This window comes from Orycteropus afer, unplaced genomic scaffold (genome assembly GCF_000298275.1).
Source record: "Orycteropus afer afer isolate SDZICR_OR568_19922 unplaced genomic scaffold, OryAfe1.0 scaffold00314, whole genome shotgun sequence".
Lineage (NCBI taxonomy): Eukaryota > Metazoa > Chordata > Mammalia > Tubulidentata > Orycteropodidae > Orycteropus > Orycteropus afer.
This window is the reverse complement of record NW_006921901.1, coordinates 1,066,572-1,133,334: the sequence shown is the minus strand read 5'-3', so window position 1 is coordinate 1,133,334 and position 66,763 is coordinate 1,066,572. Positions and strand designations below refer to the sequence as shown.

The 66,763-nt window shown below is 36.9% G+C and overlaps 1 protein-coding gene across 1 annotated transcript; it reads left to right on the top strand.

Annotated features, from left to right (window-relative positions):
• The first annotated feature begins 7,914 nt into the window (after window positions 1-7,914).
• On the top strand, window positions 7,915-54,648 carry EXOC5 (exocyst complex component 5). The gene is made up of 19 exons (XM_042782433.1): window positions 7,915-7,939; window positions 9,167-9,186; window positions 17,361-17,455; window positions 18,437-18,584; window positions 21,517-21,711; window positions 26,256-26,320; window positions 29,098-29,126; window positions 31,520-31,629; window positions 33,519-33,563; window positions 33,669-33,809; window positions 35,745-35,827; window positions 37,013-37,222; window positions 38,444-38,591; window positions 43,720-43,828; window positions 48,350-48,470; window positions 50,661-50,747; window positions 53,313-53,421; window positions 53,618-53,833; window positions 54,460-54,648. The coding sequence occupies exons 1-19, from the start codon at window positions 7,915-7,917 to the stop codon at window positions 54,646-54,648; spliced, it is 2,145 nt and encodes a 714-aa protein (XP_042638367.1).
• The last annotated feature ends 12,115 nt before the right edge of the window (window positions 54,649-66,763 follow it).

Here is a 66,763-nt window from a genome sequence, read left to right as displayed (position 1 = left end):
CCCTGGAGAGAACAATCATGGGAGAAGGAAGGGCTGCTTATGCACAGGGTCACAGCTCAGGGTGCAGAAGAGTATGGAGGGATGGACACTGGGAGGAGGTAACTATGGGGAGGAAGTGGGAGGGGAGCTGTTGTATTGTAAATTTTGGTCAATGACTTGAGAGAAAGTATATGTGAACTGCTGTATGAAAAGTGAATTTACTCTGTAAATCTTCACCCAAATCAAAATAAAATTAAAAAAAAAATTAGAAAGAACACATTTCTGGCTTACCAAAGAATTTTGGGGTTTTGCTACTGAATGTTCTCAATAGCACTTAGCACTATCTCAAAGTATTTCTGAAGACTAGTGTAAGCACTTTTTCCTGGCATCTGAAAAAAATCCCTTTTCACCACTGCTGACACTTAAAATTCAAACAACTGAAAATTGTAAAAGTGATATTCTTTGAGGGCTTTGGGCAGTAGAAAAGGAAGTGGTTTCTAATGGATATGTGATACACCTGAATAGTGCATCAGCTAATTTGCTGATCATTTAAGCTTAAGCCATTTTCATAGGGCCTTTCAAAAGACACTAGCTGCAGAAACAATTTAGAATACAAGAGACACTTCATCTGCACAGGTTTCTAGTTATACAGCAATTGTTCCTTTGTCTTTTATAAATCCCTAAAAAGAATAATACTGTTAATTAACGGTGAATCATGCTTCAGTGATCTATTCATATTCTCTGGCATGTTGCTCTGGAGGTGGTAAGCAGCAAAATGTTGCTAACTATATTGATTCAACTTGGAAAGATATTCAGAATCCCAGTATGACAACAAATACGTATTTTCTTGTTAAGGAAACATTCCACTCCTCTGTTCAAAGTTGACAATGGTTTTCTTAGTCTTTTTGTGTAACAGTCAAACTCCTCTGCCTAACCTTTAACGCTCATTGTCAATTCACACCTTACCCCCTCCATTTACTTGCTCAGTCTCAACTCTATTTTTTTGCTCATGTGTCTTTTTTCATCACTGAAGTTGTTTCATTTTCTCCATCTATCCATGCCATTTTCTTATCTACATTTGTCTCAGAAATCCCCTGTGGGGAAAATATTACAGAATCCAGTATCCATGAGAAATCAACATGGGGAGGATGGCAGCCAGAAGAGAGCAGGAAGAACTTTGTGCTTTGTCTCCTGATAACTTTCTCTTATTTGCTAGAAGAGAATGCTAGTTGCCTACTCAAAATCCATTCCGCCTTCATCTTTAATGGCAGGCTTCCAGTTTTGTTCACAGTGGCAGTATGTTTGAAAAAGCACGGTCTCTTGTTGTTAAGGGTTGCCATGTATCCAGTTCTGGGTGAAATTAAAGATTCCTTTTTGGAAAGTTAAAAAAAAAAAAAGAAGATGTAGCATGTACCGAGATTCCAATTTGTAAGATAAGGTATGTTCAGGAAGTATGGAGAAAAAAATATGTATATACATATTTTAGGAATAGGGTATAACATATCCAGAACAAAACTCTTACTTTCCTACTACCTCAACTACTTTCTTTATATCGGTACATCTTCAAATTTCATAAACCTGACAGTTTCTCAGCACCCCTTCCACTGTCACTTTCTTCTGAGCCACTTTCGTCTCTTGATTGGACTAATTACAGTATCTCAGGTTGGATTCAGTCTGGGAAGCAGACTTTATAGATAGACTTTAGTGCATCAAGTGTATATTAGGAATTACCTTTGGGATCAACAGCTGTGAAGGGACAAGAAAAGGAAGCAAATTTGGCAAATAGAGAAATAGAGCTATATACTGCTATCCAATGTCTATAAAAATGACACTGTTCATAGACCCTAGAGCTAAAATAGTATGTCAGTTATCCCTCTTTGGAGCAAAGCAGTTAGGTTTTGATGTTGTTGTTAGGTGCTGTTGAGTAAGTTCTGACTCATAGCAACCCGATGTATAACAGAATGCCTGGTCCCATGCCGTCCTCACGATTGTTATGTTGGAGCCCATTGTTGCAGCCCCTGTGTCAATCCATCTCAGTGAGGGTCTTTTTCTTTTTCTCTGACCCTCTACTTTATCAAGCATGATAACCTTCTCTAGGGCCTGGTCCCTTCTGATAACACGTCCAAAGTATATGAGACAGAGTCTCAGCCATCCTTCTAAGGATCGCTCTCGCTATACTTTTTCCAAGATAGATTTGTTTGTTCTTCTGGCAGTCTGTGTTGTATTTAATATTCTTCTCCAACACCACGATTCAAAGCCATCTGCTGTTCTTTGGTCTTCCTTATTGTCCAGCTTTCACATACATATGAAGCAATTGAAAATTACCATGGCTTGGGTCACTTTAGTCCTCAAAATGACATTTTTGCTTTTTAACCTTGAAAGAAGTCTTTTGCAGCATATTTGCCTAATACGATAATGTCATTTGATTTTGTTGACTGCTGCTTCCATGTTGTTAATTGTGAATCCAAGTAAACTGAAATCCTAGATGTCAATATTTTCTCATATATCGTGATGTTGCTTATTGTTCCATCTATGAGGATTTTTGTTTTCTTTATGTTGGGGCATAATGTGGTTCAAACCCACCAGCCACTCTGCAGAAGGAAGACTGGGCAATCTGCTTCCATAAAGATTTACCACCTTGGAAACCCAAAGGGGGTCGCTATGAGTCAGAATTGACTCGATCACAGTGAGTTTTTCTTTTTTTTTAATTTTTAATACTCAAGTCATATTTTGGCTCTTGGGAACTTGTTTTAATTTTCTTCAGCTTCAATTTGAACTTGCATATGAGTAGTTGATAGTCTCTTTTGTTGGCTCCTGGTCTTGTTCTAACTGATGATACTGAGTTTTCCATCAACTCTTTGCACAAATGTAGTTGATTGGCTTCCTGTGTATTCTATCCATTCATTTCATATGTATAGTCATTCTTCATGTTGTTGAAAAGAGTTACTTCCAATGAATAGGTTGTTGGTCTTGCAACATTCTATTGCGTGATCTCCCGCGACGTTTTTATCACCAAGGGCATATTTTTTTTGTTCCCAACTGTCACATTCCATTCACAAATAATTATCAATGCATCATGATTGCATGTTTGATCAATTTCAGACTGCAGGTGTTTATAAAAATCTTCAATTTCTTCATCTTTGACAGTGTTTGGTACATAAATTTGAATTACAGCCATATTAATTGGTCTCTCTTGCAGAGATATGGATGTTATCCTATCAATGATTGTACTTCAGACTAGATCTTGAAATATTCTTTTAGATGAAGGTCGTACCATTCCTCTTCAACTTATAATTCCCAGCATAGTAGACCATGTGGTTGTCTGATTAAAAATGGCCTATACCAGTCCATTTTAGCTCACTGATGCCTGGGATATTGATCTTTATGTGTTCCATTTCATTTTTGATGATCTCCAGTTTTCCTAGATTCATACTTAGTACATTGCATGTTCCAGTTATTAATGGATGTTTGCAGCTGTTTCTTCTCCTTGTGAGTCATGCCACGTCAACAAATAAAGGTCCAGAAAGCTTTATTCTATCCACGTCTTTCAGGTTGACTCTACTTTGAGGAGACAGCTCTTCTTTGGTCATATTTTGAGTGCCTTCCAACCTGAGGGGCTCATTTTCCATCATTATATCAGATACTGTTCCATTGCCATTCATAATGTTTTCACTGGCCAGTTTTTTAAGAAGTAAATCTCCAGATCCTCCTCCTTTGTCTCTCTCAGTCTGAAAGCTACATTGAAACCTGTCCACCATGGGTGACTCTGCCATTTGAAATACCAGTGGTGTAGCTTCCAGCATCACAGCAGCATGCGAGCCAGTACCGTATAACACAGTGACAGACGAGTGGCAGAGATGTTGGTACCCCCATCTTAATCATTGGATGTGGGCCACTCTGGGAAAGGGATGACATTGGATAAAGTGGCTCTCTGCAGCTTGGAGATCCTAGAAGGCATTGCCAGGTGAAGGCTTTATGTTGATAGCATTACCAGCAGGTAGGGTAGCAAGTCTCTTCTTGAAAAGAGATCTGGATCCTTTTATTGTTGTGTCCACCACAGACTACTGATGTTCTGCTAAGATCCACTTCTTTATATACGTTTACGGAGTAGTTCCTCTAGGATTCTGGTTGGACTTCTCATCCTGGAGAAAAATGAGAAGAAGGTTAGTGTAGTTAATGAACTACAGCTCCTACTGCTACAGTTGGTCATAGGGTTGCAACTAATACTCATTGCTGTCTCTTCCCTGCTATCCATTCTAACTTCTTACCTTTATCTAATGTTTCTACTACTTGTGGTGGCATAAATGGATGTGACCCAGACTCTCATCCCTGGTTACCATAACCTTAGGTCAGAGTTATTATACTTGTTCATGTGTTTTCAGAACTGGCAAAGGAATACCAAGAGATCCAAGACAGTCACCTGGGTACCAAACATTTGTTCCTGGCCCCATTGTGTAATAGTTGCCCTTCTTCCTGCTGATGATCAAAATCAATTACTTCTGCAAAGCCCAACCCAACGCACTGCCATCAAGTGAATTTCAACTCATAGCAACCCTATAGAACAGAGTATAAATGACCCACAGGATTCCCAAGGGTATAAATCTTTATGGAAGCAGTCTCCCTTGTCTTTTTCCCACAGAGTAGCTGGTGAATTCGAACCTCTGGTCTTTTGGTTAGCAACCAAATGCTTTAACCACAGCACCACAAGAGCTCTTAGAGTTGCAGGGAAGAAAAGCACAAGTAGGGAGCCATGATAAGTGGGGCTACTCTTGCTTTCTCACCCCTTCCTCCTGGACACATGCGTTTTTCCTGTTGGGAACACAGCACTATATAAAGGTCTTAAATTCAGGATATACACTGCATCTTGGAGGATAGTGCTCCATCCTGAAATTTTCACCTTTGAACTGGTACTTTGGCTATGCCTTCAGCATGCTGTTCCAATGTTCTATGAGAGTGGCAGCTTCTGGGTTGTATATATAGTTTGTAATACAACCAGTGGATCCTATGGTCATGGGTAACTTCCTTATCTCCTCTGCCGTGAATTACGTCCCATAGTCTGATGTAATATATAGAATCCAATGACAGAGGAACAAACACTCCTTCTGAGAAAAGGCACACTCAACTTGGAATGTGTGTCTGTTTTTATCGTGATGAATTACTGTTCTTTGGGAGCTCTGGTGGCATAGTGCCTAAGGCATTTGACTACTAACCAGAATGCTGGTGGTTCAAATCCACCAGCCACTCCTCAGAAGGAAGGTTGGGCAATCTACTTCCATAGTGATATCGCCTTGGAAACCCAAGGAGGGGTTGCTGTGAGTCAAGTTCGATGTGACAGTAGCAAGTTTGGTTTTTTGTTTTTTTTTTCCCCAATATGGAAAGGGCTGAATATACTTAACTGACCACCTTGTGTTTGGTTAGCCTTCTTGAAAGATAGTAACATTCCGAGGGCTTACATTTGTTCTGTATCACTGGCAAATTGGATATTCAGCTTTGGTAGTAACTGGATCAGTCTTTTAAGTAGAGCCTCTGAATATTTCCTGTTTCTGTATTGTGTCCACTTCGTTAATGTTCCCTTTGTGTCAGTGCTAAGCAAAGGCTGTCTAATATCAACTGGCAGAGTCATTTTGTGTACTTAGTTGTTTAGTTCCTTTTCCATGGTAGATGTTTTCTGGGAGACAGTAACATGTGACATAAAGATCTTCACACTTCATATGTACTCTCTTGTATCAGTCTGTCTCTACCCTGGACTTTATTGTTCTCAGTCTTCCAGTCTTTCTTCTTCCAGGCCTCTCATATCCAGGCCCTTAGTCATTGCCTATAAGAATTCATATATAGTCTAACCTCAGGCAGATTCTCTGTTTCTCAAGACCCAGGTGCATTTCTTGAAGCTTTATTGTTGTTTTGTTGTTGTTATGTGCCATCGAGTTGGACCCGACTCATAGCGACCCCTCCTTGGGTTTCCAAGGCGGTATCACTACAGAAGTAGATTGCCCAACCTTCCTTCTGAGGAACTCTGGTAGCATAGTGCCTGAGACACTTGACTGCTAACCAGAAGGCTCGCAGAAGCTTTATTATTGGAAATATTTTCTCTTGGCACTGAATTTGAAGACAACTCCTCTGTGAAGGTGTAGTTGTAACTGCTGACCATTTTCATTTGGCACACACATACCCAGCCAGCCCTCCATAAATCAAGTTCATACTTTTTCTTTCTCCATCAGGTGGTTGTAAGAGATTTCCCTTAAAAGGTGTGTGATGAGGGAGGGATGCTGGTATAATAGTGGTGTATGACATAGGAGTTTAGGCTGCCTTCTAATAAGCAGTTTGCTCAGGTTTTTTGGTCTTGTGATTGATTCAGGGTTTACCACTTCCATTTTATGATGCATAGTTTCTGGATCTATTTGACATAATGACTTGGTGGGTCTATTGGAACCCATCTCATGATAAGTAGTTCTAGATGCATGTGTCCTGTGATCAGATGTGCCATCTCTGTCGGGGTCCAGTAGCATAACTGGAATTATTTCTCAAATATGTGTAATTTTCTGCTGCTGGTGGTAAGGTCTTGCTTCCTAACCCAGGGATCTGAAGTGTGCTTCTCCTACTGGGGAGAAGCATGATTCCACATGGCATTGTTTCCCAGTCCTTAGACCTCTAATGCTATGGAGCCAGGCCTATGTTGCAAGGTTGGTTGTTTTGCAGCCTAGACCTTCAGTAGAGCTCTTTCTTGCTTTAGTGTTGCCTGATACATATACCAGGATAGATGAGCAATATACTACCTCCAGGACCTGAAAAGGCTTACCTTGTATTGTGTGTCCTTTTTTGTGATGGGAGATGCAAAGTGCAATAATTTGTCCTCTGTTTTTGATGGGATGTCTCAGCATGCCCCTCACTACTGGACTCTCAAAATTTGTACTGAATTAGTGTGCCTTTGAATCTTTGCACAGTATATGTCTCACTCTGTGGAGCACATGGTCTTTTTTTTTTTGGACTTTCCCTTCACCCAAGTTAATGACCCATTTATCCTTCAGTTAGTTGTTTACTCTCCCTTCCCCACTCACTCCTGGTAACCATCAAAGAGTATTTCTTTTTTTTTGTGAAGCCCTTTTCTTGACTTTTTCCAGTAGTGCTCTCATACAATATTTGTCCTGTGGTGATCGACTAATTTCACTCAGCATGATGGTCTCTAGGTTCATCCATGTTATGAGATGTTTCACTTATTCATCTCTGTTCTCTAATGATACGTAGTACTTCATTGTCTGTATATACCATAGTTTTGTTGATCCATTCCTCAATTGATGGGCATTTAAATTGTTTCTGTCTTTTTGCTATTGTAAACAGTGCTTCAGTGAACATAGATATGCATATATCTGTTTGTGTTACATCTCTTATTTCTCTAGGATATGTGCCTAGCAGTGAGATTGCTGGGTCATATGGTATTTTTATTTTAGGAACCACCATACCATTTTCAATTTTTCACAGTGGATGTACCATGTGCCATTTTATAGTACCACCAGCAGTGTATAAGGGTTCTAGTCTCTCCATACCCTCACTAGTATTTGTTATTTTTGGAACACATAGTCTTACCAAGACCTCCAGTGTCCTAGTCATTTCTCACTCATTCAGCCCAAATAACATCATATCATATTTACTATGAATGATCAATGTGAGGTTCTGCAGTATGTCCAGATGGTACAATTATGTTATAATAGAGAGCAGGTGAGATCATAGCCCTGAAACAAACTTGTAAATGTTGTTTATTGTCAGATCCTTATGAATGTGAACTGTATCTAATCCTTCTTCTTGATAGCTATAGAAAAGAATGCATTCACCAAATCGTTGGCCATATGCAATACATGATTCATTGCCCATATGTATTAAGGCTGGGTGATACTACATCTGGCATGACAGAGGAACTGAGGGCACTTTTAGATGATTTTGATGTCATCCTCCAGGATCCATCTGGATCCAGACTGGTGAATTAAATGAGAATATGATGAATAATATTGCCCCTGCATCTTTTAGATCAGAGGTCAGCAAACACAGTCCATAGGACAGCTGCCAGTTATAGTAAAAGCTTTATTGAAACACATCTATGCCCATTTGTTTTATATATTGTCTATGGTTTCTTCTGTACCACAGTGGCAGTTTAGTAGTTGCAGTAGAGACCGTGCCTAAAATATTTACTGTGTGGCCCTTTAAGAAAAAGTTTGCTGACCCCTGCTTTAGATCTTGAAGGATGCCAGTGATTTTTGCCTTCCCACTTAATTTACAACTTTGGCTAGAGCAGAGGAGTTTCAGAGACTTTCGCTTGGACTTTCCTACTATAATAGCTCCTATCGTATAGACAAAGGATCCAACGTGGGAGTTGGATTAGCCACTGAATATGTCTATCCTAGGCATATATTTGGGAGCCCTGGTAGCATAGTGGCTAAGACACTTGCCTGCTAACCAGACGGCTGGCAGTTCAAACCCACCAGCCACTCCTCGGAAGGAAGGTTGGGCAATCCTACTTCAGTAGTGATACTGCCTCGGAAACCCAAGGAGGGGTCGCTGTGAGTCGGGGCCGACTCGACGGCACATAACAACAACAACAACAACAACAGGCATATATTTGTAAACTAGGGAAGTGGCCAGTAGAGATAGGATAATGGACCTGTTGAATCCTTTGTGAGCAGGACCTTGGCCAAGACTTAGCCTCATTATGTCCTTATTCTGACAAGGGGTTGATGGTACATTGGGCCAGTCAGCTGTCATTGTCAACTAGGACCCGTGCATCTAACAGTCCTCACAGTGTTTGAATATTCTTCTTTTTGTAGTATACCATTCCTAAAGCAAATGGTCATGGTTCTTTTGGGGAAGGAAAGGGCAGTGGGTGGTGGTGGTGGTAGTGGTTCCTTATTGCGTATATTTGCCAGCATATCGTATGGTCCTTTCTCTTGGGAACCCAGCCTCTTTCAATCAATAAAGGAGAACATATCAATCATTATTCCCCCCTTCACTCACTTTAGGGGGCCCTGGTGGCGTAGTGCCTAAGCCCTTTGATTGATAACCAGACGGCTGTGGTTCAAGCCTGCCAGCCACTCCTTATTGGGCAATCTACTTCTGTAGTGATACTGTCTTGGAAACCCAAGGAGTGCTCACTATGAGTCAGATTTGACTTGATGGCAGTGAGTTTGGTTTGGTTTTTCACTCACTTTAAGCAGTTCTGTGGTGTAATTGTTAAGGCACTTGGCTGCTAACCAGAAGGTTGGTGGTTTGAACCCACCAGCTGCTCCACAGAAGAAAGATGAGGCATTCTGCTTCCGTAAAGATTTACAGCCTTGGAAACCCAGTGGGGGTCACTGTAAGTTGGAATCACCTTGATGGCAGTGAGTTTGTTTTTTGGTTTGGTTCACTCATTTTGCTCTAGTCATACTTGCACACTTGCTGTTGCTTTCATACTAAGTTTATTCTATTGCTTGGAGCATTCCTTCCCTGAATCTTTACATATTTATTCCTTAGCTGCATTCAGGTCTTTGCTCAAAATTTATTTTCTTAGAGTTGTTGTTGTTAGGTGCTGTCAAGTCGTTTCCGACTCATAATGATCCCATGCACAGCAGAATGAAACACTGCCCGATCCCACGCCAGCTCCATGATCCTTGCTATACTTGAGCCCATTGTCGCAGCCACCATGTCAATCCATCTCGAAGGCCTTCCCCTCCTTCGTCAACCCTCCACCTTACCAAGCATGACACCCTTCTCCAGGGAATGGTCCCCTCTGACAACAAAGTAGGTGAGATGAAGTCTGGCCATCCTAGCTTCTAAGGAGCATCTCGGCTGCACTTCCTCCAGGACAGATCTGTTAGTTCTTTTGGCAGTCCATGGTGCCTTCAGCATTCTTTGCCAGCGCCACAACTCAAAAGCATCAACTCTTCTTTGGTCTTCCTTATTCACTGTCCAGCTCTCACATGCATACGAGGCAATTGGAGATAACATGGCTTGTGTCAGGCGCACCTTAGTCCTCAAGGAGACATCCTTGCTCCTCAGCACTTGAAGAGTTCCTTCGCAGCTGACCTACCCAGTGCTACACATCATCTAATGTCCTGACTGCTGCTTCCATTGGCCTCGATTGTAGAACCAAGCAATGTGAATTCTTTGACAACCTCAATCTTTTCTCCATTTAACTTTAACTGTTTCAGTCCATCTGATTGAGGGCCTCCCCCTTTTTTGTTGACTGTCCACTTTACCAAGCATGATATCATTCTCCAGGGAATAGTTCCATCTTACAACATGACCAAAGTAGGTAAGATGAAGTCTAGCCAGTCTCACTTCCAAGGAGCATTCCAGATGCACTTCTTCCAGAACAGATTTGTTAGTCCTTTTAGTAGTCCATGGTACTCTTAGCATTCTTCTCCAGCACCACAACTCAAAAAGCATCAACTCTTCTTTGGTGTTCTTCATTCATTGTCCAGCTCTCACATGCATATGAGGCGATTGAAAATACCCTGGCTTGGGTTAGGCGCACATTAGTCTTCAAGGAGACATCTATGTTCTTCAGCACTTGAAAGAGGTCTTTTGCAGCAGATTTGCCCAATGCAATACGTTGTCTGCTGTCTTGACTTCTGCTTCCATTGGTGTTGATTGTAGAACCAAGTAATATGATGTCTTTGATAACTTCAATCTCTTCTTTATTTATGGTGAAGCTCTTTATTGGACTAGTTGTGAGGATTTTTGTTCTCTTTATATTGAGGTGTAATCCATACTGCAGACTGTAGTCATTAATCCCCATCAGTAAGTGCTTCAAGTCATCCTCACTTTCAGTGAGCAAAGTTGTGTCGTCTGCATATCGCAGGTTGTTAATGAGTCTTCCTGCAATCCTGATGCCATGTTCTTCTTATAATTCAGTTTCTCAGATTATTTGCTCAACATACAAATTGAATAAGTATGGTGAAAGGATACAACCCTGACACACTCCTTTCTTGATTTTGAACCATGCAGTATCCCCTTGTTCTGTTCAAATGACAGCCTCCTGATCTATGTACAGGTTCCTCATGAATACAACCAAGTGTTCTGGAATTTTCATTCTTTTCAATGTTAACCATAATTTATTATGATCCACATAATCAAATTCTTTTGCATAGTCAATAAAACATAAGTAAACATCTATCTGGTATTCTTTGCTTTCAGCTAAGATCCATCTGATACCAGCAATGACATCCCTCTTTCCACGTCCTCTTCTGAATCCAGCTTGCATTTCTGGAAGCTCTCTGTCAATATACTGCTGCAACTGTTTTTGAATTACCTTCAGTAAGGTTTTACTTGCATGTGATAGCAATGATACTGTTTAATAATTTCCACATTCTGTGGGATCACCTTTCTTTGGAATGGGTAAAAATATGGCTCTCTTCCACTTAGTTGGCCAGGTAGCTGTCTTCCAAATCTCTTGGCATAGCCGAGTGAGTGCCTCCAGTGGGACAACCATTTGTTAAAACATCTCAATGGGTATTCCATCAATTCCTGGAGCCTGGTCTTTGCCAATTCCTTCAGTGCAGCTTCAACTTCTTCCTTCAGTACCATTGGTTCTTGATCATATGCCACCTCCTGAAACGGATGAAGATCAACCAGTTCTTTTTGGTACAGTGCCTCTGTGTATTCCTTCCATCTTCTTTTGATGTCTCCTGCATCACTCATATTTTTCCCATAGAATCTTTCAATATTGCAACTCTAGCCTTAAATTGTTTCCTCAGTTCTTTCAGTTTGAGAAATGCCAAACATGTTCTCCCTTTTGATTTTCTAACTCCAGGTGTTTGTACATTTTATTATAGTAATTGGCTTTGTCTTATCAAGCTGCTCTTTGAGTTCTTCTGTTCTTTTATCTTGTCATTTCTTCTATTTGCTTTAGCTACTCTCCACTCAATGGCAAGTTTCAGAGTGTCTTATGACATCCATTTTGGTCTTTTCTTCCTTTCCTGTGTTTTTAATGACCTCTTGCTTTCTTCCTGGATGATGTTCTTGATGTCATCCCACAATTCCTCTGGTTTTCAGTCATTAGTGTTCAATGCATCAAATCTATTCTTTAGATGGTCTCTAAATTCAGAAGGGATGTAATCAAGATTATATTTTGGCTCTCATGGACTTCTTTTACTTGTCTTCAGCTGCAGCTTGAACATGCATATGAGAAGTTGATGGTCTGTACCATAATCAGGTCCTCGCCTTGTTTTGGCTGAAGATACTGAGCTTCTCCATCACCTGTTGCCACAGATGTAGTCCATCTGATTCCTGTGTATTCCATCCGGTGAAGTCCACGTGTATGGTTGTTGCCTATGTTGTTGGAAAAGGTATTTGCCAGTGTTGTTTCTATTACCAAGGCCATATTTTCCAACTCCTGATAATTCTTCTTTGTTTCCAACTTTTGCATTCCAGTTACCAGTAGTGATAATCAATACGTCTTGATTGCATGTTTGGTCAATTTCAGACTGCAAAAGTTGATAAAAATCTTCAGTTTCCTCATGTTTGGCTTTGGTGGTTGGTGCATAGATTTGGATAATAGTAGTATTAACTGGTCTTCCTTGTAGGTTTGTGGATATTATCCTATCACTGACAACATTTTACTTCAGGCACATCTTGAAACACTGTTTGTGACAATGAATGTCACACCATTCCTCTTGAATTTGTCCTTCCCAGCATAGTAGATCATATGGTTGTCTGATTCAAAATGACAGTCCATGTCAGTTCACTAATGCCCAGGATGTTGATCTTTATGCATTCTATTTTTGACAACTTCCTATTTTTCTAGATTCATACTTCGTACATTCCATGTTCTGATTATTAGTGGATGTTTGCATCTGTTTCTACTCATTTTGAGTTTGTGCCACATCAGCCAATGGTGGTCCCAAAAGCTTTACTCTATCCATATCATTAAGGTCATCTCTACTTTGAGGAGTCAGCTCTTCCCCAGTCAAACTTTGTGTGCCTTCCAACCTGATAGGCTCATCTTCTGGCACTAGATTGGACAGTGTTCCAGGAGTATTCATAAAATTTTCTGGTAATATATCAGACAGTGTTTCACTGCTATGTATAAGGTTTTCACTGGCCAATTGTTAGAGAAGTGGATGGCCTCTTCCTTTTTCTGAGTTCATCTTAGCCTGGAAGCTCCACTGAAACTTTTCTACCACATGTAACTCTGCTGGCATTTTGCAACACCAGTGGTATAGCCTCCAGCCTCATAGCAACATGTAAGCCACCACTGTATGACAAATTGACAGACTAGTTCATCTCCCTTAGTTGTTTGTAACAGCTTTGTGCCTGTCTACCTTGGGCTGGCCTTAAAATAGAGCTGCCCCCAAGTGAAAACAGCCCCCCTCCAGCCCCATGCCCACCCACCTCGGGTGCCGGCCTAAAATAGAGCCGCCCCAAGTAAAAAGCAGCCCTCAGTCCCACGCCCACCTACCCGGGTGACAACCTTAAAATAGAGCCGCCCCAAGTGAAAAGGAGCCCACGAGCTCAGTGCCTGCCTATCTCGGCTATTCAACTATAGCTGTTGAATTGAAAACTACAGCTGTTCAATAACTAATAAATGAAATTAATACGTTTATGGACATACATAATTTAATAATGCTGATACATTGAAATTAATGAGCATTATAGCTGTTAAGTTGAAAATTGCCACTATTCAATAACTAATAAATGAAATTAATAATACATGAAAACTGAGATTAAGTATTTGCAAAGTATGTATCAAAAAAAAAGTTAAGAAAAAGAAACATGATAACTGCATGAAGTTATTTAATGAAAGTATCATAGACTTTTGGAAGGGCTGACTACTTCCTAAAATAATTTAGTCTGTAAATAACCTTGATTTTAAAGAAAAAGATGTTGATTTTACAAGTAGTTAAGAAATGGAACTTCAAAGTCAGATAAATCTGCCACTTGTGGTCTATGTGATCTTCCATTAAATAACGTTTTTATGTGACATGATTGCACAGGCCTAAAATGAATCTATAGAACCTAACAAAGTAGGCTTGTAAGGATTAAATGCGTAGTGCTAGGTACATGCCTGGTACATAGTAAACATTTAAAAAAGATTAGCTATCATCAATATCTCACCATTTAGAGGGATTTCGTGTGCTGATCAAGTTTTCTAAAGTTTGTTTTAGCTCTAAACATAAATTCCTTTTTTTCTGAGTCAGTATTTATCAATTTATAGGACCTTCCCTCTTTGAGGAATTAAATGAAATAATGCATGTGAAGTGCTTATGAAGTGATAATGTTAACTGTTATTCTTGTTGGTATTCTTATTCTTATTCTGATGGGCCCTCTGACTGAAATATATCCTCTCATTCCTCCTATCAACTTATCAGCTTGGTGAACAATTCTCTCAAATTCCAGTATGTTGAGGAGGACATGGTTATGATTTATGGATCTTAATTGTCTCTCTTCTTTGGATCCTTACGTAATATAGTTCTTGTCATCTGGTCCATGCATCTTAGTTTCTTTAATTAGTTAAGCTCTATCTTCTCTTCCTCTTATGGTCTGTAAAACTATTGGCTCTATTTTTGGCTAGTTGATTTTTTCCTTATTCCTTCAGGTATCATCTTAAATTTCCCTTCTCAGAAAGTTTGCTTGTTGTGCACCCCTCTCCCTGCCAGTTTTCTTTCATCTCTCCCCATCTTTCATCACCTCTGTTCTTTTGTTACATACTTTTGTAGTAACCAGGACTTTTCTTTCCCTCAATTTATAATTAGTTATTTCTGTAATTAGAAATCCTGTGTGGCCAGAGGTGACAAGTCACCATGAGTCAGATTGGACTTGGTGGCAACTAACAACAGCACCATTGTTTAATATTGATATTCCTACTTGTTTTATATCGATAGTCCTACTTACAAGATCATTTCTATGAGATCTTTGAAGGGACCTTGTCTTTTGAATTTTTCTTGTACCTTAGTGCCTCTTACAATGCCCAGCACATAGAAGGGGCTCAGTAAATACCTTAATTAATGAATAAGCATTTCCATTCCCCAACTCTCTACTGAACTAAAAACTCACTTTGTTGTAGTTGTTAGGTGCCTTTGAGTTGTTTTCAGCTCATAGCAACCCTATGTACAACAGAACAAAATACTGCCTGATCCTGTACCATCCTTAAAATTGTTGCTTTAGTTGAGCCCATTGTTGCAGCTACTGTGTCTATCCATCTCATTGAGAATCCTCTTTTTCACTGACACTCTGCTTTATCAAATGTGGTGCACTGAATTACTTAATATGGCTCTTCTAGCCATGGTCTTTGTGACTCCCATCAGATGACTGGGACTATGCAAATGTGAGGGGCTTGCAGCCCACCAAGGGGATTGGATAGCTTGCTAATAATGTAAATACAGTACATGACACCCTTGTGGGGTAGGGCCATGCAAATCACATGTATGTGACCCTAATGTGGGGATTGGTCAGTTTTACGATCCTGGAGACAGAAATGGGAGATCTCACTCACTACCATCAAGAGAGAAGAACCAGGAATGGAGCGTGTACTTGGACCTGAGATCCCTGCATAGAGAGAGCAGGGAGACAGCAGAGGGGTAACAGGCCTCCCAGCCCCCAGAGCAAGAATGCTGAGTACCTTCGAGTAGGAGGCTTGCTGGTGGAATGGGGTACCTTTTTGGGATAAATGAACTTTGTAACACTTGCTGGAGTGTGGCAGAGGCCAGGTCCAGGGCTAAAAGAGAGGTGTGCCTGTGTGCGTGGTCCAGGGGAGGCCTTCCTAATCAAAGAATTGTATGCTGAGCATTCTTGAACCTGAATTGTAACCTGTTACTTTCCTAATAAACCCCATAACGGTTAGGATTGTCTGAGTTCTTTGCAGCCATTGCAATAAATTATTGAACCCAGCAGAGAAGTAGAGAGTACCATGAGAGGAGCAGTTGGTATCAGAGTTGGCAAGAAGGTTGGAGGGTAGCAGCATGTCTGACTTCTGTCTCATAGGAATCAGCCTTGGGTTGTTGAGTTCTTCTGGATCCGCCTTCCCTCTTGTGAAGTTAGAGGTCACACAACACCGGCCTCTTGCTGTTTGTGTACTGAACATGATGTCCTTCTCCAGTGACTAGTCCCTTCTGATAATATGTCCAAAATTCATGAGACAAGGTCTTGCCATTGTCACTTCTAAGGAGCATTCTGACTGTGCTTCCAAGACAGATTTATTCATCCTTCTGGCAGTCTACGGTATACTCAGTATTCTTTGCCAACACTGTCATTTAAAGGCATCGTTTCTTCTTACATCTTCTTATTCATTGTCAAGCTGTTGCACACATGAGGCGGTTGAAAAGACCATTGCTTGGGGTCAGGCACACCTTAGTTCTCAGAGTGACATCTTTGCATGTTAACATTTTAAAGAGGTCTTCTGCAGCAGATTTGCCCAATTCAATAAGTTGTTTGATTTCTTAACTGCCGCATCCATGGGTGTGGTTTATATTAATACTGAAGTTTGTGCACATGTTTTAAATTTTACTTCTCACACATTCTTGCATTATTTATTTGTATTTCTCTTTCCTCTTAGGCTGTGAGTTTCTCAGGGTGCAGTCTGGGTTTCATGCATCTTTTTATTCCAGAGCCTAATAGAGTACTTAGCACTGGAACTCATTTGTTGTATGCAAGTTTATCAGTGAAAATATGTTTTCAAGATAGTAACAAATGGAAATTTTTACAGATACAAAAATTCAAACTGGAATTTGAATGCAATAATATAAGGTACATGCTACTAAGTTGAGACAATATTTCACATCCATTTACATTAAAGAAGCTAGGTTGCAAAATATGTAACTGTGTGTATTAGTCATTTATAATGAGTCAAACATTCTACAAAAATTTTGTGTTCATGTCTGGTTTTCCTTTAGAATTACTTTAAATTCTAGTTAGCATTAGAGTAAATGAGCATTTCTAATACAATTGCTACATTTTACCAAATTGTCATCCAAAAGATAATTAACATTTCTGACAAAAATTAGAGTACACATTTTAGCTTACTCTTTCCTGCACTGCAGGAGAGAAAAAAAAATGTCAGTTTGCAAAGTTTTTTTTAAAAAAGTAATAATTTGATCTCAAGGTGAGGCTGCATATTTACATCTTTTTTGGGGCATTTGTGGTTTTTTAATAAGTTGTCTGTTTGTGACCTTTGCTCATTTTTCTGTTGGAGTGTTCTAACTGGTCATTAAGATTGTACTGATATGCTAATTTTATTAAGTACTTTGTTTCATTTACTGAAGAGTTAATTGAAAGAAACATTTACATAGATGAATAACTAGTAATTTGATTTCATTTTAAAAGTCTCACATAAGAGAACTCTTGTACTTTTGTAAGTAGTACGTACTACTGTACTAGTTGTCTTCTATGAAACTTTGAAAAATGTATTTGTGAACTAGGAGCCGTTTGTGGCGGATGAATATATTGAACGTCTTGTATGGAGAACCCCTGGAGGAGGCTCTAGAGGGGGAGCTGAAGCGTTTGATCCCAAAAGGTGAAGTAAAAAACATGTTTGTTTGTTTGTTTTAAATAGATTCAGTTGAGTACAGATTGACGTTTGTAATGCAGGTGATTATTGGGATTCCTTTTCAGTGTTCATGTAAAGGGATTTTAGCTTAACGCCTGGACAATGAAAACCCAAAACCAAACGCACTGCTGTGGAGTCAGATCCGACTCATAGCGACCCCTCCTTGTGTTTCCCAGGCGGCGTCACTATGGAAGTAGATTGCCCAACCTCCCTTCCGAGGAGTGGCTGGTGAGTTTGAACCGCCAGCCTTCTGGTTAGCAGTCAAGGGCCTTTGGCACTACACCGCCAGAGGTCCTGGACGATAAAAGACCCTGCAGTATAAACTGAGCATTAACAGTTTGAGATTGTGTTATTACTTTTACCTTTTTTTTATTTTAGAAAAGCATTATAACTATATGAGGAACGGATTTTATGGAATATAAGAGTTTTATTTTTTTCTACAATTAGCAATAAGTTAGAAAAAGTTGGTCATACCTGTAAAATAGAAACATGTTGAAAATGTTATTTTAAATATGGTTGTAAGTCAGGTGAACAAAAATTCACTGTACCCTAGAATGCACATTTTATTTGAACATAGTACATTTACTTCTTGACTGTTTTAAATAGACTGTAAAAATTATTTCTATTTTGGGAGTTAATGGAGATTCTGGATGAGATTTTCATTTGCCTTAGATGTCTTCATTGAGGAGTGAATAGTTAAAACTGGCTGTGTTTTAAAAAGTCATGTCTGTTTTAAAGCTATATGTTCTAGACAAAGCTATGAAGTCATGAAGTAATAGGTAGGTCTCACTGATTGAAGAAATTCCTAACAAGATGCTATAAAGAAAATTAACAGGATCATTTGTAGCTCACGGAACTCTTTTTAAGACTTTATTTATAAGTAAACTGGTCAGTTCCTAATGATTAATCATGGATGAATTGATATACATTATATCCTTCCTCTTCTAGATTATTAGAAGAATTTGTAAATCATATTCAAGAACTCCAAATAATGGATGAAAGGATCCAAAGGAAAGTAGAGAAATTAGAACAACAGTGTCAGAAAGAAGCCAAGGAATTTGCCAAGAAGGTACAAGAGCTCCAGAAAAGCAATCAGGTAATGCTAAACAATGAATAGTTTCTATTATAGTTAAAGAGCTGGAGATCCTCAAATTCTCATTAAGTGCTTTTTGCATACTTTGCTGAATGTAGTAAGAAGTATAGCAGTAAATGACACCTATTTTTATTGAATTCCATAGCTAATTACTTTGTGAAATTGTTTAAAGCACAAACCCAATAAAACAAACCCACTGCCATCAAGTCAATTCTGACTCATAGCGACCCTATAGGACAGAGTAGAACTGCCCCAAAAAGTTTCCAAGGCTACCTCCTTTGTTTAAAGCATTAAGTAGCCCTCAAAGTCATCATCAGTTAAAAATATACTACTACAATAAGAGCAGAAGTTGTCAAATCCACACTCTAACAATTTGCTTGTTGTTGTTAATTGTCATTGAATTGATTTGCACTCATGGTGACCCAATGTGTGCAGAATAGAACTGATCCAGAGGGTTTTCAAGGCTGTGACCTTTCAGAAGCAGATCGCCAGGCCTGTCTTTTTAAGGCATCTCCAGGTGGGTTTGAACTGCCAATCTTTTGACTAGTAGTTGAGTGTTTAACAATTGGTGCATCCCAAAGGCTCCATAGTTAGTATTGAAAACAAAAAACCACTTGTTTCTGTCCAGTCAGTTCCAACTCGTAGTGACCCTACAGAGCAGAATAGAATTGCCTCATAGGGTTTCCAAAGCTGTAATCTTTACAGAAACAGCCTGCCACATCTTTCTCCTGTGCTGGTGGGTTCAAACAGCCAACCTTTAGTTAATAGCCTAGCGATTAACCACCGTGCCACTAGAGTTCCCTTATCATTTGTATAGGCCGTACTGTATTTCCTTCCAATTTTAAGTTCTTAAAAAAAAAAATCTAGTCAAATGATATTAACTGTTGAGGTTTCTGTCCCTGCCCACCATGGGGATATAATGCTAGTTACCTGTTACACAGAGACTTCTGGCATTGGCTTGCTACTGAGTTGGTTTGTGCCAGAGTACTTCTTCTCAGGATAGGGTAGAATTCAGTTCAGCATGATCCTTTCTTTCCTTAGAACAATCTGAACTTTTAAGAATGGTACTTCAGCTGACCTGTACTTTAAGGTGTTCTTTATTAACTTGGATTTTTAGGTAGGCATTTGCATTTTCTTTTAATCATGAAACAAAACAGCACTGGACCAACTCTTGCCTGGACCAGAGAAAATCTGGTCTGCAAAGTTTCACAGAAGCCGTAAAGTGTGTGCCTCAATGAGAATTCGAGTGTAATGCTGGGAAAAAGAATTGGAGGATTCTACACCATTTTGGAGTAAATCCAAACCACTGGTGTTAAGTACCAGTGTGTCCCCCACATGTGTCAGAGTAGAGCTATGCTCCATAGAGTTCTCAGTGGCTGATTTTTCAGAAGTAAGTCACCAGGCCTTTCTTCCATGGCCCCTCGCGTGGACTTGAATCTCTGACCTTTCAGTTGCCAACATTAACCGTTTGCACCACCTAAGGACTCTGGGAGCAAGAATGACAAGATTTCATCTCACGTATTTTGGATGTTATCTGGAAGGACCAGTCCCTGGAGAAGGGCATCATGCCTGGAAAGTAGAGAGCAAAAAGGAGGAAGACCCTCAATGCAATGAAATTGACACTGTAGTTGCAACAGGACCAGGCGGTGTTTCATTCTGTTGTATATTGGGTTGCTGTGAATTAGAACTGAATCCATGGCACCTTCCAAACAATGACAAGGACCCTTTGAGGTTAAGTTGGCCATGCTTAATCTGGAACCTCTGAATCACTTGATGGCCTGGGCCTGGTCTGGAAGGAACTTGATTGCTCTTTTTAAATGCAGGTTGATGAACATTATTTAGCCCTGCTGTCCCTGGGGCCAGTTGTTTAGTATAAGGGATTGAAAAGAAAAAAACCAAACTCATTGCCATCCGGTCAGATCCTCCTCATAGCAGCCCCTCCTTGGCTTTCTGAGGCAGTATCACTAAGGAAGTAGATTGCCCGACCTTCCTTCCAAGGAGTGGCTGGTGGATTTGAACGGCCAGGCTTTTAGTTAGCAATCAAATGCCTTAGGCATTACGCCACCAGAGCTCCTAATTAGCTATGTAATATCAAACAATTTAATGCTCTATGCCTCAGTTTTTCATCTATTAAATCAGTAGTTGTGAGGATTACATAAGTTACTGCATGTAATGTACTTACAACAGTGTCTAGTGCAAAGAAAATCCTGAATAAGTAATGGCAGCTTCATCCCCCACACGCAATTTAAGGTAAAACAAAGGTACCATGCTGAATTATCAGCAGTTTGTCACTGACAGTTCTCAGGAATCCATTGCACATGATTTTCATCTAACGTAGCACAATCACTGTATCCTAAAAGAAGGGAAAGAATATTCTGGAAAGAAGTGTGCCTTCGCTTCAGTAGAGTGTTTGCTCCAGTATTCTGTTTTCAAAACTGGGAAAATGCAATTTTATGTATAATACTAGCATTGCTATTCAAATAACTAATGTAAATGTTGGTTAAATACTCTAATTTTTATCAGTGTTTATTTGTACTTCTGACCTTTTTTTTTTTTTGGTCTATTAGCAAGAGCATTTGTCAGGTCCCTTTGATATTAGTTTATTGTTTTTCGAGTCATTATTAAGGGCTAAATGGCAGGTCCTCTGTTAAACAAGATCTATGATAGCTTTGCTGTTTTGCTTATTAACAATTGTGTTCATCATAAAATACGATTATTTTAATAGTTAAAAGTATAGAAGTTTGCAACTTGGTTAAAAAGTTTTCAGATCATGTGCTGAGTGTAAATTGTTTTGGGTATCATCTCATGTGAGTTCTACATTATCCTTAGTTACCTAACAGAGTAGCAGTGAGATTGGTTGTTTAATTTTTGTATTTATTAACTTAAAAACTGAAGTTCTCTGATATTTTTTTATGCTTCTGCACATTTTTCCTAGGTGGCCTTCCAGCATTTCCAAGAACTAGATGAGCACATTAGCTATGTAGCTACCAAGGTCTGTCACCTTGGAGATCAGTTGGAGGGGGTAAACACACCCAGACAACGGGCAGTGGAGGCTCAGAAACTGATGAAATACTTTAATGAGTTTCTAGATGGAGAATTGAAATCTGATGTTTTTACAAATTCTGAAAAGGTAAGCACAGTTACTGTCAGAAGGATCAAAGTAAATCACAGCATTAATGACAATGTCCTAACTGTGAGGTACAGTTGTTACTTTCCAGAGTCAGACTTCAAAGCACTGAGTGACTTGTTAAAAAGTTTTATTTATTCTGAAATGTAAATTAACATGGTTGTCTGTAGATTGCTGATGAAGTGTTGATGTTAAATCTTTCAGTTGGGTTAACAGTTTTGGTTTATGAAATTAGGTTCAGTTTACAAATATTGAGGTAAATAGATCTGTAAGTGTTTTCCATAATCAACTTCTAACATTAACTGAACTTTCATAGTTTTTGAATAGTTACATTACATTGGGTAAGGGTGTGATCTGATAAGCTGAAATGTCTTTTTGACAGGGATTCAGAGCCTTTTTTTTTAAGGTTTTTTTTTTTTTTAAAGAAAAAACCTCAAAGAATTAAAACATAGTTTGGACTAAAAAATAGAAACATATGAATTGATTATGTTAATCCTTTCTATAGCACTAGTCACTTAATCCTGGTACATGGTATTGGCTACTTTCCACTCTTGAACAAGGGTGATTTAGCTGACATTCTTCCCTTCAGGGAAAAGAAGAATCAAAATGCATGAAAAAATAGACATTCCTATGAATAGTAGATGCACGTAGTAACATTGTCCAGTAGTGTATTAAGTACAGTTGTCTTGAATTATTTTATATTCATTCCATAGAATATCTGAGATACTATAATGTTAAAATATAAGGATTACTGAAGTTTGCTTTAAATTAAGCAACACGTGTTTTGTGAATAGGAAATGCAGGGTTATAGAGTTTAATATTTTTAAAGATCTTTGAAAAAATGTTCACATGTTGTTGTTATGTGCCATTGAGTCAGACTAACTCATAGTGACCCCTCCTTGGGTTTCTGAGGCAGTATCACTACGGAAGATTGCCCAACCTTCCTTCCGAGGAGTGGCTTGTGGCTTTGAACCGCCAGCCTTCTGGTTAGCAGTCAAGTGCCTTAGGCACTATGCTACCAGAGCTCCTAATGTTCACATATATATAAATAATTCTCTAAAGAAAAAACAGTATTTTAAAGAATGAACTTTCAGAATTGTATTTGTGGTATAAAGTAAAATAGGTAAGATTAACATCAAGAAGGAGGTAGTACTTAACCTTGTGCATTTAGCTTTGCACATTTATGTGATTTTTATATGTAAGAGTATATAAATAAGGCTTTAACACTGTTTCAGGGTAGCTTACAGAATGATTTTATTTTTATTTTATAAATTTTCTAAACATAAGCAGATGAATTTTTAATGTAGTGTAAACATTTATTTGTAGTATACATATTATAAAAATAGGTTTTATGTTTAAAACTATTGTATTTAATTAGAATCTTACACTTTTGGGATTGTACAGTGTATTTAGGCTCTCGTATAACAGAAATGCAGATACCCAGTACGAGTTACCTAGTTGCAGCTCAAGGCAGTCATTTAGAGTCCAGAGAAAAATAAAATATAAATGGACTGATCATTTTTAACCTGATTTGTATTTGTGATGTTTTACATCATGATATTATGTTCTTTACTTATTCTTATTCTTTAAATATTTTAATAATCCTCAAGTAATTGTATAGCTCATAGTGTTACTATTGTCTCTTAATATTTGACATTTTTGTTGAAAGAAAAAATATTTCTGTTATTAGTTCATTTATTTTGTTATTTAACCATCTATAATTTTTGAAGGAGCTCTGGTAGCATAGTGGCTAAGGCACTTGACTGCTAACCAGAAGGCTGGCGGTTCAAACCCACCAGCCACTCCTCAGAAGGAAGATGGGGCAATCTACTTCCGCAGTGATACTGCCTCAGAAACCCAAAGAGGGGTCGCTATGAGTCGGGTTTGACTCGACGGCACATGACAACAACAACAACATAAGTTTTGAGGAACTATATGGACTAACAGTGTTTAAACTGACTCCTCGTACTTTTTTTCTTTACTTCACTTTCTTCTCTATCCTTTTTTCTTTTTGCCTTCTTTGTTCCTTATTTTATCCTCCTTTCCCCGTTGCCTTATTTTCATCTCATCTCCCCCACAAATTTTGGGTTACCATTTGCTAATTAGGAGCTCTGATAGCATAGTGCCTAAGGCACTTGACTGTTAACCAGAAGGCTGGCAGTTCAAACCCACCAGCCACTCCTCGAAGGAAGGTTGGGCAATCTACTTCTGTAGTGATACTTCCTCGGAAACCCAAGGAGGGGTCGCTGTGAGTTGAGTCTGACTCAAAGGCACATAACAACAACAACAACAACATTTGCTAATTATACATTATTACTATTTTCCTGGTACTATCACAGTTAACCCCACTTAGAAATTCATATGGTACTAGACTGCCAATTACTAGATGAACTTCTAGCTTTCTTAGATTCTAAACTCTGTGTGCCTTTTACCTTCCCAGTAGAAAGAAAAGGAAAATCACCTAAATTGGTAGAAAAGTATGTGATTTGGGGGGCAGGGATTAGAATGGGGTATGAACACATCTTCTTTTTTCTTCCTGTCCTGTAGTCATTTGATCTCCCCTGAGCAAAATGTATTTTATGCCATGTTATGTACTCCCTCTTCACTCTGTCCTTACAGTGTATGTTGGTTGTTTATCTTAAAATAACACTTTTTCTAAGAACTAATAACAGAAATACTTTTTCTTTGAATGAAAACTTCAAATATTAAGAGACAGTAGTCACACTATGAGCTACACAATTACTTAAGGATTATTAAAATATTTAAAGAAAAGGTAAAGAACATAATATCATGATATAAAACATGACAAATACAAATCAGGTTAAAAATAAGCTATAATCAGTCCATTTATATTTTTTTTTTTCTCTAGACTCTAAATGATTTCCTTGAGTTGCAACTAAATAGGTAACTGGTACTGGGTACTTTTTTCTTCAAGTAGATAATGCCTGAGGACCCTGATTATTTTTAACATTGTTAGCAAGTGTGATCTCTCATGTCAGCCTAATAATCAATAACAAATGTAAGCAAATACAGGGCACAAATGGTCAAATGCTGAAGGATTGATGGTTTGAACCCACATAGAGGTGCCTTTCAAGACAGGCCTGGCAGTCTGCTTCTGCAAGGCCACACACAGTCTTGAAAATTCTCAAACAGTTTTACTTTGCACACATGGTGTCTTCAAGAATTGGAATCTCCTCCATAACAACCAGTAACAACAGCAAGCAAATTATTAGATTGTAGCCTTGACAGGTTCTGTACTTACTGCATTAGTATGTTTTTAACTGATGGATGACTTTGAGGGTTACTTGTGCTTTAAACAATTTTACAAAATAATTAACTGAGGGAATTCAAGAAAAACAAATGTTATTTACTGCTACACTTCTTATTATAGTAAACAAAGTTTGCAAACAGCTCATACTAACTGCAAACCTCTTAAAAAATCAGGAAAGGCTCCTGATAGAAACAAAACTGGCTGTGTGTTAGGCAGGTTGTTTTTGAAAGAGTTAATTGTGAGGAGAAAATGATGGACATTGCTAATACAAGTCAGTGGCCTGGTAAAATATGATGCTGCAGTGAGCGCTTACGCCCATATGCAGCAGGATGGAATGACAGTGACATGCTGACTAGGAGAGAAGAGGTGACGAAAGCAGATATGCTATACTCACTGTCATTTGGAGCAAGAAGTGGCAAGAGGCTCTGCTGCTGTTACCCACAGTTGCTTGCCGGGTTGAGTACTTAGCACAAACCATATTAATATTTTTAGCTCACTCTTCACTTTTTTTTTCTTTTTTAGTATAAAAGAAAATTCAGTTATTGAGCTATAAAACGTTTAGTTTATGGTAACATAAAACTTAGTACTAATTAGAGATTTGATGAAAAAGTAAACATATAACTCTCCTACCCTGTGGTGTAAGAACAGCCAAATATCTACATTTTCATAATTTTAGAACTCCTTCCTAAGCCCTTTATTTCTCCAACTTGAATAAATGCACACATTTCTATGCTGTATTTCATTCAGGAGACTTTATATCAAACTTTTTCTTTGCTTTCAGGACAAGTGTTACAAATTTACATGTTTCTTAAGTAACAAGGACTCTATTTTCTTTTGTTCATTTAGATTAAAATGGGTTATAATGAAGCAATATGAACAAAATCATTTCCATGAATCTTGTTTATCCTTTTTGGGTTTATAAACTCAGAATATAAACTTACACTTTTGCTTTCAGCAGGCATTAATTTGAATTTCTTCACAGTGAACTTGAACTGCAAGTTTCACTTAGAAGGGGATTATGGCATCATAAAATCACAAAATCTCAGTACCAAAAAGAGAAATTTTTCTTGATTCATGATTGATGGTACCCCAAATGTATTCCTGTTGTTCACAAGGTTTAGTTTGTTGTCCATTTTTTGAAGGGAAATTGTTTGGGGCAAGGACTCTGGGGATACATAGGAACATATTACTGTTTCCAATTTTATATGTGCCTATGTATAATTTCTTTACTATAAGAATTTTTTTCTTAATTATTATTTTTATTTATTTTTAATAGATAAAGGAGGCAGCAGACATCATTCAGAAGTTGCACTTAATTGCCCAGGAGTTACCTTTTGATAGGCAAGTTTATTTCTTAAGAGCTAATGTGGATGTATGGTGTAATATATAGAATAAAATTATATTTTTCCCTGTATGATTTTCCTTGTTTATTAATTCAACAAGAATTTACTGAATATCTCTTTTGTACATGGTACAGTATAAAATAGTTGATTGAAAAGATAATTATTCTTAATACCTAATTTTAATGATATGCTTTGAAATAACTTAAATCTTGTTTTTTTCTGGAAAAAAAGGAGGTTTTTAATGCGTACAATTTTGTTTATATTGACGTTGAGAATATACACAGCAAAACATACGGCAATTTGAGAGTTTTTACATGTACCATTTAGTGACATTGATTACATTCTTTGAGTTGTATAACCAGTCCCATTCTTTTTTTTTTTCTGAGTTGTTCCTCCTCCATTAACATAAATTCACTGCCCCCTAAGGTCCCTAATCTAATCTTTTGAGTTGTTATTATCAATTTGATGCCATATCAATCTTAAAAGGACATCTGGTAGCATAGTGGCTAAGGCACTTGACTGCTAACCAGAAGCCTGGCGGTTCAAACCCACCAGCCACTCCTTGGAAGGAAGGTTGGGCAATCTCTTTCCGTAGTGATACTACCTCGGAAACCCAAGGAGGGTCGCTATGAATCAGGTCCGACTCGATGGACATAACAACAACAACATAGATCTTAAAAGAGCATAATGCTCAAGGCAGACATATTTTGTTTTTTTGACTTACTATTGATTTGATTGAAAGTTGACAAAGCAAATTAATTTTCCATTCAACAGTTCATACACATTTTGCTTTGTGACATTGATTGTATTTTTATTTTTGGGGCTTTGAGAACTTAGGATATTAGGGGACATGGAAACTTTACGCATAAGACCAACTACTTTTTCTGTCAGGAGATGATCGTTTTTAAGCTTTTTGAGATTTTGGACACCTTTGAAAATCTGATGAAAGTTACAACTTTCTTCAAAAAATTAAGAATTTTTGTGTACAAGTATTTGTATACAATTCCATGGAGTTTTAAATCTGCCAGCTACTCATAGATCCCTCTATAGGGACTTCAGGTTAGGAATCCCTGTTTTAGACTCAAGACCCCAGGGCCATTGCTAAATTAGGTATTAACAGTTTCATCCTAAAAGAAACTGTTTACTTAGAAGGAAATTTTTTCATGATAGCTTCTAGTCCAGAGAATATCAGACTATAATAAAATCTTAATAGTAATAGTCCCCCCATTTGAATACTTGAAAGAGATGAGTTTTTCCTTCGGCAACATATGTTATTCTTTTGATATTTGAAGATCTTCAGGGACAGATTAAAAATAGTATAGTAGTAGTAGTCTTAAAAGACACCCTAGTGGTGCAGTGGTTAAGTCAGTGGTTCAAACCCATCAACCACTCTGTGGGAAAAAGATGTAAACAGTCTCCTGTAAAAATTACAGCCTTGGAAACCCCATGGGGCAGCTCTGCTCTGACCTATACAGTCACTATGTATCAGAATTGACTTGACAGCAGTGGATGCACGGATAGATGGACTTAAGACTTAATCATTTTCTTGCAAACATACAGTAAGAGTGAATTCCAAACAAAAATTATATCCCTTAATCTCTCTCAATTCTTTGTACCACCATAAAGGATTAACAGTAATGATATTCTGTCACTATTTAGCTATTATTAATGATCTCATACTTGTCCAGCATTACGAATTTAACTTAATATTGAAATGATTCTTAAATATCTACCAAAACTTCTCTTTCACTTTATTTCATTGTTGGACTCTTTACTTAAATGGGTAAAATGCTTGACTCAGAATAGGTGCTTGAGAACTGTTGGCTCTATCTCCCACCTCTTTTGACACTATTCTTCCCTCCAAAACAGGCACACCTATACTCATTTTCTCCCAGGTATATAATTCTATTACCACGCCTTGGAGTTGAGTATATATCCTAATCAGATTTGATTTTTCACACAAGTGAATATGGCTTTATATACATTCTTTGCCCCACATGACCTTGATATATATCTTGTTTGAATAACTCTAAATTTTTATTTCTTCCTTCATCTCTCTTTGGCATGTCTATTGCCAATCACTCTTCTCTCTGTTCAAACTGATTGCATAGATTTTTGCAGCATAAGTTTTCCATGTTATGCTTTCCCCCCTTGATACTTGATATTTGAAAAAGTTGTAGAGTACAGTTAACTTGTGTTTTAGTTTGAATTTATAAAGATTAAATAGTTTTCTGCTAAACTCATTGCGTTCTTTTTATAGTCTCTTTCTAGTTGAAAAATAATTCACTGACATGCACTTATTTCATAATTGTTTTTCTTTTAAATGATAAGGAACTTTATTTTTTAAAATCCCAATGGAGAATTGAAACAGACAAATAAGCAAATTTAAAATGTCAGTGAACGTGAATCGGGGCAATAGTTTTGATACTGGCTGAGTTGTTAGGTGCCTCATGCAGAACTCCTCATGTTATAGCTCCTTCTTTAGCAAGAGAATTGGGGATTCAGTCTGAATTTCCTAAGTGAGAACAGCTATCCCTCTAAATTGTCCAAATTCAATTTTATCACCTGGCAAACATTCCTTTGTTTTTGTCCTTTTCTTTCTTTCTTTTTTAAATAATCTTTTTGACTTCCATAGTTTTAGATTTACAGAGTTGCAAACCTAGCATGAAGAGTCTGTATATCCTGCGCCCAGTTTCCCCTTTTGTTCACACTTTGCATTACAGTGGTACATTTTTAACAACTAATGAACCTGCTCATCTTCTTTTTATCTTTCAGATTTTCGGAAGTAAAATCCAAAATTGCAAGTAAGTGGGGTTCTATTTCTAAAAAGATTTTGAATAGGTATTATTACTTGTGTAACAGAAGAAAACAAATAGTGAAAAGGGAGATAATGTAAACATTGTAATTCCGTGACCCTGTCTGCGAGTTTGATTTCCCTCCCTGAAACCACACACACACACACACACACACACACACACACATCCCTATTTATTTAAAAATAATTGGTAGCAAATGTGAGTCACCAATATGGTGACATTGAGGAAGAGAAAGACAGAGAGAGGTACATGGGAGGTACAGACAACAAAGATGAACCCTTTTGCACATACAGTACTGCATTGTCAGTGAAGACAAACATGTATATGGGTGGATAGATGGGTGGACAGGCTGAACTATTAGGTATGTCTATGAAGTGGGGAGTGTATCCAAGAACATGTATAGGGTTGGCAGACAATGGTCCTATAAGTTTATGTGAATGATCAGAATTCCCAGGTGTATCGTAGAGCTGACAAGAGACAAGGTTGTAGTTACTGCTTGGTCACAGCCAGCTACCAGAGGGACTGAGTAGTTGAACCTATGGGCTCGGGACCATAGTCTCAAGGGACATCAAGCTCAATTGGCATAACATACTATACAAAACATTGTTCCACTTCCTACTTTGGCGAGTAGCAACTGGGATCTTAAAAGCTAGCAAGGTGCCATCTAGATGCAACGATGGGTCTCTCCTCGTGCAGAGCAAAGAAGAATGAAGAAAACCAAAAATTCATGGAATGATTAGTCCTAGTGACTGGTACACCATGCGATCTGCAGCCTATACGACTATGAGACCAGAAGAACTAGGTGGTGCCTGGCTACCACTGTCATCCACTTGGAAGGGGATCTATGTAGGAGACCCTTGATAGAGAGGGAGTACAATGTGGAACAAAACTCAAAATCATTTGGAGGAAAAAAAGGGGCGGGGGACCAGTTTTGCTGGTCTGATAGAGCCTGGTGGAACCACTGAGACTATGGCCCCTGGCTGACCTTCAGGTCTGGAATTGAACCCACACCTGTGGCTTCCAGCCAAGCAAAAGATAGGCATATGAGTTAAACATTTACCCAAGGTAGATACACTGCTTGGAGAGAACAATCATGGAAGAAAGAAGGGCTGCTTATGCACAGAGGGCTCAGGGGGCAGGAGTGCATGGAGGGATGGACACAGGGAAGAGGTAACTATAGGGAAGAAGTGGGAGGGGAGCTATTGCATTGTGGTAAATTGTGGTGAATGTCATGAGACAAAGTGTATGTGAACTGCTGTATGGAAAATGAATTTGTTCTGTAAATTTTCACCCAAATCACTGTGTGTGTGTGTGTGTGTGTGTGTATATATATATGTCTTTATATATATATGTATGTATATGTATGTATAAAATAATTGGTAGCATGCATATTATATAAATAGGTTTATACCTTACTTTTCTACTTTAACAGTTTAGCTTAGATATTATTTTTTTATCCATACATTTGTGAGGTTCTTTTTTTAAAGCTCAGATTATGTGATCATTTCAGTAATGTTAAACTCCTTTCATGACTGGTTTGGTTTTTGGCAATCATGGTATTATATTTTAGGCTAAATCATTCTAAGTTTCTGGAAAAACCACTGTTTGAAGGCTTTGTGGTATATCCTGTATCACTGTTTGGGAGGCTCTTCCATAGAGATTCATAGAAGAGTAAAGATAACATGGATAGTTAGACTTCCTGGGAATGGTATTGATCACTTTGAGTCAGTCCAAGGGTCAAGTGTTCATTCAGAACCATACTACATTCAAAAATATAGTGAATCAAATACCATATATTACCTTCAAACAAAATTGGCGCTTCAATCTAACATTATTCATGGCAGGGGCTTTAGAACTCTAATAAAGAGTTCCATAATCATCCTTGCCCTTTCCATAGCTTCATGTTTAAAATTTTTTCTACCTGTTGCTTTCAGAAATGACATCTGAATTTTTTTCCAGTCATCTGTTAGTGTAAGTAATAGCAGTAAATAGGCCAAATTTGGGAGAGCTCAACTATTTTATCAATTGGGAAGATTTTTGTGTTTTGAAAACATAGATTTATATACCATAGTATATTATAGGATGCTCTGCTGGCATAGTGCCTAAGGCATTTGACTGCCAATCAGAAGGCTGGTGGGTCAAATCCACCAGCCACTCCTCAGAAGGAAGACTGGGCAATCTACTTCTGTAGAGCTACTGCCTCGGAAACCCAAGGAGGGGTTGCTATGAGTTGGATCGACTCAGCAGCAGTAAGTTAGAGTTAGTTAAGTATATTACTGGAGGGAGGTCCATAGTTACCGTATTTGTAAATAATTCCGATACTGTAAATACACTGGATACTTTGTCTCATTGTAGCCAAATGACTTCCATTTTCTTTTCAGGTAAATACCATGATTTGGAATGCCAGCTCATTCAGGAGTTCACCAGTGCTCAAAGGAGAGCTGAGATCTCCAGAATGCGAGAAGTAGCCGCAGTTCTGCTTCATTTTAAGGTAAGTAAAAAACTAAAAGTGAGAACCAGTTTTTAAGGCGAGGAAGATTATATAAATTCTGTCTCTTGTAGTCTCATCTATCAGTTTGTCGTACTGTGATGGTTTGTGTGTCATGAGGCTGGAGGCTATTTCAGTGGTATTTCAAATACCAGCAGGGTCACGCATTGTGGACAGGTTTCAGCAGAGCTCCCAGCCTGAGAGAGACTGGGAAGAAGGACAGGGCCATCCACTTCTGAAGAAACTGGCCAGTGAAGTCTTCAGAATAGCAGTGAAACACTGTCAGATACATTATTGGAAAATGTTAATGAATAGTCCTGAAACACTGTCTGATATATTGCCAGAAGATGAGCCCCTCAGGTTGGAAGGCACTCAAAATACAACTTGGGAAGAGCTGCCTTTGACGTTGAGCATTTAAGGTAGAGTCAGTCTTAATGACGTGGATGGAGTTACATCAGGACCTTCATTTGGTAACGGGGCACAACTCAAAATAGGAAGAAGCAACTGCAAACATCCTTTAATAATCAGAAAGTGGAATGTACAAAAGTATGAATCTAGGAAAATTGGAAGTTGTCAAAAATGAAATGGAAAGCATAAAGATCAATATCCTAGGCATTAGTGAACTAAAATGGACTGGTTTTGGCCATTGGTGTACTGTGCTGCGAATGACGAGAGAAGAGTGACTGGCAATAGAGATGCCAAAGACAGATGTAGGAGGAAACACAAATTTAGAGATACTCAAACAATATATCAAGGTCATCAAGGCAAAGAGTATATATAAAGTCATATTTACTTGTGTGAAAAAATCAAATCTGATTAGTATATATGTTCAACTATAAGGCTTGGTAAGAGAAGTATGTACTTGGGAGAAAATGAGTATAGGTGTGTGTGTTTTAGAGGGAAGAATAGAGTGTAGGAAGATGTGGGAAATAGAGCCAAGAGTTTTCAAGCACCTATTTTGTTTATTAATGCATCCTTTTTGATCAAATGTGATAGAAATAGGTCAAAAGCAAGAAGCTTTCACGTTAACTATTTGGAATGTAGGAACGAGAGAGGTAGGTGGAATATGACTGGTTACATTCAGTAATACAAAGGAATTTTGACTCCATCATCATGGAACTATCTTCCTGGAATTTGAACTAGGGAATTTGTGTGGGAGTACATATCCGCAAAGCACATGCTTAAAGAAATTGTGCATTTCTTCAGTCTGTTTGTTCATTTCTGGATCAGCTAGATTAGAGAAAGAGAAGCTGTTCGTTGGACTTTGCATTTAAGTTGTATATCTGAATGAATATTGAGGATAGCCTTTGAGACCACAATGTACTTTATTTTGCTTAGTTTCCTTGTTTTTATATATGATTTGTTAATAGGCAAAAAATCTCATTACTGTGAGCTTAATATTACAAATTAATTTGTGTTGTGTGCATTTTGTTAACATGGATTCAATTTTTAATGTAAATTTCCATATTATCAAATCCAAGGTTTAAACACAGCTCTGTCCAGATTCTAGCAAGGGAAGACAAATAACTTTGAAATGTTTCTTTAAGTCTTTACATCTTTGTGTGTGCATGTGCAGGCATGTTTTGGAGTTAAAGGAGAATCTGAGATGATCTTAGGGCAAAAATTGCTGTGAAGAACTCAGCTTGTTCACTTTTCTTCTTTCAGTCTAACATCCAACAAGGATATGAACTAACCAATAATTCATCATAGAAAGTGAAGATACTTAGGTTATTGGTTGATTATAATTAATTGTATTTATATTTAACAACTATTACTTTTGGCTATTCACTGAGACATAGGCATAATTTTATTACAAATAACATTTCTTTGTATAGAAATTATTAATATTGAAGCTGGATAGTAGTAACAGTGTGTTTCTTTCCTTTTTGTAGGGTTATTCCCATTGTGTTGATGTTTATATAAAGCAGTGCCAGGAGGTAACATAAAAGTATATTTTATTGGATTTTATTTAATGCTAATTTATACTTTAAAAACCATTGCAAAACTGTATATTCACTTTGTAAAATGTCTCTGCCTTTTAGGGTGCTTACTTGAGAAATGATATCTTTGAAGATGCAGCAATACTCTGCCAACGGGTAAACAAACAAGTTGGAGATATTTTTAGTAATCCAGAAACAGTACTGGCGAAACTCATTCAAAATGTATTTGAAATCAAATTACAGGTAATTTTAAACAATGACAAATTAAAGTAGCTCTTAGGACAATATGTGTTTGGTTTTTTCCCCCCTTACATGTTAAGCATTTTTAAAAAGTTAGTTTACTAATGTAATGACTTTAGGAATACTAATATGTTTATCCAGATAAGGGAAGAAGTATGTCAATATCATATTGTCATAAAATGTCTCATTGTTCACTGTTTCAGTTCTTTATGGCCGCTGTGACAGAAAATACAACAAATGGGTGGCTTTAAAAAAAACGGAGATTTATTCTCTTACTGTTTAGGAGGCTAGAAGTTCAAGTTCAAAGTACCAGTTCTAATGGCTGGGTGAAGGCCCCTTGACCTTGAGCTTCAGCTCTGTCTCTTGCTCTTAGCCCACTAGAGCTGCAGGTGTCTCTTCACTCAGCTAGTTACTGGCTACTGAGGCTGAGAAGCCCAAAGTCAACAAGTAGAATGGCACAGTCCCAAAATTATCAAACCGTATGACATGCCACTAATTCAAGTCCATCAGCAGTCCCAAGATTGACAGAAACATGGCAGGCTGCTGAACAACAACTCAGCAACTTGCAGGATTCAGTCGTGCCAAAAGCTAGAGACCTTCCTCAAAGCTGCTACTTATATACTGGAAGCAAACAACATCCCGAAGGCAGCTACTCACCTGCTCCAGTAGATTCAACCAGTCTCATCATGGGGAAGAAATGTATCAGCTGCCCAGCCACTCAAAACCAGGCCCAGCCAAGTTGACACACAACCTTAACTACCACATTAATCAAATAAAAGGTGCTAATCATTAAATATCATCAGAGCATGTGTTGGAAATTTGTGTTGTAGTAGTAGTAGTTGTTGTTGTTGTTGTCGTTATGTGCCATCGAGTCAAACCTGACTCATAGCGACCCCTCCTTGGGTTTCAGAGGCAGTATCACTACGGAAGTAGGATTGCCCAACCTTCCTTCCGAGGAGTGGCTGGTGCGTTTGAACCGCTAGCCGTCTGGTTAGCAGGCAAGTGTCTTAGCCACTATGCTACCAGAGCTCCTAGTAGTAGTAGTAGTAGTAGTAGTAGTAAAGTAATAGATTGTATCAGGGTAACCTTAGATTTGTTTTATTTATTTTTTGTCCTCCCCATGACCATCTCAGGAGATGGCATTTGTGAAATTGAACAAGAATTTCAAGTGTAGTCTTTAGAATTTTGTGTAATGTAGTTGTAACAGGAAACTCATGGGAGGAAGATGAGCAATCTACTTCCATAAAGATTTACAGTCTTAGTTATCCTATGGGGGGTCACTACGAGTCAGAATCAACTTATTGGCAGTGGGTGGGAACTTGAAAACAAAAAGAACCAACACAGGTATTTTTACAACCTTGATTCTTACAGTATTATACTTTAAGGCAGCATTTCCTAAACTGTGTTAACTACTGGATTAAGCAGCATTAAATACGTGTTTTTAAAATAATTCCGGGCTTTTAATAGTCTTTTAAGGTACTAATGTGTATTGTGATTCTTTAGAAGTAGGAGTGTAATGTACAGTATTTCCAAATTTACTGACCAAGGAACCCTATTTTAGAGTAATGTCTACTAATGTCTCAGAAGACCCTAGTGTTAACCAGACGGTTTGAGAAATGCTTTTCTAAGGAATTGATTCTATTGGTGTAGCCTCAGTTTTTATTGCTGCATCTCATGAACTGGTTTCCAAAGACAAGATATTTCTAAATTCTTTATACATATTGTCAAGATGCATAGAGATCTACCATTAAATATGTAAAGCAGTAGAAATAAAAACCTCTTTCCTTTTTGTGTTTGGTCTCTGCTATGCATTGCCTTTTAAATTGGATTTTAAATCAGAACAGGTCAAGAATGTGGAGCATTTTAGAGGAAAAAAGTAAGTTATAGAACTTAATATTCTTAATTGACAGAATGTTGGTTTTTTTGTTTGTTTTCTAGAGTTTTGTGAAAGACCAGTTAGAAGAATGTAGAAAGTTCGATGCAGAGCAATATCTCAAAAATCTCTATGATCTGTATACAAGGTACATTTTTAAAAGAATAATAGATCTTAGACTTAAATAAATAGAAAATGGGCATGTATTCAGGTGTTTTTGAATAATTGTCAGTAGCAGTAAACCTTTTAGCATTAAAAAATGCTTAGTTTTATCAACTTGTACAAGTGTAGCGTTCTTAGTGCATTGAGGAATTAGATGTTACACTTTATGTTATGGAACACAAAAGACTGTTTACTTGTTTAAATAAAGACTCAAAAATTTTGTTTTTGATTTTAATTAGAAACTAAAGCTAGTTCACTGGTCTTTAACTCCCCCCCCCCCTTTAAAACTAGAGTAATTACATGTAGATGCAGTTAAAAGTTTAGAAATTTTGAAAGGAAATGACAAACTCTTCAATGATTTCAGCCTTAAATCTGATGTGAGAGTTTGTCTTGTCCTTTTATAAATGCCAGTGCTACTCATTGTTGTTGTTGTTGTTATGTGCCCTCGAGTCAAACCCGACTCACAGTGACCCCTCCTTGGGTTTCCAAGGCAGTATCACTACGGAAGTAGGATTGCCCAACCTTCCTTCCGAGGAGTGGCTGGTGGGTTTGAACCGCCAGCCCTCTGGTTAGCAGGCAAATGTCTTAGCCACTATGCTACCAGAGCTCCCAGTGCTACTCGTAGAGATACTATATCTCAAGCTTTATTTGGACTTTTATTTTTCCTTCACTTTTTCCAACTCTATTGCTATTCTTTAGTGTTACAATTCTGGGAGGAGTTTTTTCAAAAGTAACATATAACAGGAAGTTTATCTCAAAAGCAACATTCTTGTGACCCTTTCTTCAACAGTGGGAAGTAGAAAATTTGAGGAAAGTCCACATGGACAGAGACAGAAGAAGGTGGGCAGCATGTGATGAGCGGCCTTGAAGCCAGAAGCCCTGCTGCCATTGTTGCTGTTTCTGCCCTAGTTTATTGCCTCAGTTTCCTCTCCTCGATCATCCCTCGGAGCTTTATGGCAGTCATCAAAACCATAATGTTTTTTGAAGTAGTCCATTCTACTTTACATATTTAACCTGATAGAGCTGCTTGCTGCATTCTAAGTATCCTCTCAAGGTTTAAGAAATAGTGGTTTAACATGTCATTAAAGTCACATTGTAAAAATATATATTCCTTAGTATTGTTATTATAGCTAAATACATTAATCTTTTTTTTCCTCTTTTCCATGAAAAGAACCACCAATCTTTCCAGCAAGTTGATGGAATTTAACTTAGGTACTGATAAACAGACTTTCTTGTCTAAGCTTATCAAATCCATTTTCATTTCCTATTTGGAGAACTATATTGAGGTGGAGACTGGTTATTTGAAAAGCAGAAGTGCAATGATCCTACAGCGCTATTATGATTCAAAAAACCATCAAAAGAGATCTATTGGCACAGGAGGGTGAGTGGAGTTTTTTTTTGTTAAATGTTATAATTAAAACTAAAGACATTTGGAACTCTGTTTGGATAAACGTGTCAGATATTGACTATCATTAGACTATTCTTTGAAGAACTCTTAACGCAGGATGATCACACCATTGATCAAATCATGTGTTTTGAACCACATATTGAAATGACCTAAAATGGCATGATTACAATGTCAAGCAGAATACCAGTATTATAAAACATTTTATAGTTTCTTTCTCTTTTTTTTTAGAATTAGTAAATTATTCCAAGTTATTGACTGAAAAGTACGTCAGTTTTTTTGTTGCAGGTGTGAAAACAAGCAAACAGCAAATAGTTCACAATTTGGGTTCCCTGAATTGAACTTTTTAATAGGCATAAAATTATTAAAGTATTACCTTAAATTCTGTGTTCTTACACGTATCAGAAGAAAATGATTTGCTGTCAGCACTGGTGGCACTTCAGTCACGCAGACCTCAACCCTCTGGAACCTAGTTGATTCTAGGAGACAGAGTGACTTCTGTGGAACCGTATTGTCAGAGTCCAGAATCCACACACATGCATACCCTAATCAGGTTCTTACTTCCAGTTTGTCATAAATAATGATCAGGGAAAAGTTACAATTGACTTTGTAACTTTGTAAGAGAGAACAATGGAAAGACAGTAGCAAGAAAGGGAAAACTAAAGAACATCAAGAATTTTTAAAAAAGTAGTTCACGGTAGTCTGGAGCTATATATTTTAGGAGCAAAAACTTGTGAACTTTTATATACCACCATATAATAAGTAACCCTTAGTCACTAAGAAAGGGTTAAATTGTGTTTTCTACATTTTAAAGTAGTGAAGACATAAGTAAATTGTTTAAATAGTTCAAGATATTTAAAAATAATTAAAATTTTGAAGTTTTATTTTTAAACAGGACCATTTAATTATCTGGAACATTAACCTGTTTGGAATATGTCATTTCCCAAGGAAACCAGATACACAAGGAGATTTTGGCTGTAGTGTCATATTTGTAGCACTGAAAGGGACTTGAGAGATCATTTTCTCTAAATCTATTCATTTTTTCAGATGACAAGTCTTCAGAGGTCAAGACTTGTTTCATTTTACAGAACTAGTTACTAGAATTAGAACTTAGTTTCCTGGCTATTGGTTCATTTGAAATTGAAATCTATGTATAATAATGTGTTCTTTTTTTTATTTGTATGTATGATGTGCTAGTATTCAAGATTTGAAAGAAAGAATTCGGCAGCGTACCAACTTACCACTGGGGCCAAGTATTGATACTCACGGGGAAACTTTTCTGTCCCAAGAAGTGGTGGTTAATCTTTTACAAGAAACTAAACAAGCCTTTGAAAGATGTCATAGGGTAAGAGTGATTACAAATGGATTTAATTTATTTGTACATAAAACTCACTGTCTTTGAGTCAGTTCAACTCATAGTGATCCCTTCTTGAGTTTCTGAAGCAGTATCTCTGCGGAAATAGATTGCCCGGTCTTCCTTCCAAGGAGTGGTTGGTGAGTTGTATATAGTTATCTTTTAATTTGTTTAAACTAAGAAATAACATCTACTCTATGGTTAGAAGCAACTGTTTTTTAATACTTGTTCTGGTACTAGTGCCATTCTGACAGGAATATACCACAAATGGGACGACTTGAACAAACAGGAGTTTATTCTTACAATTTTGAGGCTTTAAGTTCAAGTTCAAAGTTCCAGGCTCTAGGGGCTGGGTGAAAGTCCCTCAACCTTGGGGTTCAGCTCTGCCTCCTGCTCCTAGCCCACTGGAGCTAGAGGCTTTTCTTCACTCAGACAGCTTGCTGGCTGCTGAGACTGACAAACCCAAGGTTGACAAGTAAAAAGGCACAGTCCTGATGTTACCAAACCACACAGCAGGCCATTAACTTAAGTCCATTTTAAGTCCCAAGGTCAGCAGAGCATGGCAAGCTGCTGAACAATGACATGGCTACATGCAGGGTTCAAGTGTGCCATATGCTTGAGACCATTCCCAAAGTTGTTTCTTATATACAGGAAGCAGACCACATACCCAAAGGCAGCAGCTACTCAGCTGCTCACAGTAGATACCACCATGGAGTTGATTACCAGTCTCATCATGGGGAATACTACATCCAGCTGCTTATCCACTCAACCAGGCCTAGCCAAGTTGACACACAAACTTAACCACCACAGTACTTTAAAAAAAGAAATGGGATTTTTTTTTGTTTTGTTTTTGTTATGTGTCATCGAGTCGGACCCAACTCATAGCGACCCCACCTTGGGTTTCCGAGGCAGTATCACTATGGAAGTAGATTGCCCCATCTTCCTTCCGAGGAGTGGCTGGTGGGTTTGAACTGCCAGCTTTCTGGTAGCAGTCAAGTGCCTTAGGCACCACGCTACAACAGCATTATTTTTACATTATTTAGGAACATATTTTAATGTAATTTTAAAATTAAAATCGAGCATATAAAATTTTTATTCTATAAGACATTAAATCAAGATATATAATATAAAGGAAGGTTAGTCCTTTTTTGTAAAAAAAAAAAAAAAAGCGTTCAGGAAAACAATGTCTTTTAAGAATACAGACATCATAGGGAAAGAATGAAAAACTAACCCTTTAAATTTTAGAATTTCTTTACTGCAAACACACTTTTAGCAAAGTAAACAGTCTACAAGAAGGGTATTTGTTGCCACTCTAACTAAGAGCAGGTTATTTAAAACAAATAATAGCTAATAATTTTAGAGCAAGCACTGTATTCCTGGTACTGTTCTAAGCACTTTGAGTATATATATTATTTAGTCATCATAACAACCCTGCATGTTCATCAGTATTGCTATTTTACAGATGAAGAAACTGGGATATAGAGCTCTTCAGTAGTAGAACTGAGAGTTGATGTAGTCTTAATTTTTAAATTTTTATTATTTGTGTGGTTTACACATTTATATTGAGCAACAGTAAATAAATGTAAACTATACATAGGTTGGAGATTCATGTCTACCCAGAGGTACCTTGGAAGAAAAGCATTATCCTCTACTTCTGAAAAGTCAGCCTTTGACAACGCTGTGGAGCACACAGTTCTACTCTAATGCCCATGGGATCACTATGAGTTGGAATCAAGTTGATAGCAACTAGTTATTCATATAAATACAAGCAGAAAGGATACATGTCAGCTATTTACATGAAATGTGAGTTGCCAATAAGATATCTATCTTAATATGGGAAGTTAAACTTAAAATACAGAAACACTACCTCATTTTCATTAGGTTGGCAAAAATTAGGTCTGTTGATACTGAGAGTGTTGGTAAGGATGTGGAGCAACAGGAATTTCACACAGGGGAGTGAAAATTGGTGTAATTACTTTGGAGAGTGAATCTGGCAATTTCTCAGAGAGACTCCTGTATATAGGACATGTCTCACAGTCACAGTGGCATTGTTTGTCCTAGTGGAGAAGTAAAAGTAACTAAGTGCCTTTTGATTAGCAGTTGAGCACTTTAACTGTCTACATCACCCAGGCTTCTCATCTTCCTGACCCAAACAAACCAAACTCACTGCTGTCGAGTTGATTCCACTCATAGCGACCCGTCCTTGGGTTTCCAAGGCAGTATCTCTGCGGAAGTAGATCGCACAACCTTCCTTCCAAGGAGTGGCTGGTGGATTTGAACTGCCAGCCCTCTTCTTCCTACTGACATCTAAATGGTGATATGCCTCAGGGTTACATTCTCCAGACTTGTTTTCCTCTTTATCTGCACCCATTGCTTAGCTGTTGTCAGTTGGTTTGAAGGCACTAAATGCAATATCTTTATATATGAGCTTAGTATATAGGAACTTTATTATAATCATTCTGTCTCCAGTTCAGTGTGGAATATGTTAGACTGTAAATCACTGATGATGGTAAGAGGGAGTTCCTAGAAGACGGACATCTTAAAAATATCTCTTCTTCTAGTCTATGAAAACAGTATTATCTCTCCATTTTTGGGGGTCTCCATTAATTTTTCTTAGAAGTGTTTTGTAATTTTCAGCATACAGGATTTGTTTTCTGAGTATTTCATATTTTTAATGCTATTGTAAATAAGATCTTTTTTTTTTTTTTTTTTTCTATTTCTGATAGTTCATTGTTACTGCAAATGGTTAATTCACTTGGCTGCTAACAAGGATTGGCAGTTTGAGTCCACCCAAGAGGCATCTCCAAAAAAAGGCCTGGCTATCTACTTCCAAAAAAGCATCCTTTGGAAACCCTTTGCAGCACAGTGCTACTCTGGCACATGTGGGGTTGCCATGAGTTGAAGTCAACTCAGCAGCAACTGGGAAGAAACTGTATAAACATACAATTGATTTTTTTTATACTCTGTAAACTAAGTAAACTCACTTATTAGTCTTGTACTCTGCAACCTAACTAAACTCATTTATTGGTTCTAGCAGCTTTTTTGTAGATTCCATAGGATCTTCTCCATAGACTATCATGCCATCTGCCAATAAAGGCAGTATTACTTATTCTGTAATTTTCCTCTTTCTTATTCTACTGGCTAGCACTTCCATTGTAATGCTGAATAGAAGTTGTGTGAGTAAACACCTTATATTATTCCTTATCTTGGGGTAGTGCATTCAGAATTTCATCATGATGCTAAACCAGTTGCAAATGAGTCAATTCCCCGTGTGTCAGAGTACAAGTGTTCCACGGGGTTTTGATGATAGCTATTGTTTTTCATACATGCTCTTTATCATTTGAGAAAATCATTTTATTTCTAGTTTTTTGAGTGTTTTTATAAGGATTAGATGTTAAATTTTGTCAAATACTTTCTTTATGTTCAGTTACTATGGTGAAATTGATTTTCAGATGTTAACATTATATTCCTTTGGTAAACCCTACTTTGTCATTATGTAATATCCTATTAATATTTTTGTTAGATTAATTTTTTATAAAATTTTATTAAGAATTTTTGTACCTGTGTTCATGAGGGGTATTGGACTAGTTTTTTGTGTGTTTTTTTCTTGTATGGTCTCTGTCTCTTTTTGATACCAGGGTAATGTTAGCTTCATAGAATTGAGTTTGGAAGTATTTCTTCTCTTCAGTTTTTTGAAATAATTTGTGTAGAGTTAGCATTATTTCTTCCTTAATGTTTATTTCTTTCCAGTAAAGTCACTTAAACCTGCAGTTTTCTTTGTGAGGGTTTTTAACTACACATTCGACTTCTTTAAGGCTATCCAGATTATCTGCTTCCTTTTAGGTGAACTTTGGTCATTTGTATTTCTTAAAGGATTTGCATATTTCATAAAAGTTGTTGAATTTATTGTCAAAGTTGTTTATATTATTATTATCCTTTTAATAGCTATAGAATCTCTCATGATGTCACCTTCTTCATTCCTGATACCAGTAATTTATGTTTTCTCTCTCTTTTCCTTGGTTAATCTGGCTAGAAGTTAATCAATTTTACTGATCTTCCCAAAGAGCCAGCTTTTGGTTTCATTAATTTTTCATGTTGTTTTTCTGTTGTTTCCACTCTTGTCTTATTATTTCCTTTTTTCTCCTGACTTGTGTCTCATTTGCCTGTTTGTCAGTTTTTTAAGGTAGAAGCTGAGGTCATTAGAGACCTTTTTTTTTCAAATACAGGCTTTTAGTCCTATAAATTTCCCTCTAAGTACTACTTTAGGTACATCCCACAAATTTTGATACGCTATGTTTTATTTCATTTAGTTCAAAATACTTTTTAATACCCCCAGCTTTTTTGTTTTTCTCCTTTCTTTTGGCCCAAGAGTGATTTAGAAGTGCATTATTTAGTTTCTAAATATTTCAGGGAAATTTCAGATATCTTTTGATTACTGATATCAAAATTTGATTTAGTTGTCAGGTAACATACTTTGTGTGATGCAAATTCTTTTTATATTTATTGAGACTTTTCTTTTTTTAAGCCCTGATTATGGTTCATGTTGGTAACTTCTGTATGTACTTGAAAAGATGTGTGTTATGATGTTTTTTGATAGAGGGCTGTATAAATGTCAGTAAGGTCCAGTTGATTTATGGTGGTGGTCAAGTCTCATATATTCTTATCAATGTTCTGTGTACCTATTCTATCAATTATGCATGGGTATGGATGTAAACAGAAGAAGAATGAGAAATTGAATTTATTCCTTATGGCTTGTGAAAAAAGATATGGGAATGTTCTGAGCATCAGTGAGCAAAGGAGGGAGGTAAGGATTGGAATGCAGAGACTGATGAGGGGTCAGAGTTGAGGGAGTTAGTTACTAAGAAGACCACAGAGTTGAGTGATACTAGATTAGTTTTCTATTCAGTGGAGATTTAAACTGGGTTATGAACTTCTTCTTCAACTCCCAACTTTAAACAGCAGATAATAAGCATTACCCTGAAAGGGTGTGTGAAGGCGAGTTGCTATTTTGATACCTAAAGTACTATTTATGTGTTACACAAAATTGCTTTAAAAAAAAAAGGTGAGTTTTTTTAAAGGTAAACATGAAGAATGATGTATTTGTTTTTTGTTTTTAAAGCTCTCTGATCCTTCTGATTTACCAAGGAATGCCTTTAGAATTTTTACCATTCTTGTGGAGTTTTTATGTATTGAACATATTGATTATGCTTTGGAAACAGGACTTGCTGGTAAGTGTATTTGTGTTATACTTTGTGTTAAATTCTTTTTATCCTGCTTGTTTAAACTATATGCCTAATATTTTATATATAATCATCTTGATATTTTGAATTCAGATCAGTACAATAATGCTTTTTGAGCTTCTGTAATTCAAGGATTTGTCAGGTGCTGAAAACTATACAAAAGACACAATTCCCTCATATTGTTTACATCCAGCCAGGCTTGGTAGGCCATATAAATCACTACTGTGTATGACAGAATGTATTATAATGCTATGAGTTATAAAATGTCAGGGGAGCAGAAATGAAGGTGAGAGCAATTCTAGTTGGCTACCTGGCCAACTGACTGGATGAAGTCCTTATTTGTACCCACTTCTAAGAAAGGTAATCCAGTGTTGTTGTTAGGTGCTGTCGAATCCAATAGAATGTGGAAATTATTGAACAATATCATTAATATCACACATAAGTAAAATTTTGTTGGAGATAATTCAAAACTGGTTACAGCAGTTTATTGACACAGAACTTCTAGAAATGCAAGCTGGATTCAGAAGAGGATGTAGAACATGGCATATCACTGTTAATATCAGATTGATTTTGGTTGAAAGCAAAGAATCCCAGAAAGATGTTTACTTGTGTTTTATTGACTATGCAAAAGCATTCATTTGTGTGGATCATAACAAATTATGAATAACATTGAGAAGAATGGGAATTCCAGAATACTTAATTGTGCTCATGAGGAACCTGTTCATAGACCAGGAAGCTATTGTTCAAACAAAGCAAGGGGATACTTCATAGTTTAAAATCAGAAAGGGTGTGTGTCAAGGTTGTATCCTTTCACCATACTTATTTAGTCTGTGTGGTGAGTAAATAATCTGAGAAGGTGGATTGTATGAAGAAACAACATCAGGATGATGAAGAGTATCAGTGGCATCAGGATCGAAGGAAGAGTCATTAACAGCCTGTGATATGCAGATGACACAACCTTGCTTGCTGAAAGTGAAGATGACTTACAGCATTTACTGATGAATATTAAAGACTACAGTCTTAATTATGGATTACATCTCAACATAGGAAACAAAAATCCTCACAACTGGACCAATAAACACGGTAAATGGAGAAAAGATTGAAGCTGTCAAAGATTTCCTATTACTTGGATCCACAATCAACACCCAGGAATGCAGCAATCAAGAAATCAGATGATGTGTTACACTGGACAAATCTGCAAAAGACCCCTTTAAAGTACTGAAGTACAAAGATATCTCTTTGAAGACTAAGGTGCATACTCACCTAAGCCATGATATTTTCATTAGCCTTATATGCATGTGAAAGGTGCCCAGTGAATAAGGAGGACTGAAGAAGAGTTGATGCTTTTGAGTTTTGGTATTGGTGAAAAATACTGAAAGTACCATATGAAAACCCAGACTCACTGCCATCGAGTCGTATCCGACTCATAGCGACCCCTCCTTGGGTTTCTGAGGTGGTATCGCTACAGAAGTCGATGGCCCAACCTTTCTTCCGAGGAATGGTTAGCAGTCAAATACTAACAAATCTGTCCTGGAAGATGTGCAGCCAGAATGTTCCTTGGAAGCCAGAATGGCCAGACTTCATCTCACCTATTTTGGTCATGTGGCCAGAAGGGACCATTCCCTGGAGAAGGATATCATTCTTGGTAAAGTGGAGGGTCAGTGGAAAAGGGGAAGGCCCTCAATGAGATGGATTGACACGGTGGCTGCAGTGATGGGCTCAAGTACAGCAAGGATTGTGAGGCTGGCACAGGACTGGGCAGTGTTTCGTTCTGTAGTACACAGGGTCTCTGTGAGTCAGAGCTAACTCAGTAGTGCCTAAAAACAACAGCATGGTTTGCAAGGCCCTTTGCAATCTGGCCTCTTACATACTCATCCTCATTTCATAATACATTGTACCTTACTGCCCCAGCCACTCTGGCTTTTCAATCTTTTTTCTCACCCAGGTTCTTTGTAGTTGGTGTTTTCCCATCCCTTAGACCCTTTTCCCTCAGCTCCTCTCACAGCTAACTTTTCAACCTTTTACTCAGATGTCACCTTCTCAGAGAGGCCTTTACTGATCACTTTAGCTCAAGTAGTCTTTCTCTTACAGCCAGACTACTCATTATCTCATCACTAAATTAACTTTTTTCCTAGCGCTTACCACAGTGTAAATTTTTTTTCCAGTAAATTGTCTGTCTCCACTCACCAGAATTTATTCATTCAACACATACTTACTATTTTGTACCTGCTTCCTGCACTCATCAAGCTTGTATTGTTGTAATGAAATACAGTAAACAGGTGAATAGGAAGTACAATGAGGAAAAATAAAGCTAGGTAAGGGGACAGAAAATGGTAATGAGGAGGTAGTACTGGGGCTTCAGGGACTTTTTTAGACGTAGTTGGAGAAGGTCTCCCTGAGCCGTGTGAACCCGAGATCTCTGAAGTGAGAGACTATTCTACAGAGTATGTATGAATTCTATGTAATATTTGTAAGATACAAGGAATCTTACATCTTATTTATTATTGTATTATAGCACCTAGCAGTTCAAATCCACCAGCCACTCCTTGGAAGGAAGGTTGGGCAATCTACTTCTGTAGTGATGCTGCCTTGGCAACCCAAGGAGGGGTTGCTATGAGTCGGTCCGACTCGACAGCACATAACAACAATAACAACAGCACCTGGAAAGCACATAGTAGATGCTTAGAAAATCTTTGTTGATTATATGTAACATCATTCTGTAAGGTTTCAACATTAAAGGAAAATTACCTGAAATTCACTTTCTTGGCTCAACTGGTGATTGATTTATTTTCACCCAGTTTTTACATAGTTGCTCTCTTGATAGAGATAGGCATTTGTATTCTACTGTTCTTTACTTAATTGGAGCAGACCTCTAACATCATATATTTAACATTTACCATTTGCACATGACTTAATGGTCCATAATGTGGTAATTTGTACTCAGGTAATAAAACTCACCTAAAAAGTGTTAGGAAGATTAAATAAGATAATCAACAAAAGATATCAATTTGAATCTGTGCAGTATGAAAGATTTGTTAATTTAGTTTGTATGGCAACTTAACATTTTGATTTTAATATCAATATTCTCAATTTGTAAGAGCTTAGGAAATGTCTTTGTAGTTTAGTTAGCACCCATTGTCAGAATATCTAATGTTTGCATAAAGTTCTGTCATACATATATATTCTAGTGTTTATCATCTCCTATTATTAGACATGTTGGTTCCTTTCACGTTTTTGGTATATAATGCTGCACTGAACATTATAGAGCTTCAAGTGCTTTCTTGATTTTGAATTATTGCCTTTGGATAAAATACCAAGTTAAAATATGTTATAAAAATTGTAAAAAAAACTTGATACTTAGAAACTTTCTAAAGTTTTTTTTTTCTTTAATAAATTTTTAATCAATTTATACTGGTACTGGCAGGTATCAATGTACCAGTTTTTCTGTACACCATTGAAAATCTTTTAAAATTATAAATACTTTGTAGTTAAAAATACTGGCTTGATTTTCATTCTTTTGTTAATGGAAAGTATTAGTATTTTCTACCTATCTGTTAGTTTTATTTTTTTCTTATATAAAGTTTGTATTAGAAGCTTTAAATAGGTAATTTTGTCTTTTATGTGAGAAAAAAACCTTTATTTTCTGTTTTTAAAACTTTGGAAATATCACCATCCTATAAAAGAATTCTAGTTATTACACTTCCATTTTCTCATTTGCTGTTAATATTTTTCCTAGTCTGTTACGCCTTTCGTTTTAATTAGAAATGTAAACCTCTAGAGCTGTAAAAGACCTTGGGGTTTGTTCATTGCTTTTTTACAAAAAGGAAGAAACTGACATCTAGAGAGCTTAGCTAACTAGAGGTCAGAATGTGGGATGCTTTGATACAATACTGAAATCAAGAGTTTATTCTGTGAGTTGTGAGAGACTTTGAACATTTTAGAGGAAAGAGTGGAGAGCACAGTGAGTGAAATATTCAAGGCTAAGTTTGGGCACATCCCTAGGGCAGCAATATATAGAATAAATGAATAAATAAATGAACCAGGAACACAACTAAGAAAATTCCTTTAATTATTATGACATAATGAGACCTGGCTGTAAGAAAAATAGTGGGCGTTTTCGTGGTTTATATGGATCCCTGAGAACCAAAGAATGGGAAAAGTAAAAGAGAGGCAGAGTCCAAGATGGCCAGTTAGCTTGTCAGTAAGCAAATCATGAAAACTGAGTAGATCATGACAATTTAGGTATAAAAATAAACTTTGAATCAATTTTTATTAAGATATTAACCACCTTAATTTTACTCTTCTTTCCTCAAAAATATAATTGCTGATTTATTAAAACAATCATAATTTTTATCCATGTTGTATGTATGAAAGCCAAATTCTTTTTTCTTTTGCCACAATGAATTTCTTCAGTATGATTCTAACATATTTATATTATGGCTTGCTTGTATTTATGTGTGTGTGAATATTTATGCATGTGTATGTTTCTTTTTTTCTTTCCAATTTCAGGAATTCCTTCTGCAGATTCTAAGAATGCAAATCTGTATTTTTTGGATGTTGTGCAACAGGCCAATACTATTTTTCATCTTTTTGACAAGCAATTTAATGATCACCTTATGCCACTAATAAGGTTAGTCAAAATCTCTGCTTTTCATTGGTATTTCAATGACTATTATAAGATTAATACTAGATTCCTTTTGTTAATTATAAAAGCAAAACATGCTCATGAAAACTTCAGACAGAACAAGATTCTTTTCCTTCTCCCTTGCCTTTTTGTGTCCTGGTAGGTAGTGTAGTGCCTAAGGCACTTGACTGCTAACCAGAAGGCTGGCGGTTCACACCCACTAGCCACTCCTCGGAAGGAAGGTTGGGCAATCTACTTCTGTAGTGATAACACCTCGGAAACCCAAGGAGGGATCACTATGAATCGGGTCCGACTCTGTGGCACATAATAGCAACAACAACTGCAGTTTTATTTTGGTGTGATTGGAAAGACCAAATCTGTCATAAACCAAAATCTGATATGTAAGAGGACCTCTGCTCTAACTCAGTGAAACCAAGCACATTTAACACCCTTCAAAAGATCCAACAGTTACAGTCTTCTTTTACCTACTTGTTAACAATGAAAAAATGACAAAAATTTTATGAGCTTTGATTTATATCTTCACTTCAGTTTACATGAACTTTTAAAACATTTGAGGATTAAATAAGATAGTGTATGTAAGAACATAAGGAGCTCTGGTGGCACATTGCTTAAGGCATTTGCTAACCAGACGATTGGCAGTTCAAACCCACCAGCCATACCGTGGAAGGAAGACTGGGCAATCTACTTCCATAAAGATTTACCACCTCAGAAACCCAAAGAGGGTCACTATGAGTCCAAATCAACTTAATGGCAGTGAGTTTGGTATTTTTGGTTTATGTAAAAACATACTTTCCAAAATTGTATACTTTGAAAGGAAATCATGGAGATTTTTACCTTTTATGGAGCTGTTATGTCACATAGTGAAGAATTTGTATAACTATTAAAGTTACATATCCCTTAATATGTTGGGTGTTTTTGACATTTATGTAGCATTCAGAAGGCAGATACCAGTTTGGATCAATAAAATGCAGTTGGATTGACTGTTAGCCTCCAAATTTTAACCTGAATGATTTATTTTTTTTCTTGACTAATGATACTTTGTGACTTTTTTTAGTATTATACCAGGTATTTAGGAGCACTGGTGGTACAATAAGGAGCTCTCATGGTATAGTGGTTACAGCATTTGGCTGCTAAACCAAAGGTCGGTGATTTGAACCCACCATCTGTTCTGTGGAAGAAAGATGGGGCAGTCTGCTTCCATAAAGATTTACAGGCTTGGAAACCCAGTGTGAGGGTCACTATGAGTCAGAATTGATCAATGGCAGTGAGTTTTTGTTTTGGTTTGTTGGTGCAATGGTTAAGTGATTGGCTACTGACAGAAGGGTTGGCAGTTCAACCCCACCTGGTGGCTCGCACAGGAGAAAGACCTGGTGATCTATCCTTGTACAAAATTATAGCCTAGAAAATCCTGTGGGGCAGTTCTGCTCTGTCACATGGGTCAGTCTGTAATGAAATAGACATGATAGCACTTCACAACAACATAGTAGGTACTTAGTTATAAACGAAACCAAATAATTCCAGAATTTCAAAATTAAATATTTATATTCTGAAGGAATATCTCTTCAGAAATGAGAATAACAATCTAATGTTCCTCTTCTTTCTTTCTTAAATGGGTTAGTTGTTCCTAATGTGATTGTTGTAATGAATTGGTCATAATAAACACTAAACAATTACCACTTCCATGCTTCTTAGATTTGGGGAAAAGTTGAAGTACTTTATATTTATTTATTTGTATACCCACTCCTCATTTGACATGGTTAGGTTCCAAAGACAAAGTCGTTATGCTAAAATCAGCATTATGTGAAAATGGAGGCTGATCACATCAGATCACAAAACGGAGGATGGCTATATCATTACGTAAATGTTATATTTCATCATTACCTAACTGTCAAACCACTAAAATTCATGCCTGGCCAAGTTGACATGTAACCTTAACCACCACAGCCAGCATTACTGTCACCTCATATCTCAGTATTCGTTACTGCCAGACATAAATCATCAGTGAGCAAAATAGTTGTATGGTAGATTTTTGTAAATGGGAAGTAGCAATTGCATTTAATGAAGTTGTTAAGTGAGGAGTAGATGTATTTATAAATGTGTAAGTGTACAATATATATGTGAAGACTTTTATAAGACTCTTAATATTGTGGGTTCTTTTCTTTAAATATTCAATAGCTCTTCTCCTAAGTTATCTGAATGCCTTCAGAAGAAAAAAGAAATAATTGAACAAATGGAGATGAAATTGGATACTGGCATTGATAGGCAAGTTGCTAGTTTTATATTTTCTCTTGGATTTTTTTTTTTAATTGTAAAAGTGCTATCATAGCAGCATTAAAGCAATTTTTAAAGGAAAACAGTCTTAATTACATAAGCCTGCTGTAATAGTTGATTTTACTTTTATATAGCTTTCATTTTGTATTAGAATGTTATTTTTATTAGCATCCTGAGTTTATTATTTCTGGAAGTAAATTTGTTTCTATTTACTTTTAAACTAGAGTCAATTGAAAAACTTTTTATAAGCCTCCCTCAACACACACACATGCACACACACACACACACACACTCTTATTCACTCACACTCTAAATGCTTTAAAAAAATTGGCATGTAACGTAAAGGATTTCACTTTTATTTAGAATTTTCAGGCTCAAGTATAAAATACTTAAAATTAATAATTGTAGTCTTTCAAAACTTCTATTAAATGGGTACAAAATCTACACTCAACTTTTTTGTAATGTTTCTTGTAATTACCTTTTCATGGTATAGAGCAGTGGGTCTATATCTTTTTGAGATGGTGGTCACATATGTAGCACACACTTGTGAGTTTGTATTTATTGATGATGATAATAGCTACATTTCATTAGCATTTTCTCTGTGCCAGTCACAGCGCAAGGACCTTAACCTTATTATTTCATGCATTTGCTAGGAACTACTATTTCCATGTTACAGATGAGAGAGTGAAGGCTTAAAGAAATTGAGTAATTGGCACAATATTAGCCCATGCTATTAAGACTTGAGTATTTCTTTCTCTTCTGCTCAAGAAAACATATTTTAATGTATGTTAGTGACAGTACTGTCATAAAGATAGCCTGGAATTCACTCTAATTTACAAAAGTAAATTTTTACTTTCTGGTAGTAACAAATTACTTGCAACTCACCTACCAAATTGGTTTTAGCACCAACGTTGAGAACTCCCTTAAAGTATATAATAATAAGAGAAAGAAAAACAGAATAAAACTGGAAAAAATAAGGATATTATATAGAATTAATTTAGTTTATTAAAAGATTTTATGCATACAACAGTCCTAAAAACTGGTCTTTCCCTTTATTTTTAAGTCAGGAAACATTAGATTATACATATATACAACTTCATTTAATGCATTATATTTATACATTTAATGTATATAAACAGGTAATATAATCATCACTGCCAAGAAGTAGGTGTATTCCTAACTTAAAATCCTTAATATTAAAAACTTAAGTCCATTTCTTCTTGCTTCCCTTCAAAAATACATGAAAATAATTTTGGGGGAGGTGAGGAGGTTGGATATATTAAGCTTTCAGAAATACATGAAATATCTATTCCCTAGTTTTCTTCTTTATAAATTGTACACTTTTTTTCCATCTTTCTATATAGTTTACAAACCTTTACAGTAGTTAGTACATTGAGGGCACAGCGATCTCTGGCGCACCCGTAAGGGTGATCGTCTGCTTCTCTCATATCCATGTAGATAGGTCATGAGGTGCACTTAGCGTACACCTGCATCCCTGCTGACATGTTGACCAGTATTCACTTATTACTACGCCAGAACTTTTTTGCCTTTGAATCTCACATAATCTAATTCCACCGTCATATTCCCTTTCTTACTGCTGTTGTCTATCTATCATTTTGTCAGTCTGCTACATTTAATGAAGATTTGGGCACCAGGCTCACAACCTTTCTTTTAGCCTTAGGTTATTTCCACATGGTGCATGTAACTCATTCATTTTCTTGATTATCTCCACTTTAGCTACCCAGTCTCATGCCCCACTGGACTTTGTTATGATTAGTAATAAAAGGCTTGAGTCTGAATATCCTACTTTGGCCACAACCTCCTATTATTCCAACTCTCCATAGCCGTCCAACCTCAGCAGGCCTCAAAGACCTTGCTATCGTCATCTTTTGCCAGTGTATTACCCTTTTATTAGCTTTACTTCCTTCATTATTGGGTTTAGATCACTTGGCCTGTTTCTTGAATAACTTAATCATAAGTACCTTAAAATCTATTTTTCTTCAACTATAACTGCCTTATAGATCTTAAACTCTGCATCAGTGGAGTCTCTATTCCATAGCTGGATGGCAGGTTGCTATTGGAAAATATCACATACATTATCAGCATTGTTACAGATCTGTGCCCTCATTTCTCACCTGGGTCTTCGGTGTCCCTTGTCCATCCTCTTGTGTGTCCTTTGACAGTGAGATCTGCCATTGCTCAAAAGCCCTCTATTTTCCTACCTTTCTAAGCATTCTCACTATGTAATTTTGCCTTTGAAGATCCTTAGATGTTAAGAAAATAAATTAGTGACAGGTTTCTAAGATCTTTAGCATGGTCTTAAATATAAAATATTGGACAAAACTTTGTCTTCTTTTTTGAGCAGGGGGATAATAAAACTACAAGCTCTTTGATATCAAGACCTAGAATTTACTTTTTCTAAAATCTGAGTCTACCAATAGCAAAAATATGTTAGGGTGATACGAAATTTATATTAATTTAACTTAGTATAAATAATGTAAACAAAATATAAAACAACTTAAATGGATCAAATACATTGTGTTCTCAATTCTCTAGAACATTAAATTGTATGATTGGACAGATGAAGCATATCTTGGCTGCAGAGCAAAAGAAAACAGACTTTAAACCAGAAGATGAAAACAATGTTTTGATTCAGTATACTAATGTAAGTAAAATGATTAAATTTGCTGGTAAGAATATCTACTTTGTTAATATTTTGGTTAACACATTTTCATTGTACCTTACTATACTCTTAAAGTCTTTTTTTTAATGCCTAGAGATTGATGGAAAATTACATCTATTTTCTCTTTAGTTAGACGGGTAAACATTTCTATATAATAAATACAGAAAAAATTTTACAGGCCTGTGTTAAAGTTTGTGCTTATGTAAGAAAACAAGTGGAAAAGATTAAAAATTCCATGGATGGAAAGAATGTGGATACAGTTTTGATGGAACTTGGAGTACGTTTTCATCGGCTTATTTATGAGCATCTTCAACAATATTCCTACAGCTGTATGGGTGGCATGTTGGCCATTTGTGATGTAGCTGAATACAGGAAGTGTGCCAAAGACTTCAAGGTATGTACACACAAATATCAAGCTTGCTGCAAATTAGGCTTAGAAACATAAGTAAGACCGTTAAAAATCTGCATTGACTTAAAATGAAAATTTGTAACTCCTAGAGATAGCGAGATGGCTCTAACCTGTTCATACTTGAAGAAGTGTTGTTCCAATAACATTTTCAATATTGACACATTTTTTGCTTCATGCTTTATCTTAGACAAGACCCTGTTTTAATTCCATAGCTCACATGGCCCTACTGACTTCCAAGGCTCATGCCATGTATGTTACACATCAGTAAAATGATATGTTTTTTCTTTATGTGTATCTCTCTCTGATCATTTTTCCCTAAGGTTTAAATTATTTTTTAAAAATGTTGTTTTAGTCATAACTAGGCCTAGTCTATAAAAGTATAAATGATTGTTATTAAAGAAAATTGAGGTATCTATTACTTAATCTTTGTAAATGTAACTTAAGAAATTTTTGAGTTTTAAAACTTCAGGAGCTTTTAAAATGTGTAATCTGCCGAACTCCCACACTAGTAAATCCTGATTGACAGAATGTCAATGAAAAAAATCTACAGATTAATTAGAAAACTGGAAATTATTTTGTTTCAATGTTATTATTCTCTTTTCTCATTTCAGATTCCACTGGTATTACAGCTTTTTGATACTCTGCATGCACTTTGCAATCTTCTGGTAGTTGCCCCAGATAATTTAAAGCAGGTCTGCTCAGGAGAACAGCTTGCTAATCTGGACAAGAACATACTTCACTCCTTCGTACAACTTCGTGCTGACTATAGATCTGCCCGCCTGGCTCGACATTTCAGCTGAGATTGAATTTACAAGGGAAATGTGTTGTACTCTGGTAGGCCTCGATTGATAGAAAGCACTGAAGATTCCATGTGAAACAGCCAACATTTTATATAATAATGACTGTTTGGAAGAAAACAGCAGCCATATTTACCCTTAAGATTTTATTTGAAATTTGGACACCACTAGCCATATTTCTCTTTTTCCCCTTACGTTAAATTTCCATTCCGTTCTTGAACTTACAGATTTCAAATTCTGTGAAACTACATGTCAGTGTGTTCATCCTGGAAAATGTTAGTGTCAGAAGGCATATGAAATGTTGCACTGTTGGCTCTTCTTCTCTAACATATTCTACTTGGAGGTATCACTATCCCATTTTGCATTAATGGGTGAAATACAGCAAAACCACATTTATTATTTACCAGTTTTTAATGACCTTTTCAGCACTAGTAATTGTTAAGCAATTTATCTTAGGATTTCCTAAAGAATTTTTTGTGTCTTTCCAAGGGTTAACAGTTTCGCATAATTTCTATAGTTGGTTGATTGAATTTTTTCTGAGGTGCAACAGTAATACTGTTCTAAGAAAAATTATAAACTAAATTAAAATAATGAAATATTTTATGTAGATATTAATAGTGGGTCAGAATACAGCTGCTTTCTGGGTAAAACTTACAAAAGTTTGCTATTTCTTATTTGGTAAATAGATTTTAAGCCACTCTAACAAGAAATAAGTAAACTACCTTATTTTATATTTCACTTGAGAAGGACATTAATTAAAGGACCATATTTATTCATTATTTTAATATTACAGGGGAAGTGAAAAGGTGAGATATAGTCTAAATGGGATGAGATATTATTGTTTAGCAACAATGCTATTTAAATTTCTGTCTTAATGCTAAGCTTGAGTAAGATGGGATGGCTAAACATGCAGGTAGTTTTCTATTTTAAGAGGAATTTGAAGTTGATAGATAACATCATTTTGCCTGGAGATGAGCCTTGCAGAGCTAGTTCCTTTTCACATCTGTAGTTTCTGTGATTGTTTTTCTCAAGGCCTTTCTGAAGTGATTCCTGCTGGATGTGGTTAATTGAATTGGCTTAATGTGGTGACAGAAGAAATCACTTACAGAATTTTAAACGTCAAGTAGAAATTTAGAAAGGCTGTGATTCTATACACTCCATAAACTTGCTCTGCAAGAATGCATTCTACATGTAGTGTTTCAGCTTTCATTATGTTCTTGTCCATAGTGTTCTAGGAACACTTAAACTTTAATGTCTGACTCATTCTTGACATATTTTTTTCAAATGTAGGCTTTTTGGCCAAATTTCGGAAAACTGCTCATCTTCTGAGATCTCTTTCTGAATCATCATCAGCTTTACCAAACTTCCAGGTCCAGAGCTAGTTACTATTTACGTTATTATTGAATCAGTTTTCATTTTCTCTTTAGCCCAGTGTTATCAAGGTAGGCAAGGAAAATGAAGTATGCCAACTTTTGTCAAAGCGTTCAAGGAAACCATGGCAGCTTTAGAACTAGGCTGCCTAGTTTTCTATTCCTTAGCTAAAGGAGAGCCAGAACAGGTTTTGGATTCTAGGGAAAGTCATGCTTGTACACTATTGCCATTTTAGAAAGCTCTGATGTGTATTCAAATTATACCTCTGTTACTTAAAGCCAACAATTTTAAGGCAGTAGTTTTACTGGCCATTTGAATTCTTTGTAACAGTGTCAATTTGTAAAAAAAATCAAAGAAATAAAACATGAGATAACATTTTAAGACTTTCAAATCAGAGAAGAGCTTCAAATTGTTTTGTTTGGATTCATTTTTAAAATGTAAAGCATATATTGTTGCTTAGATATTTTGTTAATTATTTATTACTCACATGCTTGAGTTCTGTGCAATATTTTCCATAATGTCCATTAACAGGGCAGTGACAAAAAAACTCTTAAGTGAATACTTAATTTAGAAGTGTTATTAACATTATTGCTCAATAAACAAATTCCCTCTAATTGTTTTTCCCCCCATTTCACTCCATTTTTATATTTAAGGACATCCATACTGAATTCTGTAAATCATATTTATTTAAATCCTGAAGATAGTCCTTGGTTCCTCTTAAAGAAAAATATTTGACTATATAACCAGGATTAGAAATTTAACCTAAACAGACTGTTTTTCTCTAAGGAAAAATAGGTCTTTTGTGAAGCAATATGCATTCTTTGTATTCTTATTGTTAAAGTAGTTTTCCTGTTTATAGCCATTCCAAAATTTTGCTCACAATTTATGACTCAAGATGATCACTAAGTAAATTGTTTTTCAGTATGCACATTGTAAAATTTCAGGTAGGGATAATGGAGCTTGGGTATATTACTAACTTTAACCAACATTTAAGTAGGAAGAATCTCTGTAATATTCCACAGTTCTGGATGAGCTAATGTGAAAAACTTAATAATGTATTGAACATTGAAAATATGATCTAAAACCCTGCAATTTTCCCAAAAACTGGAATATATTCACATATCATAGAGTCAGTGTTCTATGTGTACAGAAAATGAAATACAGAACACATAAAAAGAAAGTATAGCTTCTGTAAACTGTGATATTGAAAATGATAGTCAAGCAGAGTAAGTGAGTCACCTTAACAAAGAATTGTAAAATTGCAGGGTGAATCTTCAGACAAGTGACTGACTGTTGCACGATGATTATTGGCTTCTTTTTGAAGATCATGGTTGCAAGTTCCTAGGATCTTCCTTGTTTAAAAAGAGCTTCTAAAATAGGTTAATTTATGATATATTTTAGACTGTTTTATTTCCCCTTTCACTTTTAAATATTTCACTTTCTGGCCCACATTGAAATAATTCAATTATCAGTCAATAGATCAATTCCAAATGGATGGTTTACTGCTTCCTTAAAACACTGTTTCTCACCTATGATGGTGACTATTTACAAGTATCCAGGTGAAATGATTTTGCCTTCTGCAATGCCACGAAACCCCTTAGTGGTGATCTTGTTTATAAGGTAGTGCCTGGGAATAACTAAACTGTCTGAGAACTAGTAGGGCTCACTGAACACATAATTTGTTGATGACTAAGAAAACATCTGAGAGACTTTAAGTGCAAAAATAGTCTGTGTATTGCCCACACATTGCCCATTGTTTTTTCAAAAGTATGAGCTGTTTCCTGGAAGCATGCTGAATTCTGATCTCTAACGGAGAATTTGAACTACAAAGCATATTGTGTAGTTCTTGTACTACCACTTATCTTCTTCAGAAGGTCTGCTCTATAATACGTTCTGTACTTTGGAAGAAAAGATCCAGCCATATTGTTAAAATAATTCTATATGAAGTAAAAACAGTAAGAAAAAAAAAAAAAAAGTTTATTTTAATACATAATAAAAATAATTACAGCTATATTTATTGACTTAAATCCCTGGCACTATACCACGTCCTTTGCATACATTATCTCATTTTATTCCAAAGCAACCTTACAAATTGGGTACTTCTATCTCCATTTGACAGATAAACCTGAATGTAAAAAAGTTGAAGAGACATGCTTAAGGTCTATAGCTAGTAAAGAGAGTCAGCTTGAAACAAATCTTTCTGATTCACTCATGATATGCACACTGCATCTCTTCTTACATGACATTAAATAGATTCTTTAGTTTGGTAGAGTCATTACTTTCACTTGATCTAATTTTCTTTTTCATCCAATGTTTGGTTCTCTTTGTACAGTTTAGGTTATGAAGTTGGTTGACAGGTCAAAACTTAATTTACTATTGGAGGATTTTTTTTTTATTTTTTGTCCATTGTATAGGCATACATTGTAAATTTGATTTGTAAAATTTTATAGGGGTCTTGAAATAAGAAGTGAATATTAAGTTTATACTGAATAGAAACTGAAGGTTCTCTTTCAATGAGTATTACACAGTCATAATACTGTTTCTGTTTCATAACCTTCAGAATAGAAATTGTCCACGTATTTTGTACCATGTCATTGTAAGTAACCCTACCTTGGAAAAATGAGGAAATTAGATGTTCCTTAGATGCTATAAGTTTGCAAATTCTCTTATTTAGGGCATTGGTAGTTTTTAAATGGCTAATGCTGAAGTTTACTGAGTGATGACAGGCAGTCGTTTTCATGTGATCAAAAATTGCTTGTTAGGTTTTTTAAAACTTGCCTTAACTCATTTGTTTCTACAACTTACCAAACATTTGTCTTCCAGATTTTTATGGGAGAAAAAAAGCCTGAAGTGTGTTACAGAAGAAAAATGTTAGCGAATAAGAATTTTAATGGGTGATCAGAGTTGCTGGTCTGATAACACTGGGCTTAAGATTTATATATACTTTATCACTGTTATTTGGGAGGTACCAGTAAACTTCAGTTCTTGTGATAAAATACCTACTTTTGGGAGGAGAGACAAATAATTAAACATACTTGTTCATTTTTAAGTGATTTGGAAGGTTGCAGTCTGCCTCACTATACAAAGCCAATTTAAATATGTATATACCACATACTCCAAACAGCAAACAACCTCAGAGGAAAGTCATTTATTCAGAAGGCTTGGATTTGTGCTCCACAGCACTGATGCATTACAAATACATAATTATTTGCATGAACATTTGAGCAGGTAGAATGGATTAGAACATGGTCAACATTATGCTGCTGATAGCATGTATTTTTCTGTATTAATATGTACTGTGCGACATGTATTAAAATTGTCAATAATTCATTTTAGCCAAGATACTAATATTTATATTACTATGTTTAAGAGACAGTATCCAACTGAGCCATTAGAAGTGTGAAAAGAATTAAATTTATCTTCAAAAACCACTTAAGTTACTTTATAATCAGTGGAAGGTCAGTTAACCACAGAATTATCAGTAACTGGTGACTTAGGAAGGAGCTCTGGTGGTGTACTACCTAAGGCATTTGACTACTAACCAGAAGGTTGGCAGTTCAAACCCACCAGCCACTCTGCAGAAGGAAGACTGGGCAATCTACTTCCGATTTACTGCCTGGGAAACCCAATAGAGGTTGCTGTGAGTCAGAATCGACTCAGTGGCAGTGAGTTTGGTTTTGGTTTTTGGTGACTTAAGAGAGGCTAGGTTAAAAAAAAGAAGGGGGTTAAGAATGAGGGTAGAAATGTGTCATGAGTAAATGAAAGTTTAATTTATAGCACAGATAAGTGACTTCTTTTCACCATTTGCAATCTTACGTGAAAGAAAATGTCTTACTTTTTCCAGTGTATGTCAGTAATAAACTAAGCCTGAAGATAGACAGACCAATTCCATTGGACAGACCAACTCCCAGAAATTCATCTCCAATAGTGGACTTTGAAAGTTTTTAGATTAAACGTTGAAAGATATGAAGGCTTCCTAATGCCACTGTAATCTTCAATATACAGGTCCTTTCAAATGAGACTATCCCTTTTTGCCTGCCTGTCATTTTAGTTTTTGTACTATGGGTAACTTTGTTTTCTTTGAGGTCTGGCACTTTGTTGTGGCAATTCTGTTTGCTGTGGAGAATGTTGGCCAGTAGAACCTGGACAGTGCTGACCTAAAGAAAACTGAAATTACATCTGAGCCACTCCTCGGAAGGAAGGTTGGCCATTCTACTTCCGTAATGATACTGCCTTGGCAACCCAAGGAGGGGTTGCTATGAGTCAGGGCCGTCTCGACAGCACATAACAACAACAATAACAACAACATATTGTTTGTAAATGCTGCATTCTTCTTAGAGAATAAGATGGGGGTAAATTATGTGGAGATACGTTATAAGGAAATAATACTAAATGCTTCTGTATTACAGTAAAACCTGAGAAAGCCAGAACCTAAGATAGAAACCTGTTAGAAAAGGAAAGCTGGAATATTTCCCACAAGACCTAGTGATAGAAAATTAGTAACAATGCACCCTATCAAAGGCAAAAAACTTGCAAGACCCAGAAAAATAGTCAAGTGCTTGGCTCTCGCAGGTTTTACTGTAGTACTCTCCAATAGACTGCATTTTCCATTTTTGCCACAAGGGGGAGAAATTATTTCTATAGTATCTACGTTTTTGTTTGATAGTCAAATAACAGAGTTCGCATACCTTCTTTTTACTGAAGACCTATGAGCATGTCACTATTCTAATTAGTAGCGTGTGTGTGTGTGTGTGTGTGTGTGTATTTAAACAAGATCCTGAAAGATACATGAGATTCTTGGGAAATTAATGTCAAAACTAAATGGGTTTTGGAGAATATGTATAGGCTCAATGGATACAGGAGTTGCACCAAGTTAATCATAATTAAAATTGTACATTTTAGCATTATTTTTCTCATTTATCAACTGAGTTAAAACAGAAGAATCTACTAGCTTTCTTTTAAAGAACAAAATTTGAGGAATTTTGAAGAAAAGTTGTAAATAAATTCTTCTCCTTTGAGAGTAAGTTGTTGCCATCATGGTGCCTCCTCACCCTCCAGTAGCGTTATATTCCCTACAAAGGAGGACATTCTCCTGTATAACCATGATACAAACCAAACCAAACTGACTGCCATCCAGTCAGTTTCACCTCATAGCGACCCTCTTTGGGTTTCCAAGGAGGTAAATTTTTATAGAAGTAGATTGTCCAGTCTTCCTTCTGTGGTGTGGCTGGTGGGTTTGAACCATCAGCCTTCTGGTTAGCAGTCAAATGCCTTAAGCACTATGCCACCAGAGTTCCTTATATAACCGTAATACAACCATCAAAAGGAGGATGTTAACATGGATTATATTACCACCATCTAATCCTCAGATCCCATTCAAGTTTCATCAATTGTCCCAATAGTATTTATAAGAATCCAGTTCAAAATTATGTCTTGCCTTAGGTTGTAGTACCTCTTAAGTTGCTTTCACTCTGTAATAGTTGCTTGGTCTTTCCTTCACTTTCATGGCACTTTGGTAGATTATAGACAGATTGTTTAGGGAGCTGTCCCTAAATTTGGATTTGTCCGTTTCCTCATAATTAGATTCAGACTGTGCTGCTTTGTCAGGAACATTACAGAAGTGATCCTGTATCCTTATGGCAAACTATGCCTTGGAGCATCATTTCAGTTTGCCCCATTTGTGGTGATATTCATGTTAAGGTACTACCTTTCAGTTCTCTCCACTGTAATGTTTGTGTTTTTCCCTTTGTAATTAGGTATTTTGTAGGGAGATAATTTGAAGCTATGCATATGCATTCTGAGTCTCATGAAAGTTTCAATTTATTATTAGCATGGATATGTAGCTTACTATTCAATGGATTATAATTTGTTATTTATTTTGAACCTCAAATCATCCCAGATTTAGCCAGTGGGGCCCCTTTCAGGTTGGTTCTGAGGCCTTTTGATGTGTTGTCATCATTCTTTAAGCACTTTAGCTTTCTGGCACAACAGGATTTTCCATGTTCATATTGTAGTTGCCTTACTTAACTCTGGAATCAGCCATTTCTCCACCTTTGAGTGGAAATAGGTAGTAGAAGCCACGATTTGGGCATGAGATGTGTTCAGTATGGTTGGGGTGTCACTGTTCCCATCTCAGTGAACAGTGCTAGCGGGACATAGGTATATGTGTGTACACAAAAATATATATACACAAAAAATATATACACAATCTGACTTACAGTGACCTTTTTATCACAATGAACTGCCCTATAGGGTTTCCTGGGCTGTAATCTTTTTTTTTTTTTAAGAGCTTGTTTTACATTCATCGTGATACGTATATTTAGTTTCATTCCCCATTCACCATGTCCAACCCTAACCCAGTCTCCTCTCCCTACCCTGTAACCCTTCCCCTGTGCTCCTCATATTTATGCACTCCTATTTGTCCTGCATTTCTTCCATTTGAATGTTGGTCCTCTAGTGTCCTGTGGTCTATTGCTCTAAGGGATGTACTACCATAAAGTATGTGGGTGGGTTGAGTGGTCTGTGTGTACGTCTTGTTAACTATTGGGCTGAGAGCCCATCCCCGGGGGTGAGTTTTATTCCAGGCACAGAATGTATTCCAGGGCAATAGTATTGGGAGTCTCACCAGATTTCATCTAACCAGTAATTCTGGTCATTATTGAGTTTTTGGATTTTGTTCCATGTTTTCCCTCCTACTCTATCAAGGATCTCCAGATTTGATCCTTTTCTGAGTGGTTGGCATTGGTAGCCGGGCACCATCCAGTTCTTCTGGTCTCAAGGGTCATTATGTCCTAGAGCTGATTGCTTCTAAATGCCCTTAGGATTTTTTTTTTTTTTTTTTGCAATCTTCACTTCCAATGCTAGGAGACTGTTCACTGCATCTTAGATGGCTGCTTGAAAGTTTTTAAGACCCCTACTCACCAATGTAGGATGTGGAGCAATGCTTTTATGTATTTTGTTGTGCTAATTAAGTCTGGTGTACCCCAGTACTATGGTCCTGAGGTAGTAGCTCTATTGGATCTCTCTCCCATAGTGTTGGGATGTCTGTGAGGGATTACTCTGTGTCTGTCTTCTATTGTCTCTGTAAGGACTGCAGGTATTTTGTATCACTGGTGTCTGTGCAAGATTAGCCTCAGCTGAATCTATCCTTGGTCTAGAGTATACTTCTGTTCACTGACCTCTGTCTGATCATCTCAGGTGTTTATGTATTTATCTGTGTAGCCTAGTGTTTGGTGTTAATGGCAATGCAGTATTGTGGACCCATTGGTTAGTATTAGCATCTGTTGTCTATCTCTTGTGTGCACAATTTGGTGTCCTCCCATTTCCTAATGTTATCATGGTGGTCATAAATCCTTCCCATATATCCCTCCCCAACCCATGTCAGCGTGTATGCCTCAACTAGCCCAATATTAATCCCTCCTTTTCCCTCCCCATCCTGGTAACCTACTAGGTGAGTTCCCTTTCCCAAGCAAACCCTTCTCTGTCTTTTTACAGTAATGGGCTCAATACAGTACATGTCTTTCTGCGACTGACTTATTTCACTCAGCATAATGTCCTCCAGGTTCATCCTTGTTGCTAGATGATTTCCATATCCCTTATTGCTCTTTAATGTGGCATAGTATTCCATTTGTGCATAATTTGGTTATCCACTCATCCGTTGATGGGCATTTAGGTTGTTTCCATCTCTTTGCTAGGGAATTGTGCTGCAATGAACATAGGTGTACATATGTCTGTTCGTGCGCTCTCTCTCACCTCTTTAGGGTATATTCCTAGTAATGGAATTGCTGGGTCAAATGGTACTTCTATTTTCAGTTTTTAAAGGAAACGCCATACCATTTGCCACAATGGTTGTACCATTTTACAATCCCACCAGCAGTGCACAAGAGTTCCAATCTCTCCACAACCTCTCCAGCTTTTGTTACTTTCTGACCTGTTGAACTTTGCTATTATTGCTAGGTTGAGATGATATCTCATTGTTGTTTTGATTTGGATCTCTCTAATGATTAATGATCGTGAGCAATTTCTCATGTGTTTGTTGGCTGCTTGTATATCTTCTTTGGTGAAGTGTCTGTTGAAGTCTTTTCCCCCTTTGTGAATTGGGTTATTTGTCTTTTTAGTGTTGAAGTGTTGAAGTTTCCTATAGATTTTGGAGATAAGTCCTTTGTGAGAAATGTCATAGACAAATATTTTCTCCCAATCTGTAGGTTCTGTTTTACCCTTTTGATGAAATCTTTCGATGTGCACAAGAATTTATTTCTAAAAGGTCGTAGTCATCTAGCTTCTCTTCTATCTCCTGCACATTCTTGGTTATGCTTGATAGTCTATTTATGCCGTAAATTAGGGCTCCCAGATTTGCCCCTATTTTATCTTTGATGAACTTTATAGTTTTGGGTTTTACATTGAAGTCTTTGATCCATCTTGAGTTTGTTTTTGTGTATGGGGTGAGGTATAGGCCTTGTTTCATTTTTCTACAGGTGGATATCCAGTTTTGCCAGCACCATTTGTTTAAGAGCCTGTCTTTTCCCCCATTTAATGGATTTTGGACCTTTGTCAAAGATCAGTTTTCCATAGATGGATGGGTCTATATTTGGACTTTCGATTCTGTTCCATTGGTCTATCTGTCTATCATTGTACCGATACCATGCTGTTTTGACTACTGTGGCTGTATAGTAGTTCTTAAGATATGGGAGTGTGAGACCTCCCACTTTGTTTTTCTTCTTCAGAAGTACTCTGCTTATTTGAAGTCTCTTTCCTTTCCATATGAAATTTGTAAATAGTTTTTCCATGTCCTTAAAAAATTTTGTTGAAATCTGGATCGGGATTGCGTTAAATGTATAGATTGCTTTAGGTAGTATTGACATTTTCACAATGTTTACCTATCCGTGAACAAGGTAGGTTCTTCCATTTATGTAGTACCCTTGTCTCTTGTAGCAGTGTTTTATGGTTTTCTCTGTACAGGTCTTTTGTGCCTCTGGTGAGGTTTATTCCTAGATATTTTATCTTTTTCATAGCTATAGTAAATGGTATTGTTTTCCTTATTTATTTTTATCTGAGGACTCCTTGTTGGTGTAGAGAAATCCAACTGATTTCTGTATGTTGACTTTGTATCCTGCCACTTTGCTGAACCTCTGTATTAGGTCCAGTAGTTTCTTTTATTGAGTCCCTTGGGTTTTCTATGTACAGGATCCTATCGTCCACAAATAGAAATAGTTTTAGTTTCTCTTTGCCAATTTGTATGCCTTTTATTTCTCTTTCTTGCTTTATTGCCCTGGTCAGGACTTCCAATACAATGTTAACTAGAAGTGGTGATAGAGGACATCCCTGTCTGGTTCCTGTTCGTAAGGGGAATGCCTTGAGTCTTTCTCCATTAATAATGATGTTGGCCGTTGGCTTTGCATATACATTACCCTTTATTATGTTGAGGAATTTCTCTTCTATCCCTATTTTGGTGAGAATTCTAAACAGGAATGGATGTTGGATTTTATCAAATGCCTTTTCTGCATCAATCGATATAATCATACGGTTCTTTTCCTTTGTTTTGTTTTTGTGGTGGATTACATTGATTGATTTTCTGATGCTGAAGCACCCTTGTAAAGCTGGTGTGAATCCCACTTGGTCCAGGTGTATTTATTATGGTGTTGGATCTGGGCTGTAATCTTTATGGAGCAGATCAGCAGGTCTTTGCTCCTGTGGAGCTGCTGCTGAGTTCAAACCACCCATCTTTCTCTTAGCAACTGAGTGCTTAACCATTGGGCTCCTGCCTACATATGTGTGTGTGCACATGCACGTGTATCCATGAATTCACATTGATATAACTAATTTTAATCTAATACCAAAAGTTCTATTGCAGTTTTCTCCCTTTGCATATTTATAACATTTCTCTCCAATGATAAGGAACTTTGATCCCTTTTTTTAATATTTGCTTACTTGATCAATATCCCGTTCTGTAACCAATCTGTTTTTCTGTTGCTGTTCTGCCCCCCCACACACACACACACACACCACTGTGTGGCAGCCTCCTCACCCCACTTAAGTTCTGTCATCCCATGATGGGCTTCCCTCCTCCCCCTCACCCCACTTGGCCATCCTGGCTTTGGCTTTAGGGAGTAAGAGCAGTCATTACAGAAAAGATGTAAAGATAAAACAATTCTCAGTAAAAATACTGCTCAATTTCATCACTCAGAAATAACTACTCTTTTTTCCCTTTGTATGTTTTCTTTTACTCAGCATTAACTTAGTTAATTAGGCAGATTGAGGAGGGTAAAGTTTTATGCCAGGGAAATGGAACTTAACTTTGGAATGAATTAAAACTTGAAATGCGTATCATATGTGTTAGTTAAGATTATTTGTCAACCTGGTTGGGCCTGGTTTTGAGTGGCTGGGCAGCTGGATGTAGTTATTCCCCATGATGAGACTGGTAATCAACTCCATGGTGGAGTCTACCATTAGCACCTGAGTCACTGCCATAGGGATGTGGTCTGCTTCCAGTATATAAGCAGCAGCTTTGAGAAAGGTCTCTGGGATTTTTGGCACATCTGGATCCTGCATTTGGCAGTCTTCATCTCAGTGGACTGCCATGTTATATGCTGATCTTGAGAGTGTTTTTGGCCTTGAACTAGTGGCCTGTTATGTTGCTTGATACTTTTGGAACTGTGCCATTTTACTTGACCTTGGGTTTGTCAGCCTCAGAAGCCAGCACTGTCTGACTTAAGCCTCCAGCTTCTGTGGTCCAGGAGCAGGAAGCAGA

Coding starts and splice junctions, on each gene's coding strand:
- EXOC5 (XM_042782433.1), top strand. CDS start 7,915: ATGTCATCCTCCAGGATCCATCTGG. Junction 9,187..17,360: donor TCACTTTAAGCAGTTCTGTG/GTGTAATTGTTA, acceptor TTTGTGAACTAG/GAGCCGTTTGTGGCGGATGA. Junction 31,630..33,518: donor CAGTTCTGCTTCATTTTAAG/GTAAGTAAAAAA, acceptor TCCTTTTTGTAG/GGTTATTCCCATTGTGTTGA.